Source organism: Hibiscus syriacus, unplaced genomic scaffold (genome assembly GCF_006381635.1).
Source record: "Hibiscus syriacus cultivar Baekdansim isolate YM2019G1 unplaced genomic scaffold, ASM638163v2 tig00013285_pilon, whole genome shotgun sequence".
Classification (NCBI taxonomy): Eukaryota; Viridiplantae; Streptophyta; class Magnoliopsida; order Malvales; family Malvaceae; genus Hibiscus; species Hibiscus syriacus.
Window position 1 is genome coordinate 1,601,431 of NW_024062299.1, and position 72,089 is coordinate 1,673,519.

General features: G+C 34.7%; 4 protein-coding genes and 2 pseudogenes across 4 annotated transcripts in view; 2 read left to right on the plus strand and 4 right to left on the minus strand.

Annotated features, from left to right (window-relative positions):
• Nucleotides 1-2,361, minus strand: part of LOC120206097 (aspartic proteinase-like) — a 4,056-nt gene extending 1,695 nt beyond the window's left edge. Inside the window, 9 exon segments of the mRNA XM_039205847.1 lie at nt 122-186; nt 325-364; nt 461-629; nt 716-828; nt 913-1,007; nt 1,180-1,240; nt 1,358-1,494; nt 1,497-1,731; nt 2,311-2,361. Coding sequence (XP_039061778.1) covers nt 122-186; nt 325-364; nt 461-629; nt 716-828; nt 913-1,007; nt 1,180-1,240; nt 1,358-1,494; nt 1,497-1,725 — 909 coding nt within the window. The 5' untranslated portion in view covers nt 1,726-1,731; nt 2,311-2,361.
• A 28,028-nt stretch (nt 2,362-30,389) lies between these two features.
• On the plus strand, nt 30,390-33,373 carry LOC120206100 (WRKY transcription factor 6-like). Its single transcript, XM_039205849.1, has 6 exons — nt 30,390-30,733; nt 30,830-30,922; nt 31,013-31,180; nt 31,260-31,577; nt 31,671-31,784; nt 32,649-33,373. The coding sequence occupies exons 1-6, from the start codon at nt 30,416-30,418 to the stop codon at nt 33,249-33,251; spliced, it is 1,614 nt and encodes a 537-aa protein (XP_039061780.1). The 5' UTR covers nt 30,390-30,415; the 3' UTR covers nt 33,252-33,373.
• A 6,891-nt stretch (nt 33,374-40,264) lies between these two features.
• LOC120206101 (lysine-specific demethylase JMJ25-like) lies at nt 40,265-43,553 on the minus strand. The gene is made up of 10 exons (XM_039205850.1): nt 43,137-43,553; nt 42,935-43,044; nt 42,747-42,846; nt 42,486-42,618; nt 42,349-42,412; nt 41,631-42,276; nt 40,907-41,554; nt 40,699-40,771; nt 40,533-40,618; nt 40,265-40,456 (listed from the first exon to the last, which is right to left on the minus strand). The coding sequence occupies exons 1-10, from the start codon at nt 43,407-43,409 to the stop codon at nt 40,298-40,300; spliced, it is 2,292 nt and encodes a 763-aa protein (XP_039061781.1). The 5' UTR covers nt 43,410-43,553; the 3' UTR covers nt 40,265-40,297.
• A 2,354-nt stretch (nt 43,554-45,907) lies between these two features.
• Nucleotides 45,908-49,943, minus strand: LOC120205902 (annotated as a pseudogene).
• Nucleotides 49,944-50,792: 849 nt separating this feature from the next.
• Nucleotides 50,793-55,724, minus strand: LOC120206102 (malonyl-CoA decarboxylase, mitochondrial-like). Its single transcript, XM_039205851.1, has 16 exons — nt 55,591-55,724; nt 55,361-55,440; nt 55,037-55,127; nt 54,823-54,946; nt 54,550-54,733; nt 53,976-54,120; nt 53,792-53,882; nt 53,608-53,666; nt 53,459-53,536; nt 53,196-53,279; nt 52,640-52,821; nt 52,109-52,237; nt 51,882-51,954; nt 51,564-51,649; nt 51,182-51,266; nt 50,793-51,078 (listed from the first exon to the last, which is right to left on the minus strand). The coding sequence occupies exons 1-16, from the start codon at nt 55,672-55,674 to the stop codon at nt 51,046-51,048; spliced, it is 1,608 nt and encodes a 535-aa protein (XP_039061782.1). The 5' UTR covers nt 55,675-55,724; the 3' UTR covers nt 50,793-51,045.
• Nucleotides 55,725-59,849: 4,125 nt separating this feature from the next.
• Nucleotides 59,850-71,644, plus strand: LOC120205903 (annotated as a pseudogene).
• Nucleotides 71,645-72,089: the final 445 nt, after the last annotated feature.

Here is a 72,089-nt window from a genome sequence, read left to right on the forward strand (position 1 = left end):
AGACAGAACAGCATGGACTTAGCATTAAGAAAGCTTCCCCAAGTGATTATTATCAACTATTTAAAAGCAATACTACCATATGTTCTGACATACAAATTAAGACATCATTATTATGGCTTACCGTTGGACCTGCAAGCAAAGAAGTTCCAGAATCTGCAATTGCCGCACAGCCTCCAGCACAATATCCTGAATAGAAAATGCCCAGGTCAGTACCACACAGATCAATTCCACGAAATGTTGTTGCTTGAAAGAAGGTAATTGAAGATCTTGAAGAAATTATTTAATCCCACTTTAAAAGTACTATAGGCATTGGAAGAAACATACCAGTCGGTTCGTCACCAATAAGAACATCACCCATGTCAAACTACCAAAAGGAAACGATAATTAAGAAAACAGATAAATGCAAAACAGTATATAAAGCATCTATCTGCACATGATGATTTAAGTTTGAAAAGTCAACCTGCCAGTAGCCTCTTTTTGTTACAGGGACATATGTGTGTTTGCCCCTGTAATGGTTTGGATCAACCCCACCGAAAACAATTTCACCGCCCATTTCTTCCCCAACATTGCGGTTAAGCCAAAATGAAAATACAGGGTCCTTGATAAGACCTTGCTTGATCATGTTGTACCTGTAAAATGAACAAGTGGTCCAAGATAAACTCCTGATACAAAGAAGAATCTTAATTAGCTGATAGAAGTTAAAATGCTCGCATACCACACTGGTACAGCTTTCCCAACTGAAATCTCCTTAAACCCAAGTCCTAATATCCCGTCAAATTTGGCCACCAAAAATGTAAGACCTGGCTCCTTAGTAGCCTCAATAAATTCCTTGTAAAGAAAAAAATTAATAGGTTACCTAATTTGAAGTTTTTTTATGGGAAAATGAAAGTGAAGAAGAGTAGCTCCACTTACCTGATCTTTCACAACCAAGTCACCAACTTGAACATTGTCATAACTAAAGAAACCAGAAATAGCACCAGTGCCATAGTGAATAGCAGCAGATTTACCTGCATCAAATACGATAATACAACTATATTATTTTATAATCAATAAAATAAAAGAGAAGACATATTACTATTAAAATGAATATAACCAAGAACTTAAGATTGTTCTTATGTCCTTAAAATAAAGAACAAGTTTATAAAACAATTATGAGTGCAACAAAAAGAGAAGACATACCATTCTTCTTATATGTTTTCGACTCACTTGCCTTGTACTTGGAATGGAGATAACATGAAATCTACATAATAATGAAAGAACATTAATCCTTTGCTCCAAAACAAGTTTGCTTTCCCAACTATCAAAGCAAACAGTTTTTTCCTACATATTCATAGTAAACATAAGCACAGGGGCTCACCGAGAAATAGCACTTAGATGATGGTACCCACAAATTTGAACTGCCAGTATCAAATATAACAGTGAATTTTTGCGGTGGAGTTCCTACACCAATCTCACCGTAGTACTGAGCATCCATGTAGTTTTTCAAGGCAACATATCTACATCTTCAGAGTCTCCAAGATTGTTACGGAAGTGATGCATTTTCATAGATGCTATGAGAGCCTCTCGATCCTTGGATTCGAGCTGGGAAGCAAGCCGGTTGTTCGGATCGAATTTCAGCTTTTTCAGCCCAATTCTAACCAATCCATCACTAGATGCAGTTACGACGGAAATTAAAAGGGAAGAGATAAACAACGATTGCACAGCCACATTGAAAGTCGTTCCCATGTTAACCTATATCGCCACATCGCCACTCAGTTGTTAGATAAAACACAGACGGGCAAAGAAGGAGATATATGCAGTATGCACGCATGCGTGTATGAAGAAATACAAATATCAACACCATCTTCCATAACACTGAACCCGGCGAGTCATAAATTCCGTAAAAACCTTTAAAGCATTTTAAATATTTTATTGTTTTCAGCTTCCCTTAGTTCCCTACATGCATATCCTTTTCAATTTTAAACTGCTTTAGCTATTTAGCACGAAGAAGAAACGAAGATGAACAACTATTTAATCCTTCAAAATTCAGGCTAAATCCTAAACTCCTGTCAACTCAAAAAAATTGAGTTCTCTCATTTCATGTCGTACTTGATATCAGCTCATCAAGCAAAGAACTAAGTGCACCGCTAACGAGCGGAGGATAAAGAAAAAAGATTGATCAAAATGAATAAAAATTTTCAAGAAAAAATCGTAAAGGTAAGAATAATCCAATCCGATCAACAAAATATCAGCATCAAAACAGTAGCTATAAACAAGAATTTTAAAAAAAACGCATAAGAAAAATGGAGGAACATATAGAACAATGCTCACCGCTTAGACGAAAGAAACCAAAGAGAAAGGTAAAGTCTATGAGGTGTAGAAAAAAGATGAAGCAGAAAGAGAAATATAAAAGAGGGGGGATGGAAAGAGCAAGAATCCCGAGAAACAAACAGAAAAGACCTGAAGGTTTTAGCTACCTGTCACTTTACTAGACTCGGTGGGCTCCAACTCACCATACCCGAGAATACCAAGGTGATGCTCCTTGCTTTAACCTCAGCCATTGACCCTTAACTGTGATTGATGAACAAAATGTACGGCTGTTACGCGGCGGTGGATTCGGGGGGTTGGATTTCGCTGTAAAACTGAAACGAGTACGTGGCTGTAAGGCCGTGATTTTTGGAGTTTCGTAGGATTCTGTTGAAACGAACGTATTACTGGTGTAAGCAGCCGTGAACGATGTCGTTTGGACTTGGAATTAAAGCCTACGACTTAGAGACTAAGGCATGGAGAGCCCATGAGGTGTTGAAGTCTCCTTAGGCCTTTTGCATCAGCTGGACCTTCAGGGTCTCTAAGTAACCAAATCCGTTTCCCAAGTAGTCTAATGTTCCCTCTCTCTATTTTCTCAAAGAATAGTCCGATTAAGCCATACAAGGTATTATAAAAACCGGATAAGGGAAGATTCGCAGGATAGTACCGAGACCCTCACGATGGTACTGTAGTTTGTAGAGTGTAGAATCCATCATTTTTTGATACACTATTTAAATTACGTATACTGTTTTTTATTTTTAACTCGAACGATATCTCACGTTTAAATATGTTTAAATTTATGTCATCTTGTTCTTATATATTATATCAATAATGATACTAATCAAATTAATATTTATTTGATTAAACAAATTTTCTCTCAATAACTAATATCATATTTTTTTTCTTTTCTGTTAAAACTTAACTATCTTCTGTGTGTTATAAGTTGCTACTCCATAAACATACCTTAATAATGTAAATAATTTATAGCCAAAACATAATAAATCAAATAATCTCACTGATTAATAAATGTAATTTTTAAAAATTTTGAATTTGAGTACTATACGAGTGATTTTTTTTTTGAACTAAATGATCAATTAGCCATGGACTATAAATTATTGAGAATATTTTAAATAAATATTACCTCATAATTATTTTAATCTAATAAAAAATTTATAGTCAAATTGAGATAATGAAGTACATTAATGTTTTTCTCTTGTAACCACCAAAGTTATAAACTCCTTGAAATGCATGTAACAATATTATCAGTATCATGACTCAAATTCAATACACCCGATCCATTTATTTTTGTTAGAGTTAGTCATAACACGTTCCTAAATTATAATTTTTATTTTATATCAGCTTTTAAATTTTTATATATTTTAATTTTTTAAATGGTAATTTTTAATTTTTAATTGGTCCTCAAATTTTTAAATCTTCTAATTTCATTCAAATATATGATTAGTTTTAACTATATTTTAACCTAATTTTTTTCAAACACATAATAATATAGCTTGTCCTAACAATTTTATTAACAGAGAAGTGTATAACATATACAGATAGTTTGGAATGAAATTGAAATTTCAAAAGTTTGAGAATCAATTTAAAATAAATACCAGAGTTTGAGGGTGAAATTAAAACATCCAAAGTTTATGGATCAATTTAAAATGAGGGTCCTAATTTATTTTTTTGGATAAATTAAAATTTTATTACCCAAAGGAGCAGAGTTCTGCTACAAAACAATCATCAATGGAAAAGCAACCTAAAATCGAGAACAACCTATTCACAAAACATTGTATAGGTTATTCAATACTCCAATTCTTACAAAGAGTTATATTGACACTATCAAGTCTAATATTTCGACCTCTAAGTTGAGTTCTGACTATCTCCTTGATAACTTTAAGAATTTTAGCTTCATTCCTGGAGTTTCCTTTGAACAACCTTTTGTTTCGTTCCTCCCATAGAGAATAGAGAAATGCACACGATGCGAGTTTCAAAATAGTGATAAGTAAAGATTTACCTTTCCAAGCATGAGAAGCCGATGCTAACAAGTTGTGCCAGGACGAAGAAGATGGCCTTAATCCGGAGAGATGCAGAATGGCCTTCCAAAGGGAATTCGCCAATGAGCATTCAATGAACAGATGGTCTCTTGTCTCTCTACCATCATTGCACAGAACACACAAGCCATCGGATATAATGCCCATATGTTGAAGCCTATTCTTAGTTGGTAGTCTATCCAAGATAGTCATCCAAGCAATCATGCATAATTTAAGGATGTGTAATGGAGTTAACTCTTTTATTATTATTATTATTATATTATTATTATTATTATTATTATTATTATTATTATTATTATCATCATCATCATAACTTTTTGTATAGTTCCTCTATCCTCGTTAGTATATAATATTAATATTGTACTAGTATTTAGTAGTAAAAGTGTACTGTGCAACTACAACCTAAACATACACCAAATTTCTACGTAAGAACGTGAGCCGCATGGGTAGCTAAGCTTCTCATGGTCAACGTGAATCTCGATCATCTCATCTCTCTTTTTCTCCATTGTTGATTTTGCCTTAATGTTTGGTTTGAAATTTTGGTTTAGGGTTTATATAGAATATATAGTTTTTTAAATCTTTTTGCAGAACAATATATATAATATTTAGTTAGGTGTGAAGGATTAAGATTGGTCGACATTTGAAATGCTTTTTTTCTTTCTTAATCTTAAAATCAAAACATTAAATTTTAAATCTGATAAAAGATAATTGTTTCGCTATAAAAACCAATTATATATACGTATATATATTTCAATCACACGCATGCAGCTAGAATACATTATTACGTGCATGAGCATACGATAATTTTGAATTGACCAGAAATTTGGTCTCTGTGCCTTTATAATCGGAAAGAAAGTTGGTGGGTTTTCACTGTGTTTTCTTCCCGCACGTCGGCTGCTCCACTTTTCTTCGGGGTTTCACCAGAAATGGCTGCCATTACTTTGACTTGGAATTCATGGACCAACGTTAATTAAAGTTATTTAAAAGAGATAAAAAGAGAGAGAGAGAGAGAGAGAATTTGAACATTTCACTCTACTAGGAGACGCAGCTTTTGACCATATACATGCAGAGATCTGAAACCCCGTGCCCCAAAATGGTTGAACCCTATTAAACATATTATTTTATAATTCACAATTTTGATAATCAAAAGCATACTGACGAATAAAATTAACATAATCGAAAATAAAAATATTAAATTTTATGTAGAAAACTCTAGGAAAAAATAAATTATGATAGAAAAGATAAACTTACTATGATATCAAAATTATAATGATTCACCTCCACAAAATCTCATGTTATTAGCTAGGTTCAAATTTGTGGATAAGACAATGTGCATGCATGGGAAAGAAGCCTTGGGGTCAAGTATAATAGCATAGGTTTACCGTACGAAATCACACCAAACACAAGTGCAAGAAGTCTTTGGGTCCAATCAGAATTGTCAAATTATGCGGACATTCTTTGTTCTTTTTCCCATCCTTTGATGTCGACGTTTCTTTGAAAGAAGCCTGGCGGTATAGAAAGGAAGCTAACGAAAAGCATATTGTTACCGGGAAACATTTCAAATTTTACTCATCAACTTTTGGCCTTTCAGTCCACATTCAATCTTCAAAAGGAAGAACACTTGAATAAAATAAAATTTGTCACCATATATTCAGCAATGAGTCTAAAAATATATTTTTTAGAATAGACATATACTTATAATATAAAATTTTTATATGAGGTGGACATAATAAAATTTTAAAATTAGAATAATCAATAAAATAAATAATTATTTAAAAGGATTTCAAAGTTTATGATAAATACCCATCCACTCTCATACAAGAGTAGATCTGCTGCTGTATATGTTGAACAAAATTTTTAGCTATAACTCCCTAGGATTTTATAATCAACTATGTTTGTATACGTATATTTATTAATACTAGTGGAGTTTTTCTTCTTCTTCTTCAAGTTAGAGTTTTATTTAAATTATAATTTTAATATGATGGTGTGCATCAAATATTGGTTAATTTAATGAGACGAGACGTTAAATTCTTTAAGTAAGGTCAACGATTTAAATTTTAGTGTTATGAATAAAGTAAATATGTCAAGAGAATCATCTCTACAAATAACTTTTACCGTTTTGGATCTAAATTAATTAGTCAATAATTTAAATATCAATAATTATATATATTTATATATATACAAGACAATGATTCGCTTGTGCTTTCATAAGGACTTGAACGTCCTTATTGTGAAATGTGAAGTTGAGAATTCAACTAGCCAGCTTGTTATATATATCCTCCGCCACACAAATTAAACAAATAAATAAATTTTGAATTACCTAATTGTTAAAACTCTCACCCCACTTATTTATCTCGATTTTTATTATTTTATTTTAAGGTAGTTATTTTATATACAATCGGGGTTATATTGTTACCATATAGCAAGTTTAAATGATACAAAATTAAACTCTAAATCTTAAAATATTTAATTATAAATACTAAATCTTAAATAAGATATTAAAAAATTTAATTTTAAAATATCTTTTATTGCTAATGTGCGAGATAATAATCCTTTATTTTAATGGTTTAGCCTATGTAAATTTTAAAATTTGTGGATGCTAGTATTTGAACCCAAATCACAAAGCATGGCTTAAGATTAATTTGAAATATAAATCATAATTCAGGAACGCTCGACGAATAACTCGATTATTTTATATAACAACATTAGACTAATCCTTCGAGGGTAAGTTACATCACCCAATTTCATAAACGTCATGTAACTTATTCAAACATTTTGATTGTAGACTTTTTCACCTTCGGTTGAATCTTCCATTATTTTCTAAATACATAAAATCTATTTAATCGAGTAATTAAAGAATTTTAAAAATAAATTAAAGAGAGAAAATAATAGCGAATCTAAAGATTTTTTTAGAGTAGCCACGTATGTATTAATCCCATAAATTTTTCGTACACAAATAATATTTTAAGATAGACACATTCAATAAAATAAACAAATAACATTAATAAATACTAATTTCAATGTGAGCAAGTGCCCATCCAGGGTTATATATGAATCTGCCACTAAGAGAAAGTCTAAGCCAATGACTTTGTTTTATCTAGGGATAATCATTGATCAAATTGAGTTAATTTTTTGGTAAATTTTAATTTGATTCAAGTATAACACCTCTTCACAAGTTACTCGAATTCCATTCGAGTTTGAAAAAGTTACATCCAACTCAAAACTCATACTTGTCTCGATCAAACTCGACAAATATATATATATATATATATATATATATATATATATATTTCATTTTTATTATGTAAATTAAAGACTCGATCGAAAATATATATAGATAGATTAATACTATAGTCACTATCTCTAAATATACGAAGGCTAATTATTATTGTTGATTAGATCGGATATTTTTCGTTGTAAATATAATATGACTCAAACTTATACTTAAAAGATTTAGTTCCATCTGACCTAAACTTAAATATTTTAAAAATAATCTTATGAAATCAAATTAAACTCCGTTTAATTTGAATCAAGTAACCATTTCTAATCCCACCATAAACGGACAATAGAGAACAGATATGAAACGTGGGAGTGTGAAGCTAAAGTGGTGCCAAGGAATGACGAAGGCACTGTCCCACCCGGTCACCGGTCGAATAAGAGAGCCTCAGAGCCGGGCCGTCAAATTCGTTGACTTGGGCGTTTGATCTCCTTTGCTTTTTCTCTTTTCTAAATCACGTGGAACGCGCGGGGCGGTGGATATTTTCGTATTTTCCTTTATTTGCCTTTATCCTTTTGATTTGTAAAGGAATGAGTCAAATTACGATTGACTAAAAGTGGACGAAACCTATTTACATTTCTTTATTACATTAAATAATTAAATTATACAAGGTCTAATTATAATTTTAGTCCATCTTAAATTTAAATTTTAGTTTTTACTCTTTGATTTTGGTCACTACCATGAAAGGGAAATATGGAATGAATTAAGTTATTAAGCAATATAAAAAGGTCGAATTATGGTTTTAATATACTTTGGCCATTGTACTTTTATAATGTTATCTGTTAATCTAAGTAATCGACACTATGAATTATATTATTTAAAATAATAAGGGGTTTTAGGGGGGAAACCATATTGATGTTTTAATTTAAATAATTAAAGACGTTAAACATCTAGACTAACTAATTATATTATAAAATCAGAGAATCAAATCATTCTAAATCTAAATGATAATAAATCAACACATGTCGGGTGAAATTATAAAAATTATGAAATCTCTTAATTAATATTTTGAAATTGAACCATGTGGGTAGAAAAAAAATTACGTTGATAGAGTTTACTCTTCTAAATAAGATTCAACTCAGTTCAATGTCATAATTAGAGATAGTTATGGGTCGATACGTGTCAATTTTTTTATTCATCCAAACACAACCTATATATATATCATTTTCATTATATAAAATAGATATCTAATTGAAAAGAAAACAAATATAAAAATATTAAAATTGTTATCCTTAAATACATATGAATTAGTTATATTACTATTCTTAAATAAGATGTGTGAGAATGCTGCCATGGAGGAGATGTGTTGAACTATGTTTCGATATAACAATTTAAGGCAAAATGGTTTTTGGACTTGAATTGAATTTACAAAATGGTTTTTGGACTTGAATTGAATTTACAAAATGTTTTTGGACTTAATTGAATTTATTCAAAATTTACAAAAATAATTCAAAGTTCTTTTAATTTAAAATTGAGCACAAAAATGTTTTTATGAATAGTAATTTACTATTTGAACAGTAAATTACTATTTGAACAGTAAATCACTGTTTGAACAGTAACCCGAGGCTCAAAAAATTCCAGTTTGTAAAAGGGGAACCGATTCCCCCCAAGGGGGGACCGATTCCCTCACTGTTCATCAGCCTAACGGTCATAATATTTGAATATTATGAAGGGGTATCGATTCCCTATGAAGGGGTACCGATTCCCCCCATTCTGGGCAGCCTTTTTGAGTAGAAAAATCATTCCCAAACGGCTCCAAAACATCCCCAACGGCTAGATACGACTTCAAACTCATTCCAAGCTATAAATACAAGTTAAGGACACTTGAAGAAGTAAGAGAACAATTATCCAAGCAATCAAACACAAGAGAAGAGTTTTTCAATCTTATTTCATCTTTCTCTTGTAAATATTTTGTTCTTGTGAGCTCAATCTTGTAAACACCTACCTTAGAGAGGTTTTCTTGTTTACTTATTTTATCCTTTTGTAAAGGGGAAAGGTTCTAGCTTATCCCGTGTAAAAGCTAGGGAAAGGTTCTAGTTTAGCCCGGAAAAACTAGGGAGTTTGTAAGGTTACTCTTTATCCTCAAAAGAAAGAACAAATTAGTGAATTTGTTGGAAAATCCTTGGTGAGGAGCTAAGGTAGTGGACGTAGACTTTGTTTGAGAAAGTCGAACCACTATAAATCGCTGTGCAATTCTCTATCTTTCAATCTCCTTACTCCCTAAACACAAAACCGTTCCGACCCCTCTTTGCAAATCGTTCCGGTTGTCGTTTCGAGCTTCCGAAAATCCTAACAAGATGACAGAATGAAGCTTTTATTAATGGTCATGAAATACTCTACATTACATCAGCTTATATAATAGTTGTGCCTTCAAGTTTACTCTACCTCTATAACAGATTCAAAACAGACTCTCCAACATTCATAACAAACTTTAATAGCTCACTCACACACACAATGCTCATATTAGGAGCATATGCACACATTGCACATTCTAGAATACAATCGTGTATTCTAGATACTTTAATATTCTCCCTACTCTTTTCCTTCTCCTTGAGCAAATGAGAAAACCTGCACTTTGGGTTAAAATTGCGCAAATGAAGATTTGGACAATGATTTAGTAAACCATTCGTTCTAGTTGAATCGGAAGTGCGATGCTTCTTTCCGTTCGACTTGAATCGGAAGTGTGATGCTTCTTTCCGTTCAATTTGAATCGGAAGTGCTGATGCTTCCTTCCGTTCGATTTGAATCGGAAGTGTTGATGCTTCCTTCCGTTCTATTTGAATCGGAAGTGTTGATGTTTTCTTCCGTTCGATTTGAATCGGAAGTGTCGATGCTTCCTTCCGTTCGACTTGAATCGGAAGTGCCGATGCCTTCTTCCGTTCGACTTGAATCGGAAGTGCCGATCCTTCCTTCCGTTCACTTCCATTATGTCCAGTCATTCGTCGAGAAACCATGCCAGAACCCCCTGCTTCAGCCTCGGCAAGAACATTATTTATCAACTGCTCCGCCTTAGCTATTTGTTCAGTAGTACCCACGAGCTCTACAGGCCTAGTCATGGAATTTGGGTCTGGATCAGTATCTCTTTGGATCTGAATCTTTGCCCCAGATTGTAGTTGAAGATATTCGATGGTTTCTCCAGCTTTCCCAATTATAACACCAACCCTATTTTGAGAAATATCAATCTTATTGCTACTACCACGGTAGCTTCCATGGTGAATGAGCGGAGCTAAATCCCTTCTCGTAATCAAAGCCACCGCCAGATCCGTTTTCGACACGAGGGCGCTTCAGCTCAGCGCCAGCAGAGGCAACTGATGCAGTAAGGTGAACGACAATCTCTTGAGCTCTCTGCTTGGCCATCTCGATGCTGTCGAGCGGTGGCGGAATGCTGTTGTAGGAAGAAGGAGCCGAATTCGGGAAGGAGATACCTGTAGGCCTTCTACCGGCAGAATACGACGGTGATACACGTAACTTTCCCAACAATCTCGTCACTAGTAATAGCTGCAACAGCAACAACAGAAGCAGCTGTTTCGGCTTCAGCTTCACAATCTTCCAAACGAAGACAAGATTCATTTGAGTTCTTTTTCTCAAAGAAAAAGCTACAATCATTCTCGGCTTCATAAACATGGTGAGACATTTGAATTTCTGATCGAGATGGACCTGGAGGGCCAATTCCGTGTGAAGCGACACGAACACCAGAAGGGAAAACTGTCGGAGATGTAACTGCTCCAAATTGTATTTTCTCCAAGTTGCAATCTCAACGAAAACAGTGGAAAACAAATATGTTTTCTGCAGAATCTGATCAGTTGTCACGATTTCATCGAGTGAGTTTTGTGAGATTTGAGAAAACAAGGCATGCTGAGAAGAAATCCCCTGTGAGAACGATTGTTGTGATGGTTGTGATCTAAGTTGTGATGATTGCGGTACACTCGGCGGCAGGCTTGATCTCCTTGTATGAGGAGGAAAAACAGAGATGGAGCCAAGATCACAGGCTTTGCTGATCTTCAACTTCATTTATTTCAGAATCGATTAAATCAAGTGAAAAATTAGAGTTCTCAATAGCAACAGGTTTTTAGAATACGCGAATCAACCTCTCTTTTTAAGTGAGAAAGGGAGAACGATCGGAGAAAAATAAGAGGACGAGGTGAGAGTTTTGGAGAAGAAAGAAAGTGAGAGTAAAGGAACTCAATCTTCGGTGCAACTGTGGAAGAGAAAACGATGTCAGGATCTTTGGCGAATGATACCTGAAGATACTATTTTTTATCCATATTATTATTATTATTATTATTATTAATAATATTATTATCATTATTAATATTATTATTATTATTATTTTTATTTTATTATTATTATTATTATTTTATTATTAAATATATTAAATACATATAAATTACAAACCAATTACAATTCAACCGGCCCAGTTACAAACCAACTGAAACCGGTCCAAATCCAACCAGAAACCCTAAATATTTGGGTTTCCAGTTAGGGTTTCCTAACCCTAATCATCCTCAGCCGCCTCATCACAACCGTTGGATCTGGCACGATCCAACGGTCCACATGGTTCCAGAGAGAAACCCTAGGGTTTGATACCCTAGGGCCACGCGGCGCCGCCCCAGCTTCCACGCGGCTGCCGACAGTCTTCTCGCCGCCACGCCGCTGCCACGTCCCAACCGAAGACTCCAGAAGATAAAATGGCAGCCGTCCACGCCATGGCTACTCGGTGAGTCACCACTGGTAGTCCGGTGACTCACCGAGAGCCCTTCTTCGGACCGGTCCGACGGCTACACCGGTGGTGGCTATAAAAGCCACCACCCATCTGCAAGAAAAGAAGAGGGACAGAAACAGAGAAAAAAAAAACAGAGAAAATAACAACTACCAACGATCCCAGTCTACAACAACAGAGCAAAAACAAAAGGAAAAAGGAAGAAAAAAACTTACCGAGGGAACCGTTGGTCATCAGAACCTTTTTGGAGCCATCGGAAAGTCAAAGGTCGAAGGTATAAACTTTAGATCTACGCATTTCAGTAGTATTTTAGGCTAAAAAACCTACGGATCTAGCTTTAGGGAAAACCAGGCTTTAATTTGGGTGGGATTTGTAATTTCCGGCCACCGGATATGGCGGCCGGCGGTGGTATTGACGGTGGCTAACGGCGGCCGGCCGGAGAGCTTCTCTCTTTTCTAGAGAGAAGCGAGAGAATTTCTTTCTCTCAGAAAAGAGAGAGAGAGGGAAGAGAGGAGAAATGAGGCTGGCCCTTCGGGCCAGCTGATTTTAGGCTTAAATAGCCCTTCCCGAACGACGCCGTTTTGGGAAGGGCTATTCACGTAATTACGAAATAGTTAAACCCCGGACGCAGTCCTTCGTATTTGTAAATTTTACATTTTGGTCACTAAACTGAATTTGTAATAATTTTAATTTAGTCTTCGAATTTTAATTTTATTCATTTTAGTCCCTTTTATTAAAATAATATATTTAGGATAAATGACAGATTTAATCCCTTAATTTTAATAAATAAAATTTTTATCCCTAGTTCATATTTTTAATTAATTTTATTATAAAATTTGAATTTTAGATAATTTTGTTTTGGTCACTAAATTATTAAATTAAAAAATAAAATATTTAATTAATTAGGAATTAGATTTAATTTTATTTTATTATAATTTAGTTATTTATTTTATATGTTTTAATTTACTGCTTAAAATACATTGTTTTAGTAATATTTTTATTTTATATGGTTAAATATTTTTATATATTCATAAATATATAATAAATAATAATTTTTAAATATTTATTTTTTATCAAAGAAAAGGACAGTCTTAATACAACTGGATGTCCTATTCTGATATTTTAAAAAATAAACAATATTATTTAAATTAATATTTATCAATATCAAAGAAAAGAGCTGTCTTAAGGCACCTAGAAGTTCTTTTCGGATATTTTTAAATAAATATAATTTTGAAAATAATAGAATTATAAATTAAATATATTTTTGAATTTTTAAAATTTTAATGATATAGACAATTTATAATTAAAAAGTACCAATTTTGGGCGTTGTAGGGGTGCTAATCCTTCCCTAAACGTAACCGACCACGAATCCCTTGTTATTATTAAAAAGAACGAATTTTTGGTTATAAACGCAGATCAGTTTAATTTTTTAATTGATGTTTTTTTTAAAACTCTTTTAAAAAATATTGTTTTTAGATATTCGACCTACCTGACCCAAAAGGCCGATGGCGACTCCCAAATTATTTTCAAAACCATCTATTCACATCAATTTCCCCGCCAAATTTAAATATATTCGTGCCCGGACGAAAACCGGTTACGACAGCTTGGCGACTCCGCTGGGGACCCTGGTCAAACTTTTAAAAATCAATTATAAATTGTCTCTATTAGTCAAAAATTAAAAATTTATATATTTAATTTTTAATTCTTTCTTTTCAAATTTTTATTTATTTATTATTATTTATAATATTTATATGTTTATTTACAAGTATTTTATTTCAGTATTTATTTTTATGTCAAAGGTTTGAACATTTCTCCTTACACACAACACTTGCATTGCATAACATAAAGCTCTATAATTGAGTTGTCCCTTTTAAGTGGGAGTGAAAGCGACGTCTTCGTGAGAATTTATTCTCCGTGTCAGACCTAGCAAGTAACTTTCGGGGTTCATATACTCTATGTTTTCGTGAGAATTTATTCTCCGTGTCCGGCATAGAGAAATGTATCCCCTCGAATTGAACTCGATCCACTTTAGTCTGTAATGGACTAGGATTGAGGGTTAGCAGCCTAAGGAGGCACTAACATGGACAATTCGGGTACCTTTACTTCTAGATCTAAAACCCTGCATATAAAAAACCTTAGAAACTCTTCCAATCCGAAGTTATGCCAAAATTTTGTCCAAAATAGATGTACACACAGGAGAAATGAATTCTGTCTTTTCTGTTAATTATTTATTGTTTAAATTACATGTTTATTTAAATTATTTAAATTCAGAAAAGCATGTTTAAATAAAGAAATTATGTAAAATTTCTTTATTATATAAACTAATTTATTTTCTTTTTTGTGTGTTCTTTATTTTTCTGTTTACATTGCATCATACAGGATTGATCCTTGTGTTAAAGCCTTCATCTATGGATAAAAAGTGTTCAAGTCAAGTAATTCTAAACTCAGAAGTAAGACAGTGGGCTGAAGATTTACAAAGACAAGAAGGAGACAGTCTGCAGGATGATTATGTATCTGACTTGGCCAGTTATGCTCCAGTTTCATTAAAAAGAAATGATATGCAAGATTTGCGAAGCATTTGGGAAAGTTGGGATTCAAACAAAAAATTGCAGTTTTATCAGACTTACGGAGACATTCCATATCTGCTCTATGTAGAAGTTGATGATGAATTATTCCGAGCCCTAGTTCAATTCTGGAATCCAGGGTACAATTGCTTCACTTTCAATAAGGAGGACTTGGTCCCTACTATTGAAGAATACACAACTTTGCTACATATCGAAGGGGCTTTGGAGAATCGAATCTATTCAAAGTCAATTAAAACTCAACCCTTCCGAGTTAAATTAGCAAAAATTGCCGGAGTACGAGAAGAATGGGTAGTATCCCGTACAAAACAAAAAGGCGAAAGTGAAGGCATTGCTTGGACCAACATCAGAGAACTTATTCAGAGCCATCCAGATATTAAAGTACGATTCGATCTATTTGCTCTGGGTATATATGGCATGGTCATCTTCCCAAAAGTATTGGGATATATTGAAGCTGCAGTGGTAGACTTGTTTGAACAGCTACCGAAGAAGATTAATCCTGTTTCTGCAATCCTAGCAGAAACCTTCAGATCGTTAAATGCTTGCAGAAGGCTAGGAGGTGGACGATTCTCAGGGTGTACTCAGTTGTTATATGTTTGGATCCGTAGTCATTTCTGGAGAACAGAAAAGATTTCATACCGATGTTTTAATACGGATTATTCACCATTAAAGGAATTTCTGGAGCAGGAATGGCCTAAAGAAATTAAGAAAGATATGTGGATTAATGCCTTTCGAAATCTGCAAAGCAATGACGTTATTTGGCGAGCCCCGTGGCAAATACAAAGGGAATTCATTTACAAATGTGGTGATTACAACTGGATAATGTTGCTCGGATTATGGGGAGGAATTGGATATGCACCACTTCTGGTTATAAGACAGTATGAAGGTCGTCAATTTGTACCTGTCACTGCTGGACTACAGTCATCTGAGTTTGCATTTCACAGCAAAAATTATAAAAGAAACATCATGGAAGCCGTTACAGCTTGGAAAACAACTTTTTGTATTCGAGCTAAATCAGCAAAGGAAATGCTAACTCCTGATTATGAAAAATGGAGATCTGTCAGAAAAAATGAAAATATTCCTCTACCAGATCAAAATGAGGATATTCCTATGGAAGATCGCATTAAGGTGGTTCCATCAGAGATTGAAATCTTGAGAGCTGAGTTTGAAGCAGAAAGAGATGGCTGGTCGAAAGAATTAGAGCAAATGAGACAAGATAAAGCTATGTTGGGGGTTGACATTGACTTTCATTCATCACAATGTGCAATGTTGAGAAAAGATAAAGAAAAAGGTGAGGATGAGTACAGAGCCTTACAGAAAGATTACCAGGAGTTATACAAATCCCGAAAAGCATCAGGACCCAGCCAATCAACGGTACAGATGACCAGAGAATTGAACATTGAGAAAAGACGAGTTGAAGATCTAAAAGGGAAGAATAGCCGTCTACTCAAAAGCCTGGAAAAAGGAAAGCAAAAAATGGAAGATTTCGAGGTTGACAGAAGAGAGCGAATTATAAAACACAAGGCTGAACACCGCGAGATCATGAATGAAATGCAAAGAGAAATGGATCGAGCCAAAGATTTAGAAGAGATGAAGAATGACATCTTTGATAAATTTGAAGGCGAGAAAAATAGCATGTTCAAGGGATTTGAATCTGAAATGAACCAGTTGATTGCTGAGCTTGAAGTCAGAGGCCAAAAGATGGAAGAATCCAATGTTGAAAAAGAAAAATGGGAGCTAGAAAGAAAAATTTCAACACCAGACTTGAGGTAGAACAAGAAGTGGCTAGCAATTGGATGCAAAGATGCAGAAACAAAGATGTTCAATCCAGAAGCTTAATCAAAGAATGCAAGAAGCACGAACAAAACTTGAAGAGGATCTGGATCAGTCTAGAAACAAAAACTCAGAGTTTAATGCTTACATTTTGCAACTTGAAGAATCATTGTTTCAAGAAAAGGTTCGTCTAGGACCTAATGATCTCAAGAAAGTAATGAAGAAAATGCTTCACTGCGAAGACGCATTAGAGATCTTGAAAAATCCTGCACAATTGTCAAGTCAGAATCACTGAGTTAGAGCAAACTCTTGAAGGAACAAATGAACATGGCAAAAGTCAACTGAGTTTTATGTTGAAAGAAGTGAAGAAAGAAGTAATATGGTGTTCGAGGCCATGGTACAAATGAGCGAAGTTGCCAGATATGTTGGGGAACTAGCTGTTGAAGCCAAAATAATTGAGCATCAAGTTGATCCAGTTTCTAGATGTGGAAAGAAGGTGTCATGGTTAATGAAAGAAATTATAGAGCTTAATAGGAAAGCTACGCCTTATCTGTAGTTATGAATTATTATAAAGAAACTTTTGTATGCCGATGAAAGTTGTTCTATGACAGTTAACTTTTTGGGATCAATGTTTTTACATACATGCATTTTGCATACATTCATCATTCATTTCACAATTTTCGCTATGAATTATTATTTATTAAGTTAAAATTCATTAATTAAAATTTGAAAAATAATATTAAGAGATTTTTCAATCGCAGTTACTCTGGCCAAAAGAGAAATACTACATCACTACGGTACTAGACAAGCTACTAAGAGAATTATGGAGGATAAAATACAGCGTATTGAGGAACAGCATCATAAAGAACAAGAAGAAATGAGAATGAAGTTGGAAAAAATTGAAGCCAACATTGCAAATTCACAAGACAGTATGATGAAGAAGATAGAGGACATGTTTAAAAGGCAGGCTATCAGTGGAAAAATGCATGAAAATCCTGTATCTTTCGACCAAGAACCCATATATCCTCTAGGTTTTTCACCAGAACCAATTTATCACTCTGGTATTACCCCTATACAAATCAATGCTCGTACATCTGCATTACAAGAAGCTAAACCACATGAAGATCAACAAGTGGATCCCGCATCTTCAAGCAAAAATCTGCTTATATCAGATGTGAAAGTAGGGGATCTTAATATTGATCAGTTGATCCCAGATTTGAATGAGCTAAATGAGAAACAAAAAGTAAATGAAGAACTGACCAGACAGATCAAGAGCTTAGAAGAGCGAATGAAATCCGTGGAAATAACTGAATCATTCTATGGATTTGATGCTAGTGAGCTGAGTTTGGTTCCAGACCTAATCCTCCCTATCAAGTTCAAAGCTCCCGAATTTGATAAATATGACGGTACTACATGCCCTTCATCCCACATTACTATGTTTTGTCGAAGAATGGCAGGATATGTGAAGGACGAAAAATTGTTAATTCACTGCTTCCAGGATAGTTTGACAGGACCGGCTTTGAAATGGTATACTCAATTGACCAAAGCCAATAGATCCTGGAAAGATTTGGCTAAAGCATTTTTAGAGCAGTACCGCCATGTGACAGACATGGTCCCTGATAGATGGACTCTCCAAAACTTGGAGAAAAAGAATAATGAAACATTCAGACAGTATGCCCAGAGATGGCGTGACACTGCGGCCCAAGTTCAACCACCTTTGTCAGAAAAAGAAGCCACAGTAATGTTTGTCCATACATTGAAGGCCCCTTATTTAAACCATTTAATGGGGAATGCAACAAGAAATTTGCAGATTTGGTCATTTCTGGAGAATTAATTGAAAATGTCTTGAAAAGTGGCAAGATTGAATCAAATGATGGGTCTAGTTCCAAAAGACCTACGTACCGGAAAAAGGAGAATGAAGTCAACAATGCAAATTCTTACAGCAAAGATTCATCGAAAAGTGTTACAATAACCCAGCCAAGGGTTAAGAAAGAGGAAACAAACACTAATCGAGCAGAGTCCAGAGGATCTCGAAAAGAAAACGAAAGGTTGTCTTTTACACCTTTACCAGTACCATATGCAGAGGTCTATGATTCGCTGTTAAAAGCAGATGTTATACGGCCCTACCCTTTGGTTCCCATGCAACCACCATTCCCTCCTTGGTATGATACAAAGGCACACTGTGTTTACCATGAAGGAATTACAGGACATTCTATTGAAAACTGTCTAGCATTCAAAAGGGTGGTTCAAAATTTGATCAACACTGGGAAGTTGGAATTTAATACACCATCCGCATCAAGTCATCCATTGCCAAATCATGGAGATAAAAACGTGAATGCAATTCAGGAAGAGGACAGAAAGAAAGCAAAGACTGACATTTCTGAAATTAAATCTCCATTTGTTTGGATATTCCAACAGCTTTCTTTAGCCGGTATAATTCCACAACAATTCAGGCCAAAGCAGAATGAAGGCAAGAATTATTGTGAATATCATCAGGAGAAGGGCATAAAATTCAATTATGTCCTGAGTTTAGAAACTTGGTGCAAAATTGATGAACAACAGAGAAATAGAATTCTTTGAAGAAAAACCCGGGAAAAAAGAAGATGATGTTTGCTCATCAGAGGATTCTAAACCAAGTCAAAGAATAAGTGATCCTGTGATCATTAATGTGAAATCATCTACGACGATTCCGGCACCAATAAGGCCAAAAGTAATTATTACCACTCCTCTACCATTTCCATACAAAGATACCCGCAGGGTACCTTGGAATTATACTACCAATGTTTCAATGGTAGGAGGATCTGATTCTCTAAATAAAACAGAAGAGAAAACACAAAGTCTGAGTACAACATCGGCATCTGAAGCAGTGAGCGAGGTCGGTTTCTTTACAAGAAGTGGGAGATGTACTCTCCCGAAACATCCAATGCTTCAGAACAAGTGAAAGCAAAGGAAAAGCCATGGCAATACCTCAGAAGGTATTTGAAGATGAATCCCTTCCAGCATTCAATGAACCTGTGACAGAAAAGCAAGCTCAAGAATTTTTGAAATTCTTGAAACATAGTGAGTATAGTGTGGTTGAACAACTACACAAACAACAGGCGAGAATTTCTATTCTTGATCTTTTGATGAATTCAGAAGCGCATAGGAATGCTTTGATGAAAATCCTCAATCAAACATTTATCCCCGAAGATATATCCCTCAATAAACTTGACAGGATTGTGGGACATATAGCCGCTGACAATTACATAACCTTCACAGATGATGAAATACCAAAAGGCGGAATGGGATCAGTAAGAGCTTTGAACATCACGACACACTGTCATGGTCATGTATTGCCAGGAGTATTGATTGACAATGGATCTGCTCTCAACTTGATGCCTCTAGTTACACTTCAAAGAATTCCTCTGGATCAATCACACATGAAGAGTTATCAGAATGTGGTACGAGCATTTGATGGTACTCAAAAAGAAGTGCTTGGGAAAATGGAAATACCGTTGTTAATTGGCCCAGTCGTGTACAATATTGATTTTGTGGTGATGGACATCCACCCCACATATAATTGTCTCTTAGGGAGGCCATGGATTCACTCAGCAGGAGCCGTTCCTTCTTCATTACATCAGAAATTGAAATTTGTTGTTGATGGACAACTAATATGCGTCAATGCTGAAGAAGAAATCATTGCGTCTGTAACAAGCGATGTTCCATATATCGACACCAATGATGAGGCTCTTGAATGTTCTTTTCGAGCTTTTGAATTTGTAAATACAACCTTTGTTGCAGAAGGAAGGAAAATTCCATATCCCAGATTGTCTGATTGCACCAAGATGACAGTACAACAAACTTTAGGCATCGGAGCTAAAACTGGGAGAGGTCTAGGAAAGAATCTTCAAGGGATTTCAGTTCCTGTCAGTATAAAAATGAAAAAAGACCGTTTTGGGCTAGGGTTTAAGCCCAATTTTCAGCAAAGGAACAAAGAGATGAAAAGAAGATGTGAAGACAGAAAGGCAAAATTGAAAGGAGGAGAAATCCTTTGGAAACACATGTCTTTCCCACAGTTGAGGACAACATTCAGATCAGGGGGAACAATTAATGTGGAACAGCAGCTTGTTGATGCCTTTAAAGAAGAAAAGTTGACGAAAGATCAAGACATAGTTGAAGAAGCTATGAATGGATTATTTATCAACATGATCACGAATAACAAGACTGGCAAGTACTTGGATATGATTCGACCATGCCTTCCTGGAGAAACACTCACCAATTGGACCACTGAAGATCTTCCTATAGTTTTTAATATTAATGCAGAGTAATATTCAGAACTAATCTTTATGTTTAGCTCAAAAATATGAAAACTTTTTGTTATCTTGTAAAAGAAATTATGTTAAATATAAGAAATTTTCTTTAAAATTTTCAGATGGCAATCATTCTTTACATTTTCTTACATTTTTACATTTATTTATTTTCATAAATTTACTATATTCTTTCGGAAATGTTCCGACTTAAATTTGCAGGTGTCACCATGTTAATAGCATGTTTATTCCTAGATTTAATCCAGTGATAAATTTAGAGCAGCCTATATGTCTGGAAGAAATCAATGGTTGTGAAGATGAACTGGAATGTGATGTTCCTACTGAACTATTAAGATTGGTAGAAAAAGGACAAACAAATTCTACCCACAAGGAAGAGGTTGAGACTGTGAATTTGGGAACAGATGAAGAAATAAAAGAGGTGAAAATTGGTACCACTCTGACAGTCCAGATAAAACAAGAATTGATAAATCTCCTTCAAGAGTTCAAAGATATCTTTGCATGGTCTTATCAAGATATGCCTGGTTTGAGCACAGATATAGTGATACACAAGCTTCCAATCAATCCAGAATATAAACCAATACAACAAAAGCTCAGAAGAATGAGGCCATAAATGTTGTTGCAAATCAAAGAAGAAGTGATGAAACAAATCAATGCAGGTTTCCTACAGGCATCTAAATACCCAGAATGGGTAGCCAACATTGTTCCCGTACCTAAGAAAAATGGGAAAGTTCGAATGTGTGTGGATTACAGAGATCTCAACAAAGCTAGTCCGAAAGACAGCTTTCCCTTACCCCACATAGACACATTGGTGGACAATACTGCAGGGCATGCATGGTTTTCATTTATGGATGGCTTTTCAGGATATAATCAGATAAAAATGAATCCTGAAGACATGGAAAAGACAACATTTATTGATGCCATTTGGATTGAAAAATGCAGGGGCAACATATCAAGAGCCATGGTAACTTTGTTTCATGACATGATGCACAAGAGATTGAAGTATACATGACATGATTGCCAAATCCCAAACTGAAGAAGAACATATTAAAAATTTGAGAAAGCTTTTCCAAAGATTGAGGAAGTATCAATTAAAGCTCAACCCCGCTAAATGCACTTTTGGGGTAACTTCCGGAAAACTTTTGGGATTTGTGGTCAGCAAAAAGGAATCGAGATTGATCCAGATAAAGTAAAAGCAATTCAAGATCTTCCACCACCCAATACAAAAAAGAAGTTCGAGGCTTTTTGGGAAGATTAAATTATATATCTCGGTTCATTTCTCAATTAACTGACAAATGTGATCCAGTGTTCAAATTACTTCGAAAGAACAATCCTGAAGTTTGGAATGAAGAATGTCAAGAAACTTTGGATATTATTAAGAAATATTTATCCAATGCCCCAATTTTAGTATCACCAATGCCTGATAGACTATTAATTCTCTACTTGACGGTCTTCGAAAATTCGATGGGATGTGTACTAGGACAGCATGATGAATCAGGAAGAAAGAAAAAGCTATTTATATCTGAGCAAGAAATTTACTGATTGTGAAGTCGATATCCACCAATACAAAAATTATGTTGTGCTTTGGTGTGGACTACTCGAAGACTCAGACAATATATGTTATACCATACTACTTGGTTGATATCCAAACTTGATCCTTTAAAGTTCTTAATGGAATCACCAGCTTTGACAGGCAGAATGGCTAGATGGCAGATGTTATTATCTGAGTTTGATATTATCTATGTCAACCAAAAAGCGATAAAAGGAAGTGTCATAGCTGATTTTTTGGCCAGTCGTGTATCAAATGATTATCAGCCTTTGAACTTCAATTTTACAGATGAAGATTTATTGTGCATATCCATGAATGAAGAAGTCAGAACAAATGATGAATTTGCAACTTGGAAACTTTATTTTGACGGAGCATCTAATGCTTTGGGACGAGGAATTGGGGCAGTGTTAATTTCTCCAGAAAATATTTATTATCCCTTTACAAGTAGACTGGAGTTCTTTTGCACCAATAATATGGCGGAATATGAAGCTTGTGTCATGGGATTGAAAGCAGCTATAGAAAGAAAAATCAAATTTCTCAAGATATATGGAGATTCATCGTTAGTGGTGTATCAACTGCGAGGAGAATGGGAAACAAAAGATCCCAATTATTGGAATACCGAAATTTTACACTCAAATTAGTGAAAGAATTTGAGAGAGTTACCTTCAATTATCTCCCTCGAGAAGAAAATCAAATGGCAGATGCTTTGGCTACATTAGCTGCTATGTTTCAGGCAAATAAGAAAGTTGATATGATGCCAATCAAAATGCAAGTGTATGAAATTCCTGCACATTGTTATAGTGTGGAAGAAGAGGTAGATGGTAAACCATGGTATCATGATATCCTGCAATATATCAAAATCAAAGTTATCCACCAAATGCATCAGAAATTGATAAAAGAACTTTGAGAAGAATGGCTGCTGGATATTTTCTTGATGGAGAGATTATGTATAGAAGAAGCAATGATCAAATGCTATTGAGATGTTTAAATACCAGCGAAGCTCGAAATGTCATTGAAGAAGTACATAGTGGAATATGTGGAACACATGCAAATGGTCTTTCCATGGCCAGAAAAATAATGAGATATGGATACTATTGGGCTACCATGTACACAGATTGCATTGATTATGCTAGGAAATGTCATAAATGCCAGATATATGCAGACAAGATTCATGTACCCCCATCTCCTCTACATGTAATGACAGCACCCTGGCCTTTTTCTATGTGGGGAATAGATGTCATTGGGGCAATCACACCAAAAGCATCGAATGGACATTGCTTCATCCTTGTGGCAATTGATTATTTTACCAAATGGGTTGAAGCTGCTTCATATACCAATATTAAGAGGTCCACAGTTTGTAAATTCATAAAGAAAAAGATAATTTGCCGATATGGTCTACCAGAAAGGATCATTACAGATAATGCTCTGAACCTGAACAACAAAATGATGACCGAACTTTGTACACAGTTCAAGATCAAACATGCAAACTCAGTGGCATATCGTCCAAAGATGAATGGGGCAGTTGAAGCAGCAAATAAAAACATCAAGAGAATCATTACAAAGACTACTGAAACTTACAAAGATTGGCACGAGAAGTTACCTTTTGCTCTATATGCATACCGAACTACTGTTCGAACATCTACTGGGGCAACGCCTTTTTCTTTAGTCTACGGGATGGAAGCAGTCTTACCAATTGAAGTTGAGATTCCATCGCTCCGAATATTAAGAGAAATAAAACTGGATGAATCTGAATGGATCCAAGCTAGAGTTGATCAATTGAACCTTATTGAGGAGAAAAGATTGAAAGCTATTTGCCATGGACAGATATATCAAAAACGGATGATGAAGTCTCATGACAAGAAAGTACATCCAAGAGAATTCCAAGAGGGTGATCTAGTATTAAAAAAGATCTTGCCTATACATAAAGATTTCCGTGGGAAATGGATGCCTAATTGGGAAGGGCCATACGTTGTAAAAAAGACCTTTTCCGGAGGAGCATTGATCTTGGCAGAGATGGATGGAAAAACTCTGAAAAATCCAATAAACTCAGATTCTGTCAAGAAATATTATGCTTGAAGAAAAAAAAGAAAAAAAAAACAAAAAAAAAAAAAAAAAAAAACGAAAAAAGGGGGTCAAGGTGAAAACCTGCAAAGGGCATCTTGTAACCAAAGGAAGGATTTGAGTTGAAAACCTGAAAAGGCGGCTCAAATGCAGGTTGATATTAGGCATCTGGCAATTGAACTCTCTTAAGATTTTGATAGTTTGGAAGAAGCTTCACATCTACAAGCATTTTGACAACGTTTGAGATCTTCCAGACAAAGGCTTACATCATTACTCTAAGTTGTGTCAACTTGATTAATTTAGAAATACTTATGCTTATAATTTGTGGAGACATTTGAATTTTTATGATTGCCAGAACTTTGAATACAATTCTATCTATTTCAAGTTCAACTTATTGGAGATTCAATTTATTTTTGGAAATTCAATTTATTCTTTTCTATTGAATTAACATAATTTTGAAATAATTTAAAGATTTCTGAATATCACTTTATGTTAATATTTTTGAATACATGGAATACAAAGTAAGCAAATCATCACTAGCTTAAAGCCATGAACATCAAGATTGTTATAAGTGGTGCTACCGACAACGAGGTCGAATCCGCCAAATCTACTCATCAATTGCTCCAACCGATCACCATTCAGTTCTTGCACATCTGTTTGCAAAGATATACTAAGACAATAAAAGGCAACCTTTGTAGCATTGATTCCAACAAAAAGAAACAAGACATTGATATCACTGGGAAACATGTTTCTATACAGATCCTTGTATATGGTTTTTAAGGAAACCTAGAAGCATTTCCACCTTATCAGGTTCAAGTGGAGCAACTTTATTCCTTCCAACCCATACTAGATTCCATTTTCAGCACTCATCAAGAACATACTTCTGGACACTCGAAAGTGGCTCTTTGTCATAAGCTTCAAGAACATTACAAATCTTTCTATTAATTTGGCACTTCCTGTACATGTTTATAAACAGTTCAACTTTGTTTTTGGATTCCAAGAAGGCCATCATTTCTTTGTCAATGGAAAAGCATCAGCACATGGAAGAAGCAGAATAAGAGAAACTCTGTTCTTAATTGGCAGATTATGAATATAGCCTATTTTCATGTGACAGCAGGAAAATGCTTCGAATCTACAAATTCTGGCTTTACATCGAATAAGTACTGTGATATCCCAGTCCAAACATTAAATGGAACAAATGAATGTGCTCATAGCATCTTCTGGAATTGTTCTTTGAGTTATCTGATCTGGTTTGGCAAAACCAATCATTGAATTTGGAAGATGAATGTGCTCATAGCATCTTCTGGAAGTGTTCTTTGAGTTATCTGATCTGGTTGATCAGAACATAGCATCTTCTGGAAGTGTTCTTTGAGTTATCTGATCTGGTTGGACAGAACATAACATCTTCTGGAAGTGTTCTTTGAGTTATCTGATCTGGTTGGACAGAACATAGCATCTTCTGGAAGTGTTCTTTGAGTTATCTGATCTGGTTGATCAGAACATAGCATCTTCTGGAAGTGTTCTTTAAGTTATCTGATCTGGTTGGACAGAACATAGCATCTTCTGGAAGTGTTCTTTGAGTTATCTGATCTGATTGGACAAAATCAAGTATTGAATTTAAAAGATAAATTTGCCAATAGCATCTTCTGGAAGTGTTCTTTGAGTTATCTTTTACTAGAAGAAGTAGCATCAGCAGCCTTGCATCAGCAGCCTTAGTCATTTGAGCAGCACATATAAAATTTATCAATTTTACAATTGATGAGTTTGGACCACATTTCTACATGGCTATTGAAGCTTCAGCCTTTGAGAATCCCATTTTTGTCAAGTATAACAGTTTATTCTCCTCATCAGAATCAGAATTCAAGATTTTTTGGTATTAGAAGAACTATCGATATCTGTGAAATCATCTTGAAAGGCCATTTCATAATCAGATGAGCTGTTATCAGAATCAACATGTTGCTTGAATGCAAGTTTTTCAAGAGCCTACACAATTGAGTTTTATTCTCAAGAAATTTTTGTGACATTATATCTACCTCTACATTTGTCAAAGAGGATAGATTCTCTGATTTGAAGAAGAAAGATTTATTGGGTTTCTACAACTGAAGAAATATTCAATTCACTCATCTGAAATCAAATAACTTAACATTCATGCATCATATTTTAGGTGTTTACAAAAATAGGTGCATTTTCATTCATTTTCATCTATGTTGAATTTTTAACAGGAATTTTAAAGATTTTAGCAAAGACTTGAATTCATCAAACTGATGGATCATCATTTCCAGAGGAAGAGTTCATAATGAGAAGAACTCGTCATCTGAAGAAGGAAGAAGAAGTTCATAATGAGAAGAACTTGTTCAACCTTTTGCTTGAATTCATCAATTTGATGGATCATCATTTCCAGAGGAAGAGTTCATAATGAGAAGAACTCGTCATCTGAAGAAGGAAGAAGAAGTTCATAATGAGAAGAACTTGTTCAACCTTTTGCTTGAATTCATCACTTGATGGATCATTCTTTTCCAGAGAAAGTTCATAATGAGAAGAACTCATCTGAAGAAGGAAGAAGAAATTCATAATGAGAAGAACTTGTTCAACCTTTTGCTTGAATTCATCAAATTGATGGATCATCATTTCCAGAGGAAGAGTTCATAATGAGAAGAACTCGTCATCTGAAGAAGGAAGAAGAAGTTCATAATGAGAAGAACTTGTTCAACCTTTTGCTTGAATTCATCAAATTGATGGATCATCATTTCCAGAGAAGAGTTCATAATGAGAAGAACTCGTCATCTGAAGAAGGAAGAAGTTCATAATGAGAAGAACTTGTTCAATCTTTTGCTTGAATTCATCATTTGATGGAACATCATCCCCAGCAGAAAGTTCATAATGAGAAGAACTCATCTGGAGAAAAAGAAGAATTTATTCAATATCTCCATAATGATCAAAGTAAAGTCAAATGGATAAAAAATTTTATTATCTTTTCATCTTTGCCCTATTCTTGTTAACACAAGAATGAGCAAAGAGGGGCAGCTGAAGATACTATTTTTTATCCATATTATTATTATTATTTATTTTATTAATATTATTATTATCATTATTAATATTATTATTATTATTTTTATTTTTATTATTATTATTATTATTTTATTATTAAATATATTAAATACATATAAATTACAAACCAATTACAATTCAACCGGCCCAGTTACAAACCAACTGAAACCGGTCCAAATCCAACCAGAAACCCTAAATATTTGGGTTTCCAGTTAGGGTTTCCTAACCCTAATCATCCTCAGCCGCCTCATCACAACCGTTGGATCTGGCACGATCCAACGGTCCACATGGTTCCAGAGAGAAACCCTAGGGTTGATACCCTAGGGCCACGCGGCGCCGCCCCTTCCACGCGGCTGCCGACAGTCTTCTCGCCGCCACGCCGCTGCCACGTCCCAACCGAAGACTCCAGAAGATAAAATGGCAGCCGTCCACGCCATGGCTACTCGGTGAGTCACCACTGGTAGTCCGGTGACTCACCGAGAGCCCTTCTTCGGACCGGTCCGACGGCTACACCGGTGGTGGCTATAAAAGCCACCACCCATCTGCAAGAAAAGAAGAGGGACAGAAACAGAGAAAAAAAAAAACAGAGAAAATACAACTACCAACGATCCCAGTCTACAACAACAGAGCAAAAACAAAAGGAAAAAGGAAGAAAAAAACTTACCGAGGGAACCGTTGGTCATCAGAACCTTTTTGGAGCCATCGGAAAGTCAAAGGTCGAAGGTATAAACTTTAGATCTACGCATTTCAGTAGTATTTTAGGCTAAAAAACCTACGGATCTAGCTTTAGGGAAAACCAGGCTTTAATTTGGGGTGGGATTTGTAATTTCCGGCCACCGGATATGGCGCCGGCGGTGGTATTGACGGTGGCTAACGGCGGCCGGCCGGAGAGCTTCTCTCTTTTCTAGAGAGAAGCGGAGAATTTCTTTCTCTCAGAAAGAGAGAGAGAGGGAAGAGAGGAGAAATGAGGCTGGCCCTTCGGGCCAGCTGATTTAGGCTTAAATAGCCCTTCCCGAACGACGCCGTTTTGGGAAGGGCTATTCACGTAATTACGAAATAGTTAAACCCCGGACGCAGTCCTTCGTATTTGTAAATTTTACATTTTGGTCACTAAACTGAATTTGTAATAATTTTAATTTAGTCTTCGAATTTTAATTTTATTCATTTTAGTCCCTTTTATTAAAATAATATATTTAGGATAAATGACAGATTTAATCCCTTAATTTTAATAAATAAAATTTTTCCCTAGTTCATATTTTTAATTAATTTTATTATAAAATTTGAATTTTAGATAATTTTGTTTTGGTCACTAAATTATTAAATTAAAAAATAAAATATTTAATTAGGAATTAGATTTAATTTTATTTTTATTATAATTTTTATTTATTTTATAGTTTTAATTTTACTGCTTAAAATACATTGTTTTAGTAATATTTTTATTTATATGGTTAAATATAATTCAAATATATAATTTTTAATATTTATATTTATTTTTTATCAAAGAAAAGGACAGTCTTAATACAACTGGATGTCCTATTCTGATATTTTAAAAAATAAACAATATTATTTAAATTAATATTTATCAATATCAAAGAAAAGAGCTGTCTTAAGGCACCTAGAAGTTCTTTTCGGATATTTTTAAATAAATATAATTTTGAAAATAATAGAATTATAAATTAAATATATTTTTGAATTTTTAAAATTTTAATGATATAGACAATTTATAATTAAAAAGTACCAATTTTGGGCGTTGTAGGGGTGCTAATCCTTCCCTAAACGTAACCGACCACGAATCCCTTGTTATTATTAAAAAGAACGAATTTTTGGTTATAAACGCAGATCAGTTTAATTTTTTAATTGATGTTTTTTTAAAACTCTTTTAAAAAATATTTTTTTTAGGTATTCGACCTACCTGACCCAAAAGGCCGATGGTGACTCCCAAATTATTTTCAAAACCATCTATTCACATCAATTTCCCCGCCAAATTTAAATATATTCGTGCCCGGACGAAAACCGGTTACGACAATACCATGTGAGAATGCTGCCATGGAGGAGATGACAGAATGAAGCTTTTATTAATAGTCATGAAATACTCTGCATTACATCAACTTATATAATAGATGTGCCTTCAAGTTTACTCTACCTCTATAACAGATTCAAAACAGACTCCAACATTCATAACAAACTTTAACAGCTCACTCACACACACAATGCTCATATTAGGAGCATATGCACACATTGCATATTCTAGAATACAATCGTGTATTCTAAATACTTTAATAAGATGAAATCAAAATCTATTGATTTCGTCAAATATCATCCCTTATCAAATCTCTAATGACTATAGAACATCGAATGACCTCAAATAATAAAATGTATAGACTAAAGTTCAGGTTTTATAGGGACCAAAATCATAACTTGATCCGAGATCAAGAGATAATAAAATAACTATACCACCCAATCAATGAACTCAACTCCACAAGCGGAAAACGAAAGAAGAAAAAGGTCGACATCCAGCTGGAAATCTGACGCACCAGATGACGTAAAAAACAAAAAAATCCAAAATCATAGACAACTGGTAAAATATAAATCAAACTAATTAAATTAAAAAAATGGTGTACGTTCCAATTTACAAACCCTTTTATAGGCGACCCCATTGCACCATGTCAAAACTTCACAGATTTCACACAAGTTCTTCGTCTTCCTCCAGACACTCTCTCGTGTTTTCTCTTAGCTCTTTTTTCGTAAAGAATTTTAATTTATGGACAAAGGATGGGGACTTACCCTTGAATCCGATACTGCTACTAGTAATTTTTTCTCCAGCAAAACTAGTTCTACAAAGGGTAGTTTCCTTAGGTTGAACCAGCAAAGAGACATGTTTCAGTTTCCGATCAGCCTTGCCGGCTCTAGAGACGACAGCCAGCGAACCTCCGGTTCTTCCTCCTCACCGTCCGATGATACACGGATTCCCGTCGACGAGGTTGACTTTTTCTCTGATAAGAAATCGAGGACCTTTGATGATGACCGTGTTAAGAAGGAACACGGCGAACCAGCTCGTGCCTCCGATTTGGATGTAAATGTAAGTTGGATTTTATCTGTGATTCAGTCCACAGAATTATCGTTAATTTTTACTTTTATGTAGTAATTAATTATGATTTTTTTCTTCTAATTTCAGACTGGGTTGCTTCTTCTGACAGGCAGAAGTGATCAATCAACTGTTGATGATGGTGTCTCATCGGATATGGAAGATAGGCGAGCCAAGGATGAAGTAAGAGGAAAATACTATTAAATTTCAAAATTCCAAAAGAGTATAGGGACTAATATTCTTTTTCTGAATCCTTGTTTCCTTGGTTTTCAGCTGGCGCAGTTACAAGTGGAGTTGAAACGCATGAATGCTGAAAATCAAAAGCTTAAAGACATGCTTAGCTATGTCGGCAACAATTACACTGCTCTCCAGATGCACCTTGTGACCTTAATGCAGCAGCAACAAAACCGAGAAACCGAAACCATCCAAGAACAACATCAGGTAATTGATTAAAATTAGAGTCGAAACGAATCAAACCGATAACGAGTTTACTGAATATGTTTGTTTTCTGGATTTTCAGATTCAAGAAGTGAAATCCGAAGAGAAGAAACACGGTGAAGAGGTAATGCCTTTCAAAATATTAGATCCAGGCCCCTCCGGTGGAGCAGAAGCAGCCGAGATGCTGTCCATCCATTCATCGTCGGAAGAAAGAACTCGTTCAGGGACACCTCAAAACAACGTGGAAAAAAGAATCGGTAGAGAAAGCCCTGAATCCGAAAGCTGGGGACCTAATAGCAAAGTCCCAAAGCTGACTTCTGGGAAACCGATTGATCAATCCGTCGAGGCCACCATGAGGAAAGCTCGTGTCTCGGTTCGAGCTCGATCGCAAGCTCCCATGGTATGTATTATAGCCTGCTTTAATCACTTCTTTAACTGTGAAATTGTCAGATTGTTGTGAAGCTGATTGATTGTTAAATCGATGCATGCACAGATAACTGATGGATGCCAATGGAGAAAATATGGACAAAAGATGGCTAAAGGAAACCCATGTCCTCGAGCTTATTACCGATGCACCATGGCTGCTGGTTGTCCCGTCCGGAAACAAGTATGTTGCAATCTTATTGTTGTTCTTTTTAGGGGTTAATTCAAGAAAACATCCTCAAATGAAAGCTCGGATGCTAAATTGATCATCCTAACTTCAAAACATTCTAATTAAATCCTGAAAGTATTATTATTGTATCGGTCTAAGCATTAATATTAGTTCAAGTTTGATATGAAACATATTTAAAACACATTATTAGTGAAAGAACAAAAGGAGGGTTGGAAGAACTGCTAATTTTTTTGTCTAATGATAATTTAAATCATTATAAGTTTAAATTAGACAAATTAGGCTTTATCCCTCAAGAGTTTAAGTACTTAATAAGACCTTGTATTTCTCAAGTATATTAATTTAGTTTATCTCAGTATTCGAGTATGACTCCATCTATCTGTATAATTAAATTATTATAACTAACAACCAGTTGGTCTAGTGGGATGAGGTACTAGATCCCTTAAGCAAGGTTAGAGGTTCAAATCTTGGCGTTTAAGAATGAAGCAAACTGGGATGGGAGCCATCGCCTATTAGTCGGTCAATAGATCGGATACCAGTGATTAATTTAAAAAAAAGAATTATTTATAAACCATTGTACATTTATTATACGTATAACTTAGATTTGATCGATTAAAAGATTCTGCTTTAGGTCATATTTGAGCTAACATTTTAATTTTGAAAATAATGTCAAGACTATGAAAATACATTATTAACACTTTGAAGACTGAATTAGAACGATTTAAAGGTTAAGAACTAATTTAGAATTTAGGCCATAGTTTGAGGATATCTGGTTATATTATCCTTTTTCCTTAATATTTATTTCGATCTTATCAAGATTTCAAAGCATGAAGCTAACTTATTTTTTATGGTTGATCACAGGTTCAACGCTGCGCGGATGATAGAACAATCTTGATAACAACATACGAGGGCAACCACAACCACCCACTGCCTGCGCCCGCGATGGCAATGGCATCAACAACGGCAGCAGCAGCCAGCATGTTGCTTTCAGGGTCAATGCCAAGTGCAGATGGTATCATGAACCAAAACTTGCTTGCAAGGGCAATCCTTCCATGCTCCTCAAGCATGGCGACCATATCGGCCTCGGCGCCATTCCCCACCGTGACATTGGACCTAACACACTCACCGAACCCTCTACAATTCCGAAGCCCACCACCGCCACCGCTGCAGCCGCAGCAATTCCAAGTCCCTTTCTACTCCCAACCCCAAAACTTGCCTCAAATTTTTGGTCAGCCATTGTACAACCAGTCAAAAATCTCAGGCTTGCAGCTGTCACATGTCCCACATCCACAATTTCAGCAGCCTCAACAACCTTCGTTGGCGGACACGGTTACCGCCGCCATCACGAACGATCCCGGCTTCACCGCAGCCCTCGCGGCAGCCATCAAATCCATCATCGGCGGCAGTCATCCAAATAGTAGCAGCAACACCTCCAACAACAACACATCAAGCAACACGAAATAACTAAGATCTTAGAACACGCACACGCACACACACAGCATCATCCTCTCCTATCATTGTCCCGTTTTAATGATTCAGTTCAGATTTTCGAGTAAATACACCCAAAAAAGAACATCATCTCCTTTCCCATGAGGATATCTTATCTACTTCTTTCTATTTTTAAGGATCGATTGCACTATTAGTCCCTAAACTTCAAAGCTTTCATCTGACGTGTTTAAAAACAACAAAACAAAACAAAGGAGTAATCTTGAAGAGATGAGTCAAGAAAATACGGCTACTGTACTTGGACACGTAACTTGTTCGTATACTAAGAAAACAGTAGACTTTGTTTAGTAGGAGTCTTCAAGGAAACTACGTGTGCATTGAATATAACGAAAAGAAACATTGACGGAAAGGGATTAAAATTTTTGTTTGGATCAGATTTGATTCAATGAAGAAGATGACGATAACTTGTTGGGTTTTAGTTTCGTGGAATTTGTGGGTGTGCTGCAATTATTCTAATCGACAACTCAGATACGTACGATTGTTTTGACTTTCCGTGCATCCACTTGATCCACATCTTCATGCTAATTAAAACATCCAATTTCGTCTGAATATTTTTGGTCAAATTTGTGTTTTAGTCCCTTTTAAGTTTTTATGTTAAAATTTATAAATTTTTTTGGCAAAGGTTAAAATTTATACTTTGATTTATCCTACTGTATAATCCTTTTACTTTTGCAATATCAGAAGTCTAATATTGTTAACTGATCCGATTAAAATGGACCTTTTAAAACTAAAATATTAGATATATAAAGTTCACTAATATTTCAAAATTTATTATAACTATAAGAAAACGTTAAATAGTGGTAAACAATAACTTCATGTAATAAAGTGAAATACAAAGTAAGCTATTCTCTAAATAATGTGGGTCTTAGACTTGAAAATTCTTGGGTCAAACATCCTAAATACACATATATATACAAAAAAAATTTAAAAAAATTTGGAGGCCCTTACAAAAATTAGGCCATGTGCAGTTGGACAGCCCGCACAGGCCCAAAACCGGCCCTGTAAAAATCATATCAATATTTTATCTAAAATGTTTGATATTATTAACTATTTGGATTACATAACGACTATAAAATAGAATGACCAAATTATGTCAAATAAAAGTACATAAATCAAATATCAATTTTAAGTATAATATATAGGGACCAAGATCATAATTTGATCGATACTTGGAGCAGTGGTGGGACTTCTCTACCTGAAACTTTGTTGGTCGCACCGTACATCATAATCTTTCTTACGCTATCTTATCACGCTCCCACGTGCTTACATGTGACCCCACCCATATCCATTTTAATGCTTAATTTCTTTCTTCTTTTCATTATTTTATATACAAAGTAACGGATTTAGAGATTTTGTTTAGGTATTAGAGATTTTGTTTAGGTAGGCTTACGAGCATTAATGCTATAAAATTTTTATATGATTAAATGTAAATAAAATTTTAAAATATATATAATTAATAAAATAAACAATTAATTAAAGAAAACTTTAATCTTGTTCACTCTAAACTGCGAGTAAATTTACATATATATTATAAAGGAACATGGAGCCTGCAAACTTACCAAGGACAACTAGGTGGAAGGCCCTGCCAGAGGGGTGGACTAAGGTAAATATCAATTGGATAAGGGATGAACGTGATGGATATGCGTCATGAGGGGGAGTCATTAGGAATAGTAATGGTGAATGGATGATCGGCTTCGCCAAAGCTATCGGAATTTGTTCAGTGGTGCAAGCAGAATTTTGGGGGGACATTTGAAGGTTTGTTGTATACATGGAAAATAGGGGCAAGAACGGTTGTTTTCGAGACAACAACGTTGAGGTTTTTCGGATGTTAACAAGGATTTCCCTAGGGGTGACATTGCCTTCTATTATGCAACATATACGATAATTGATGGAGAGGATTTGTTCAGTTTCTTTTTCACATGTTCGAAGGGGAGGAAATAAACTAGCCGATAGCATGACAAAAATGGTTCAAAAAGATGACTTTGTTAGACGAAAATGGTGGACACCTCCATATGCGATTCTACAGATCCTATGCGAGGATGTAGTAGACATTAGTAGTAAGTTATATCATGCTAGTTTTAGCCTTTTGTTCAACCAAAAAAAAAGAATATTTGTTTCTATATAAATAATTTTAACTTTCTAGTTAAATTTATTTGTTTGTTATATGTTTTATTTTTTCAAATATTAATTAAAAATGCGTAGAAGTTAATTAAAATATTTGTGAATATAATAAATTCGAGATAAGATCCAATTACAAAATGTAAAATTAAAATATTTTTATACTAATTTAGGATCGTTGCATCAATGAAAATAGACAATTGAATTAACAATAAGAAATTATAAGATATTCACTAATAAAATAATGAGATAATCTTAACTATTTATTTTTACTAATCCAACGATTTTAAATTAGAGTAAAACTATTTTTTTACATTGTGTAAGTGACTCTTAATTCTAAAAACTTTACTACTAATATAGTAAATAACCATTAATTATCATTTATAATTATAATTTGAAATAATATATATTAAAAGTCATTTAAATGTGATCAAATAATCTCTTGATTTTTGAAATTTTGAAATTATAGAATAATCATTAAAGTTTTTAAATAATTATTAAATTAATTTATAATTTAATGATTAAAACAATTATTTAAATATAATTAAATGATCATTTGTATACTTTTGTCTTGATAATTTATGTTTCATATATGAACCATGAAAAAACAATGAATTGGATCTCAATCCATCACACTATAAGATTAAAGGGTAAATTATACAAATAGTCCCCAAAATTTTAGGACACTTACATTTTGATCACCCAACTTTTGAAACTTACAATATAATCAACTTTTAATTCGTTTTCAGTTAGGTTGCTGACATTACTTCCCATTAGTTTTTTGTTGACATGACATCTAACCCCTGTCAATCCCCGATCAACCCCTTCTTCTTCTTCTTCGCTCACTTGTTTCTCCATCTCTCATTCCATTAACTCCTTCACCATCTTCATTTCTTATTCTTCTTATTCTTCTTCCATTAAAGCAACTTCTTCCACTCTTTTGCTCACTTATTTCTCCATCTCTCATTCCATTAAATCCTTCACAATCTTCATCAACATTTCCCATTTCACGAACCCTAGATTCATCCCATTTCTTTCCGATTCAACTCGTAACCCTACCTTGATTTCCTCCACCACCATTCTCCCATTCAATGGTTGCTCAGCTTGCATCGGCCATGCAAAGACTGGTACCCGTAGCATATGCTTTCCAAGGCTGAATTCCACCCACAGTGACTTAAAAACCCTTCGACACTTTGGTTATAAGTTTAAATGAAACTTTGGCATCTAGCATTTATGACCATGTTTGTTAAACTCTAGTATATATATTATTGTCTTCTTTTAAAGATCCATTTGCTAATAATTTGGTTTTTGATAGATGGATAATCCTGGAATAGAAACTGGCAGAAGTTGACTTCTCTAAGGAAGATCAAAATAACTTACTAAAGTACTTGGAGAAAAAAGAAACTGGATACATGCAGCATCAAAGGCATAAGATGGGAGTTGATGACTTTGAATTACTAACTAAGATGGGTGTTTCTCCATCTCTCCTTCATTAACTCATTCACCATCTTCATTTCTTCTTCTTCTTCTCCTCTCACACCCTCTTTAACCCCACTTTTTCCTTTGTGAGTTTCTTTCTTTCTCTCTTATGAATTCAAATATATTTTTCCTTTGTGTTTCGGTTCTCTTCGATTTTGAGGTCAATTAATCAATCAGAGTACTGTGATTCTATCAGCTTTGTTGCTTCCAATGGAAAAGCTAAAAGGCCTCAAGTCTGACTTTGCTTCTTTTTTTGAGATCATGTTTCTTTTCTTATCTTTTCTTTTCTTTCGGTTTCGACTCAAGTATTTTGTCGTACTGAATTGATTTCTAAAGTAACAAAAATTAATACCAAACAAATCTACAGTTTCTGATTTGTGTCTTCAGTGAAAATGAGAAGAACAGATTCATCAACTTCGTCTCCTGCTATCTTAGGTACTAATATTCAAATGAATTATTTTTTATTTGTTTTTGTTTTTTTTTCTGTGAGTTTCAGATCCTTATATTTGAAGATGAATGTCATTTGATTAAAGTGGAGACGATTTTATTGGAATGGAACCAATGAGTTTGAAAACAAGTTGACTGGAGGTGTGAGAAGAAGAAGAAAGAGGGCTAATGGGGTTAACAGGTTAGGTTTCACGTTAGCAAAAACTAATGGGAGGTAACGGCAGTAACTTACTAAAAAAAGAACTAAAAGTTCGATGATTGTATTGCAAGTTTTAAAAATTAGGTGAAGAAAATAAAGCGTCCTAAAAGTTCGGAAACTATTTATATACTTTACCCTAAGATTAATTCAAAGAAATCTATTATTGAGATTCTTAAAGAAAGGGTAATTCTGTCATTTCAATAAAACACCTTAAAACCCTAAAAATTCTCAACATATATATTTTATATATAGGGACTATTCCTCCAAGTGAATTCCCTTTGATCCCATTTTTGGGGGAAAGATGTTACATCTCTCATGGAAGAAGATGAAGAGCGTTCTAGATGGTGTATTCTTTTCTTGGGATTATGTAAGGTAAGTTATTCTATTAAACTCATTCCTTTTTCTTTTGTTTTAGATCATTAATGTTCAGCCCAATTTGAATTTTTGATAAATTTTCATTTCTTCCCCCCCCCCCCCACTCTTTTGAATTAGAAAAAGAGCAATAGATCTCTTGACCTTCGTGATGAACATTTCATTTGAATGCTAAAGAAGAAGTGTTTTGAATTTTTAGATTTTAGATTTTAGATTTAAATCTAATTAGGTGTTTATTTGTTTATTTATTTATTTATTGTAGCATTGTTTTTTATTTGTTTATTGCTAATTTCTTTTTAGACTTAACAATGAACTTATTCATTTTCATGTAGTTGTATTGTGTTTTTGATGGAGTTTTTTTTTTTGAAATGATTATGATGGAGTTAAGGTGATAGGTTAGGGGTAAATATAAATAGTAATAAAACAGGAGTTAATTAAGCCTAAAAAGTTGGCGTGCAAAGCTTAATTTGTATAGTTTCAAAATTTTTAGGGGTTTAAAATGTAGTTGAATCCATAAATTTGAGGTATGACACCTCGCGTAGTAAACATGGCTCCATCAATGGTTGTGTGTATTTTTCTAATTGAATTGAGCGAAGCAAATTTGATTTGATCGAAATCAAATTAACGTTTGATTTGAGTTGACTCAACTCAGATCTTAAGCGAGTTGAGCAATGTCTAACTCAACTCGATAAGTTAATTTTTATTAATGTTTTTTTAGGATGTTGATTTCCTTATTTCTAGGATTGATCATGTATTGTTAATTTTTTCACGAATGATTATAATATGTTAGTTTGATGTTTTTTTGTGGATTGTTGCTTTGATTGTAATATGTTACTTTGATGTATTTGTGGATTGTTGCTTTGATTGTAATATGTTGGTTTGGTGTATTTGTGGATTGTTGCTTTGGTTGGAATATATTAGTTTGATTTATTTGTGGATTGTTACTCTAATGTTTAGACTTTGAAATTATTTTATACTCAATTTTAATCATTTTTTGTTAAATTTATGAATTTATGTTTATATTAAGTTTTATATAATATTATTAGATTTTACTAGGTAAAACTTTTGGCGAGCTTAGCAAGCAATGAGTTTTTTTTAATGAGCACGAATCAAGTAAAATTTTATCAAGTTTATCGAGTATTGAATCGAGTCAAACATGTGTCGAATAATTTTCAAGTCAAGTCGAGCAGTGCTTAACTCGTGATCGACTCACTCGATCAACACCTCTAATCTTGATCTATGTGTGTCTCATTTATTTATTAAGGGTAAACTATTAGTTTTATTTCGTTTTAGTACCTAAACTTTCATTTATTTCAAAATCATAACTAACCTTTTGTTTCGTCTTGGTACATCACCGTTAAAATTTTCACATTTTACTTTTTTATGGGTAAATTACATCATTCATCACTCAACTATCTTCTCACTCATATTTTGGTCATTGAAGTTTGATTTTTTTAATTTAATTACTTTAACTTTCAAATTACTCCTAATTTAATTATATATTAATAAAATAATAATAAAAAATTGCATGTCACAAAAATTATTAATAAAATAAATTAGAGTGATTAAAACATGAGCAATTTAAAAGTTGAGTAGTTAAATTGAAAATTTTTAAATTTTAGTTATCAAAATAGGAGTGAGAAGATAGTTAACTGACGAATGATGTAATTTCCCCTAAAAAAAATGCCATGGGTAACACTTCCATTAAATTTTTAACGACGAGGTGCAAAAATGAACTGAAAGTAAACATTAGTTATGATTTTGAAACAAATAAAAAGTTTAGGTATTAAAATGAAATAAAACTGATAGTTTAGATATTAAACGTGTAGTTTTTCCTTTTTAAATATTACTAAAGACCACATGATGAAACGACTTCACCATCAATATATCAAATGATAATTTTTTTCATTCTTCTAAAAATTTAGCTCATGAAGTTTTGTTTAGGAAACTAAATCTTTTGCTTGTGCTCATTTCTTCCATTTGGTAATTCATGAATTCGTGATACACTTTGCGGTTGGGATAGTGGGCATCTGCCCCTTAAAAATATAGAAGTTAAATAAATGAGGCACTTCGTTTTCTCAACATTACTTGTGGTATTTTTTTCCTTCCACCTCTAAATAATCATTATCATGTTTAATGTTATCAGGTCAGGACAAAGATGATATAAGATATGTACTGCAAAAATGATTGGCATATATGGTAAATATCCCAAATGAAGGAAAAGGCCGGTGCCATGGTTGAAATTGCAGAAGCCTGCCTTCAATGGGGAATCAGTTCGGAGTCGATATCAGTGCAGACAATTCATTAACAGCTCGTTCTACTCCATAAATTATCATCTTCTTGATCTGTTTCAATGAAATTGAAAACAGTACAAGGTTTAGTAGGAGACCTATAAAAGTTCAAAACATCGATGAAAGGATGCACCTACCTCGAGTTTGTCTTCTCTGGCTCTATGGTTCTTCGGTAGCTGTCGGAACTCTTCCGTCAAACGAAGGCATTCCTTGATATTCTCCGGAGACACAAAGTCTACAGCCACTTTGGTGCATGACTGGAGAAAAATACGACAGCAAACATATGTCAAACATCAACAACATATGACACGGATAGATGTATTAAGTAAATACCTTAAGATTTCTAACTTGGTGTGGACATCCAGCAGGAATAAAAACAGCCTCTCCTAGCTTTTGCTCGAACGTCCACGGTTCGACTCCTAACATCATGCAAACACAGGTGAGGAACACAGTATTTACGAAGCTTTTATAGTAAATACTGAGATGCATTCCTCCTAACCGAATTCCTCCTTCAATTTCCTTTTGTGCTCCGCAGTTAGGTAAAATGACTGGTCATGAATCGGATGGACAACCTGATCATGAACGCAAAGCCATCAGGAACATCAGATGGGTGTAGTTGAAAAGGAAAAGTGCCTTCTAAAAGTGTTTTGAACGCAAAAGCTCGATTAGTATTTGCTTTTATTGGACAGCCACAAGCAAAGGTTTACCTTTTCAACTGGTGAGCAATAAGTATGCCTGAATTCTTTGGAGTGCTTCCTAAGATAATCTTCCAGTTTAGGGACATCCTCTCTCCTAAAAATGTCCCACAGGGCACCACCGGTCTCCTTTCCGCTGGTGGAGGGTTCAGGAATCAAAGCATTACATTCATTACCAACCAAGTTGTGATATTTCTGATCTGCAATTTTGGTCTCTCTCACCAAACGCTCCTTTGCATCCTGTTCTTTATGTTTCATTTTCAGCTTTGCCATCGCTGCTTTCTGCGCGTCGGTCATGGCTACCTCAGCTGTATGTGTCAAAATGTTTACCGCGTCTGAGAGATCACAGTGAAGCTTGGTGACAGAGTCCCCTCTTCCAAGCTCCTCAGCAATCCCATAAGCAATATATGTTTTTGGCCCCAAGTCTGGTTTGATAACATCCGGTGGCAACTTCACAGCAAGGTTAAGTATGCCAGACCTCGGATCAGTGTATTCTTGAAATGGCAACATGCTTATAAATTCGTCACAATGCCGAGGCAAGAGATCGTCAAACTTATCCGATGGTGGCCAGTCCTTCAACTTTAGCATCTCAGGCCATAAGTTTCCATATGTTCTCCCTTCTGTATAGCCTTTGAAAAATTGTCGAGCATTAATCTCAACCTGCATACCTTGCCAGAGTTAGACTTAAAAAACAACAATTAATGAAGAATGATTGGGAAATAAATGAAAACCTAACCTCACAGCCGGCTAGACAATCAATAGCCTTAACTTCGGACATTTGCGAATTCCCATTTTCGCACAGAGCACGCCACATTACCATTGGTTCCCAGCTTAAACCAGATGAATCCGCAAGAGTATTCGGAACTCTAACTGGTTCACCTTTAGCCCAGCGCATTTGAAAGTGACAAAGGCCTTCCTCATGATCTTTACTTGAAGTTGAAGAATATAAGTCATCGTCAATAGAAGCATCCCTATGTAATGTATCTTGAAACCATTGTCTCATTCTGCAGTTGCTCAAAGTTTGCCATGCCTTTTCTTCCAAATTCGAAATCCACCCCGCTGGAAGGATACGTTTAAGCTCCAATCTGCAATCGCCGCAACCACCAATTTCCTTTGGAGGACAAGTAATACTTCCATCATTGTTAGCTTTCCACAGAATTGATGGTTCAGCTTGTTCATTTGCATTTTCTTGAAGATAAGATTCCGGCAAAGGGTCTCCACCGTGTACATAATCCGAACCTCTGTACATGTATTGGTAAGGAACATCATCACGGCTAGAAAATTTTCCTTCCCGAAGTTCCTTGCAACAACTAAGACAGAGTTCATATGAACATTTTGGGCAGCTACGATGAAGGTCAAATATTGAAGTTGCACAATGGTCACTGTTCCAAGGAGAGTAAAAAATCAGGGCCAGGGACAGGGAGATGGTTAACTAAGACAGAGGAATTGCTTACCAATAGATACGCTCGTCGGTATAAGAAAGAGTCTCTGATATTTCAACTTTAGAAGGCAGTAACCCTATATAGAAAACTTTTTGTCAGGAACTATACAGAAAGCTTGCGGCCAAAGCTTTAAAGAATGAAAATCATACCTTGAATGTGAGCCTCAACTTCTGTCTCCTGCTTTTGCATCTTGCAAATCTGTGTCATGAAGGGACGCAGTGACTTAATCAAGTATTGCAAATGCTTAATCCTTTCCTCATCTGTGATGTCTCTCTTTGACGTCTGCCGATTAAGCAGAAAGAGAGTTACTATGTGAAAGTTCCATTGACCTTGTAATACCCTAATTTTGTCCTAAAAAAAATAGGGAACAAAACCTTAATTAACAACAGTTTGAGTGATTAACAACAGACCTTAATTAATCCACTTGAGTGCAAACAGATGCTGCAGTTACAATTCCTGCTACAAAATGGGCACTGCTTTGCAATTTCTTCTTCGGGTATATTGGGGTAACTATACACATCACAGGAGAAAAAGTGAGAAACAATACAAGATTATTAATAATAAAAGATTGGGGCCTTTTTTATGTTGAAGATGTTACCATTGTTTGATGCAACGAGTGCAGTACACTTTGTCTTTACATTTCAAGCACGGAACGATGATTATTCTTTCTTTCATGCACTGATGACACTTGAATTTTTTTCTCTTGGCCTGATAGATGCAGGATTTCTCAATTGTCAGTGAAGACATATACATGAAAAAAGAAGGCATATCAGTTGCAAAACCAGAACTAAATTCGATACCTCAACGTTCTTCTTTGTGGATCTATCACAGCTGCTGCTATCATCGCATTTCAAATGTGAACCTGATGAGACTGATGAAGATGATGCCGATGAAAAAGAACGCCGTGAAGCATCCGTAGGGTCATAGTTTTTTTCCATAACCCCTAGAGGGCTTCTTTCAGTACTCACACTGCCCGACTTCCTACACTTTTTCTGCAGTTTAATGTTCATAATAGCAATATCCTCCTTATCACTGTCCGACTTTCTGCGTTTGTTCCGCAGTTTAATGTTCATGATAGCAAAAGCCTCCTCATCCCATTCATCTATTACATCTTCCTCAACAGAAGTGCTTCTCTTGTCTATTCCGTTCCGGCGCCTCCTGGGAAATTCCTCATCCTCCGAGTAATCGATGTGATTTTTCGCTCTTGTGGTCAAAAACAGGCCACCATTTCCCTTCCTTTTATTTTCTTTGGGAATTATAATGGGATTACTTTTCTTTGTCGCCCGCCTATTTAAGGATATCTGCTTACGACAACCGGTAGAACAGCTGAAGCGATCTCGCTTAGCAATCATGGCTGCCAGTCTCACTGCAAAGATTAAACCAACATACATACTTCATAACAACTAATGCTAATCAAAATTCAAAGAAATTAGCATTCTTAATGTTCTTTTATACAGAAAACATCTAATTCTTTTAAAATATCGAACAAAAGCAAGCAACGCAGTTAACAACAAACTTTAGTCATGTATTCAGTGTGATTATCAATCCAAAAAGCTCATAAATTATTTCTCTGTAAATTATCTGGAAAATTGAACGTAATTCAATCTTATGATCATTCGAAACAAAAGAAAAAAAAACTGCTACTGAAACCACCTGCATTTACTCAGATTAACACAAATTAATTATCCACGAAACACCCAAGATTTCATTCAAAAGGAACATTAAATTGAGTGAAGATTTTCATCTAAATACAGACAAATAATGTGGATCCGTGACCATCAAGAAATTCATCCACCGCCGAATCTCATTGCGGCGGCAAAGCAATGCAAAAAACAAAAAGAAACACAAAGCCATCTCATAAAAAGATTAACATCGATATAAAGCATAATGGAGAAATCATAAACGCAAAAGAAGAAGAAGAGAAGAGTCTGAGACCGACCTGATTGCTTGAATGAAAAGATTATAGGGCGAAGAATTAATTGTGTTTTTTTATTGATTTAGAATCTTTATATGGCTAATGAATTATTTGAAGAAAAGGAAGGAAATAGAATTAGAAATCGGGAAAGACTGCAGTTAGGAGAGGATGAGTACTATTCCATCGGTGCTTCGAAGTAGGTTTATATAGTGTGACAGGATGGTCGTTTTCAATGGGCCAGGCTCTGGGACCAGACCAGACACAGAGGCAGTGTCCCGTATATGCGGACCTCTCGTTTGTGTTGATTTATATGTATTTCCTTTAATATAACCACCTTATTTAGTAAAATATTTAATTTTATATTAATTAAATAAATTAAAATTTATCGAAAGAGATTTAACATATTTATGGTCTGATATACGGGTTTATATTTGGTATTGGTTTTTTTAATATGGTGTCTACATTTTTTATTTACAATGATATTTGATTTGTATCATTTTTCTCCTAACATGATATATGTGATAACGTGGAATCTTAACCATTAATGAGATTCTAAAACACGTTGAAAATGTTACGTAATCACATGTTAGGTTTGTCAAATTCAGATATAATATTATAGAAAATACTAAACTTCAGTATCACATTTGATATAAAAATATATACGACGCATTAATTAACGAATTCAAGTATGAAATTAAATTAAGAAAATAGGTATCAATTGATAAGATAAGGCATTAAGTCTTTGTAGCATTCGATCTAAATTAATCAATCGACAAGTTAAATTCTAATAATCATATCTAGACATGGACACGAACGAGTCGGGTCAAGTTAGGGCTTTACCTATCCAAACCTAACTCGAATTTAATACTTTCTATATGTTACCCAATCCGACCTAGGTTTAAACATACTTCACGTGACTAGAAACTCAACTCTATCTTTAGGATAAAAATCTCACGCCTACACCTAATTTGACTTGATACAATATATATATATATATATATATGGAGTGGTCAAGAGACGAGATTTAGCACGATTCAACATTATCTATCTCCACAGACAAGAAAAATCAATAATTTACTGTAAGTGTAGAGATTACAAATAGTACAAAATACATTATATATCATGTATCTCAAAATTCGATATAAATATCCAAACTCGATGAATCTAAAAAAAACTCTTCCAACATCCCTAAAAAATTATGCAATGTAAACCCCCAAAAGTTACAGAGACTACAAAAGAATTATATCTTTCTAAAAATAATTCTCTCATAATTCTAAAAGGTAAAACCTATTCTATATTTATAGAAGGAACAAACTTGATCACCAAGAAGTTTTATTACATAAGAATTCTTAATTAAATAAATTTAATCACAGAGTAATATTCAACTAATAAATTATAATAAAATCCAACTTAATTTTGAATTAAAATTTAAGTCAATATCTAACATAAAATTCTATTGTTTATTTAGTAAAATATGAAATAATTAAAAAATATATAGAGGGGTAAATTTATTACAATTATCTCTAAATATATAAAGGATAATTATGTTATTATAACAAATCAAGCATGAGTAGAAGATTTCACTCTAAGCTCAAATCATAATCAAGCTTATCCTCAAAAAATAAATGATCTTATAAAATCAAATTGGATCGAAATCTATCGAATCCAACTCTTGCACACGTTCCTAACTACAAAAATAAATAAAATAAAAACAAAAACACATACATTACATTACATTAAGAAAATAACAAATTAAAGTATCAAATAATATATTAAGTCTTATTAAATAATTAACTTTTATATTGTTATTGGTTTTTGTATTTATAGACAAATTGATTGTATCTAATAGTAATTAATATATAAGAAAATGAAGAAAAAGAAATAATAATATAATTTGTGGCTAAGCTATCTTGCTGACACGAGGCTGCAACTAGAGCTTTGTGTTCATACAAGGAACCAACATCCCAGTCCTCGGTGGAAGACCAGTGTCATAAGTGCAACGACGATAGACCTCATGCTCGGCCGCAGCTGAGGATTTTCCTGCGTGCAAGCTTGGGCGAGACGCGCCATCTCCTACCGATGACAGCTTGTTAGAACCGAGATTGATGAGAGCGTATAAGTATATACTAACATTTTGTTTACGGACCGGGACTCGAATTCACCTTGCAGATTGCATCGAAGGAGTAGCCTTCGCCTAGCCTGGGGTCAACAAGTTTCTGCAGATCTTCTCTTGGATTGGGCTGATTAAGAACATCATCGAACTGCGAATATCGAACCGAATTCATTCAAACACGATTATACGAGTAGTGTGACTAATGTAGTGCAAGACAAAGGTGGTAACGGATTAATACCAGCGCAATGTGTCCCGTCGATTCGATTACTTCTTCGTTCGTCTTGACGAAAGCTTCCCTGGCAGATATGTTCATAAAGAACAACTACGAAAGCGTATACATCGACCTTGGGGGAAACATCACCGTATTGAGGATACCTTTAGACAATGCCACATTGAGGCAAATTAGTTACTTGTTCAACGAGTTTGCAACGAATTGTTTCCGAATTCAGTGAGTTTTGTCAACCCGAAATCAGCCACCTATTCACCAATACATACACCAATCAGGTAGACCAAATTCGTCTGAATCTTATATTAGTTTTCGACATGTTATACAGAAATGTTTGATCACCTTTGCTCGAGAGTTCTTATCTATTAATATATTTGCTGATTAGATATCGCGATGAATGTAGACAGGGACTGTATGCTCGTGGCTGTATTCGAGCCCTCTGGTCGAGTTCAAAGCGATTTGCACCCTCGCGGACCATGGCAACGGATATCTATCTGCAAAACAGAAAACATAATATATCCAGATATGAAAAGATGCTAATTGTGCATAGATCACTCATAGAAGTACTTGTTTCTCACCTTGCCGGCGCAAATGCTGACTTAAATTACCATTCTCGATGAACTCGTAGACTAAGAACAACGAACCTTCGACACAATATCCCATTAAGCGCACCTGAAATGAAATTTTAAGATACGGTCACGTCTACATTCGTGATCATATGATTTACGAATGCTTGAAATCACCATATGAGGAGAAGCAAAGAAGGGAATACCAAGTTCAAGTGATGAACTTGTTAAAACCTTCAATTCGGTGAGAAATTCCTTGGACGCTTACATATCCATTTTCCTGATTGCAGTTTTCTGCAATCATTAGCAGGTCTAAACATGATTTGGTACCCTGCAATAATCCTCATCTATATTAACATTGAGCGAGATGTTAGGAGAAGGTACCTCGCCTCGTAATTCTTCGAGGTAAACGGATCCAAACCCTCCTTGTCCGATCTTATTAGCAATGCTGAAGTCATTTGTCGCCTTGGCGAGCTCTTCGTATGAGAACTCCACAGATTTATCCACCGTGATACCGGTGAGTCCCGGAGAAGAAAACAGAGCTGTTGTCTCCAAAATTTCCTTCGGGGTACCTACATACACAATACCAAATGATACAGAGGAGATTAATCCAAGCTCGAACCTAGGTGTCCGAGTTATGTGTCGAATGCCATATAAAGGCCGTAAAATTTCACCACGTCCGTGTTGATTGTAGTGGTACGGTGATGCTTGTAGGAGTAACGATGTTTCGGCGACCTTCTTCCTTCTATAAAGGCCAGCATATATAACAAGTCCCAACAACAAAGCCCCTGCAACTCCGGCAATCGATATGCCGGCAATAACTCGACTCGAGATTCCTGGTTCAAATGCCACAAGTAAAGCTCAAGACAACATCTAGACATTGAGGATTGAAAGCTGTGACTATGTGTAGAGCATGATTGATCCTTACCAGTTGTGCTGCAATAAAAGAACAAAGAACAACAGATACAATTCATTAGCTAAACTGGACAAAGTTGTCATTAAAAATTCAGTTTAAGGATGTAAGAAAGATGGTATATCCATTACCTGGTCTTTAATGGTGGAAAATTTCCAGTTTAGTCTGCATAGGAAGGAAGAAGAAAAGGCCATAATTTAGATTAATCCTTACAGTTATTCTGTCATGATCCACCACTAAATACACCACGTTGATGTATGATTTTATGTAAGGAAGAACAAATTTAAAAAAATAAAAATCTAAAGTATAATTTTTTAAAAATATATATATAGAAGCGACCAGCCCTATCCGCTCTGGGTCCATCCGTGGTCACGGGTGAAACATTTTTGGCAGCTTTGAATTCAACACTGATTCTTTGTTTTTGGTCTTTACATGTTTTGGAAGAAATAATAATAAAAATATATTAAACAGTTGTTAATGATATCAATATCTAATAATAATAGAGTGATTTTCAGAAGTAATAGTCTAACTACAGTTTTACTCCTTATGATATGCTAAAAATTGAGATTTAATTCCCTACTTTAATTTGACATAATTTAGTGTCTTTACTTTTTAATGTTTATACTGTTTTTGGTAGACTAAATTGATAAGTTAATTTTTTATTCAAAAAAGAAGACAATCTTTTTAATTATCATTTAATCACTTGATTTAAAATGTATTTAATCCTTCTGCTATGTAGAAATTTAGGTCAACATCTAATAACACAAGTTATAAAAACAATCAGTCTAATTATGGATTTAATCCTTCTGCTATGTAGAAATTTAGGTTTTAAAACCTCACCTTTAATTTCAAATAATTTTTATCTCTTACTTTTATAGTATTATTAATATATTTAAATTGATAACAATGTTGGTCTAGTTATAGTAATGATGTGAGTTTTCTTTTATTAGTACTCTATCACTTAAACTAAGTGAAAATTCAATCAATAATAAATTTATATATTGATTGAATAATTTTGATAAAATCCACCTCATCACTTTAATAACTTCAACTAATAGTGTTTTCATTTTGAACTTACTAATAATATTAATAAAAATAGAGGAGTTTAATATCAAATTTTAGAATAGTAAATGGACTAAAACCAAATTAGGACAAATATGATGTAACCACTGACCCTTTGCCGGCACAAACACGAGTCCACTCCCAGCAGTGAAATCAACCCCCGGGTTAAACCTTCGTATCAGCTCCGCCGATACGTTTGCCTATGCCGCAATGACCGATAAATCCTCACCTGGCCTTATCGGGTGCGTCGAGAACAACCCGTAATCTCTCGAAACACGCCGATCACCACACGAACAATTCACGGTAGCATTGATGGTCACATGATCAGCTATCTTCGTGTCATCATAAACGTTCACCCTTCGCACACAATCCTCCGTCGTTAAGTTAGCATAAGCGTTGCTAGCGATCTTGTCCTACGTATCACCGAACTGCGTGAAGTAACCGAAAGTGTGGCCCAAAAAATCACCGTTCAAGCAGTCGCAAGAAAAGGGTACGTCGATTCGGGTTCCGGAATCAATTTCGTCAAGATTCGAGACATGCGGATTGTAAAGAAGGATTTCAGGGATTCGCTCGTTGAACATGGTGCTGATGTAGGTGAGGTTCGAGCCTTGCCATATGTAATACGAAGCGAAGGCGAGGCTGCAACCGGTTTTGCAGCTCGCTTCAACTTGGACGAACAAACAATGGACGAGAACAAGAAAAAGGAGTAAGATGATCATTTTTGTGATCGAAGTTTGAAATTTCAGTCTTGAAAACTCGAAGTCGAATTATATTACCCTTGCCATGGTCGTATCAGTTTGGGGTTTGGGAGATGATTGAAGATGATGGGGGCAAAATGACAAGAGAGGGTAATGCAATTTGGTGGTATTGTTGTTTCACCCATGATTCTCTTCTTACACTAAAACAAAGTATACATAGACCCGGTCAAAGAAGCAGCCTCCATGTTTCCATTCGTTTAAACATGCATGCATGTATGTATGCAGGGTTTGGAGAGGTATCAGCCGAGGCTAAGATAGTGCACAGCTTCAGGTTATCTTATTTAATTTTACCCCAAGTGCTTGTACTCTTCAAGCTTTTGAAATTTAGTCCCTCTGCCTTTAATTCTATTTTACCCCAAGTCTAATTGATTTCACTTTTAATATAATGGAACTAATTAAATTTGAAAGGTCGGGAGACTACAGGGACTGAGGATGTAATTAGACCAACTCAAAATCATGCATATTTCATCTGGTAACCCGTGAATTTCCTGGAGGAGAGCTACAACCCGAAGCTTACAAGGACTTGAGCTTGATGAAGGAATCCCCAGGGCAAAGTGTTATAGGTATGCAGATTCATCAATGTTCAATCTCTTTTCGCTTCCTATACTTGTCACCCAATCTGACCCGATACGCATTTGGTATCTATCACGTATAAATACATCTGAGAATAAAAATCTCAAGGGATTTGTGTGAATCCAAGGAAGATAATTCCGGTATGCGATTTCACAACATAGCTCAAAGGAACCCAGACAAATAACTAAAAAAGAAACCAGCATGTGACCAGACTTCCTGACTTGAGCTCGCCGATGCCTCTTTGGGCAGATATCATATCCGAGGAAGAAATGTAGTGGTTCACCACTGGTGCATCCTACCTCGTTGTACCAATATATATATATATATATATAAATGAAGAAACACATAGAAGCACTATTGAAAGTTAAGAACAATTTCTTGGATGTGTGGTTTCTTTGATCAATCACTTCCTGGAAAACATTTACAGCCGGTGGCGTTTTTCATGGAAGCGGAAACTGCATTATTAAGGCAAATACACAGGCAGCAATATCAAGTACCTTTCTTTGAATCTAGAGAAATCAGAAGTGCATAAACAAGTTTGTAAGCCGTAAAACATACTCAAATCGGCTCCTCTCGGTCATCCTTAGCTGTTCTTGCATTCATTTTCCGTTAGTGGCTGAAACCATAGCAATAGCAAAATCAAGCAAGGCAAAGCGCACACATATAAGATTATCGATGTATAGCAAAAAGTCCTATTCTTGAATGCACAAATTAAATACCTGAGTGTACCGTTTCACGTCATCGGAAGAGTGGATATGTCCTTTAATGAAATACGACTGAGCATATTCATTGATATTCTCTGGCCTGCAGTGAGTCATCGTTTAATGTAAGTATGCTGCCAAAGAGAAATTCTAATAAAGCTAGACCTTTTGTTATGAGGCTGGAAATCCATTTTAGGTTCAAATTAGACATAATTACACGAATAGAACAAGGTTTTTGAAAAGGTTTAAATGGTAATTACACCTTATTTTACTTCTCCAGACATCTAAGCAGGAAGCAAGCACATCGAGGCTAATTAACTTCGAAGTTTCTTTACTGAGTATAAAATTCTCATATTAAATAAACTATAAAAGTCGGTTTTTAGTTGGGACAAAAAATTACCTGTAGACATAGTTCACCATGATACCTGCACTTTGGCTCAAGGCTTTTTCTGATCGGTCGGCCATCCAGTTTATTCTTTGAACCATCTGTTCCATATTTAAAGTAAATGAGTGTGGAAACCGGCAGTTAAACAATAGGAAGTGAATGTGCAAGCAAGAGAGAGAGAGAGAGGAGTGTGCATCTTCAAGAACATTTTCTCTCGGTCACCCTATTTTTGATGAATGGCTGGTTTAGACGTATAAAGGAAAATCTAAAAACTAATCAATATGTTTTGTCAATAGAACTTCATTGGTCTATGATTGCAATCACATTTCGTACCGCTCCATTCTGCAAATGGAAGTTTGCGACAGAATCTAGAGCTTTTCCTCTCTTTTTCTCTTGAAGAAGGTACCTACATTTGAAGAATCAGTATTAATTGATTTTACCCAAAGAAACACAAGCTCCGTATATCAGGTACACGACCAATTAATCTGACGCAAGAATAAAAGAAATTAAAGATAAAGCTACTTGGTCAAAAAACAGAAATTTCAAATGGAGTAACATACCTCGCACATAGTCGCATTAGAGGCGATTTTAATGCAGACAGCAATTTATCTGAGTTAATCCAATCATGAGTTGTCGGTGTTAGCACGTTCAACAGGATTTCCATGCCACTTTTCCCAGCAGTAAGATCCCTGCAACAGATAATGGCATTATGGCAATATGCAGACTCCCGTAAATCACATTTCAGGAGCACAATAAGGGTTGGAGAAAACAGAGTAACGATGACAGCTGTGACTTGTGAGCTAAGTCCCCCATAAATGTTTCCAAAAGTTGATCTTCCCCTCTACTTAAGTGTAGAGCTTGAACAAATAATCTAAGTGTTAAATTATTGCTATTTATTTGGAAAAACAATCAATCAATACCATTTTCATAACTCAATGTGCTTCATTGTCACTCCATTAAGCTTTAAGAATAACAATGCTCACAAAATGGGAAATCAATATGCATTGCAGGCCAATGTTCTAGAAACAATTCATCTTCTTAAAATCCAGAAGTCCCATTGACCACCCGCATGCACACAAAATGGAGCTTACCCCAATGAGTCTATTAGTGCTCTTTCTTCTTCTGGTTCAAGTATATTCTCATAAAATGGTAATCCAGATTTATCAGCTGATGAGCATGATATGTCCTCTGCTTCAGCAAGTCTTGATTGAGAAGCCAACTTGGATATAAGCCAAGGCATGAATCCTGGGATAGGGCTAAGCGTAGCAAACACCTTAAGTGGAAAAGAAGTGTCAGTAAGCATCATCCCAAGCAAAGCAAAACTTAAGCTGTGCAACCCAGGGCACAGATGTCAAGGAAATTTAAGAAAACCAGTCGAGGGAATGTCCTGTACAGTGCCAAGTATATTTTCGAAAATCTGTTGAAATATCTACTGGGCTGCAGGAGAAGTAACAAAGACTAAACACTGACTCAAAAACAGATTGCAGAGAGTGCAGCATAAACACATTTTCAGAAATTAAAATGATTAATGCTTGATATCATTAAAGGAGGAGAAACTACCATCAAGCATAAAATTATAACTGAACATGCAAATAATCTTGTAGCTAGTTTGATTAAGAAATCAGATCAGAGAAACGGAAGACTTACAGAAATATGTGGCATATCTCTTTTAACCAATGTAATAACACGTTTAATAAGAAACTTTCCTAGGTTGATTCCAGCCAAGCCAGGCTGGGAAAGTTGGAAAAAGGCGGTCAGGTTCAAGGAAACGGAATCAAGAGAATGTGAAAAGCCCATTAGCACAAGAAACTACACTATTTGCATATACAATGTAAACAGCTGCTACGATATCTTTCTTCATGCTATAGTTAATATTTTTACAAATAAGGGGCTGGGGAAGAACATTATACCTGAGTTGATGATATTGAGTAAAATAATGCGCATGCTGCCTCACTTTCAGCAATTGGAGGATTATCCCACAGAACTTCCTATCATTCACAGAAATATTACCAACAAGAAGATGATTGAAGGAGTATAGTACAATTAAAAGAAAGTTCACCTGTATTGTCTCTGCTATGTTCTTTAGAAGTGCAACTTCAATAAAAATAAGTGGTTCACCTGAAATACAGAATGCCTAGATAGGTAGAGAGAGACGGAGACAAACGAGAACAGGTAAAATTGCAGGCAATGCAGTACGTAACACCCTGAGCCCCCCCCCCCAGGCAGTGAAAGGAACTACTTACAAGGTATGGCTGAATGAAAATACGCAAAACAACGACGACCAACTCCTAGTCTTCTCTTAAGATCAATAAGATTACTGATCGGATGCACTGCCTGGACAAAATTTGATCACTAAACAAAACAATACAAAGCTGCAGAATACAAAATATAGAATACAAGCAAACAAGAGGGAGAATAGAAACAAACCTCATAAGCTACAATTTTCTCCAGCAAAGAAGCAGGATCAGCCCACGTGATCTGATGGAGCTCTAAAGCAGCAGGAGTAAGCCAAGTGCTAAGCTTGTCCTTCAGATTGGAATCCATTGCTCGCAGTGAGGCAATATTTCCTTCTCTGAATTTTTTAAAAAAATCAGTTACATTTGAACTAATCATATTTCAATTTTTTTTAAGAAATTAATGTATACAAGTTCTAGATCTGCAACAGGCCAGCAACAATACCAAAATTTTTTTTTTAGCAATTCAGCTCTTATACTCTTCCAGCATTTCAATGTAAAACCTTATAGCATCCCATAAGAACTGATACCTAAATTCTACTTTAAGAAAGAAAATACCAACGCCCAAAAGATTGATTATGATGCAAGATAATACACAAGTGAATTATAATCATGCACGATAATCCAAAGTCCTTAGGAAGTTCCTTACAACCGTAGCATGTGTGTTTTTATGACTTTGAATGATAAATCAGAAGTGAAAAACTCCATTTCTGACATTCTCTGACACACTTTTCAGTTAAATAAAACGAAAAGTACAATAACCTTACACGAGAATGGATAATATATCAGCCCGTAGGATGGTCAAAAACTTCAGCCCTTCAGAGTGCGTGTTAATTCTCTCGAATAGAGTTTCATACACTGGCTTAAGGGAATGTCTCAAATTTCTCTCTATGCGATAGAAAGTCGAAAGAGAGCATTCATCTTCAACTCCTCCTGATTGAACTTCATTCCCTGAAACAATTAACCTCCACCAATCAACCTCGCTAAACAGGAAAGCAATATTCCACAAAAAGGTTAAATAACAACAGTAAGCTCATCACCAGGTGATTTAAGTCCAAGATACTGTTTTATCAGCTCGCAAACTTGTGTCCTGTTGAGATCATACTCTTTGGAAAGTGTGATCAATAATTTCCGCCGGTTCTCGAAAGAAAGGCTGAAATAACCCTGCAGTATATCACAATTCACAGCATGATCAAGCACAACCTACACAACGACAACTCTAGATAGTTAGTAACTAAATTGACCATAACTTACCTCCGAAAAATCATTAAGGACAGAATCTAGAACTTCAGTTTTATGCATCAATATCACTGAGTGCATCGATTCTCGTACAGGCTCGAATGATCTAGTTTAACAACAACAACAAAAACAGTTTCCAGATTCAAAATCAAGAACGTACAAATGATCTATGTTGCTCGGACACTTCATTTTTCGTGAAGTACCCGTGTCCGATACAAGTGTGTGTCAGAACAAAAGAATATATGATACAACCTCCAAGAATCTTCCAATTACACACGCACACCCAAGTTCGAGTAACATAAATTGTATAACATGAATACTTTACAACAAATAACAGACCTTTGATTGTTGAGATTTCCATTTCCGTTTGAACCGGATCGGTTTCCTCGAGAATTCGGTAGCAGTTGATTCACCTCATTCTGGGATACAATTAATAATTCAAACTAATTAATAACAAAATCATTAAATCCGTGATTAGTCAAACAATCCGCTTAACAGAATAAGATGAATCAAACGTAATTTTGGACAAAATCCACGTTGTAATAAGTTTAAAAAAGAAAAAAACTTACAGAAATTGGAGGAAGGGCTAAATTAGTGTGGTGATTAGGTCTCATTCTGGCTCGCATCAAAATGGCCAATGCTTTCTTGTTCATTTTTCTATTATAAAGGCCCAATCATAAACGCTTTACTCTATGGTTTACTGTTCAAACATTGCTTTCCTCGAGCTGACACCGAGCGACGGGGTGAATTGTAAGGAAGCATACACGAATGCACAAAAACGGCAGCGTTGTGGAATCTTAAGGAGTGAACTACTAGTAACGAAACAAATTTGATCCACGAAAAGAGAAGAAAGAGGACGATAAGCAAATGGTCACAATATGTTTCAAGTCCTTTTACTCTTCATATATTTTTAATTTGGTCTCGCTACTTTTATTTTCATAATTTTATTTATTTATTTATGAATTTACAAATTTAAGTCCGATTGTTAGCGTAATTAAAAAAGTTTCTAATAAATACAAGTCCGTTGCAATATCGTTTTAAAATATAAATAGACTGAAAGAATTGAGAAGTGAGCCTACAACATTATTGGAAGTCCATTCCATTTCCACGCGATGATATCATCTGACCCATGCTGGTGTAAGTTGGGCACATGAGTTCTAGATTTGGTCGCATAAATTGAGCCAATTGACCGCAGTGACTGGGCTGGGTCCTTATCGTAGGCAAACTGGGGAACTTAAAACTTGCCTTAAACATTCCTGTTTTCTTCGTCAAATGTCAATTATAAAAACATGGGTAAATTATATTTTTTGGTCACTCAACTTTTCATTTCTTTCCATTTTGGTTAATTAATTAATTTTTTTATTTCATCACTCATCTTTTGAATTTCTTTTTTCTTCACTCAAACCTATATTTTTAGACTTCCTTTGATTTGTCAATGCTAGAGTATTTTTGTTAAAATTTCAAAGGTAGAAAGACCGAGGAGAAGGAGAAAAATAATATATTTCAATTCGACAATGATTAGACATTGTAAATTACAAATCCAACCAAGATAAGATAATTTTTAGTTTGATTATTTATTTCAATAAAAATCAAATTGAGAAGAAGAATGATAGGAGAAAATTTTGGTACCAGTTATATAGTCGATGAAGGTCGAACGACAATGAAGAAGGATGTCAATTATAAAAAAAAGGATAAAACATTAGTTAATTTCACAAATAAATTGTCTACAACATAATATTTTTTCTATTGTCATTACACAACTAGCGATTGAGCTTAGTGACCAAAAATTAGGTGATAAAATCATAAATTTTAAAATAAGATGGTCAAAACAGAAAAGAAAAGAAGGAGAAGCAAGGTTTAGTGATAAATATGTAATTTACCCTAAAACCAAACGAAAGTTTTTTTTTCATAGTCGGCCTTTTTGTCCTTTTATTTTTATGCGTAAACTACACGTGAGACCACCAAACTATGGACATTAATCAATCTTACCACCGAACTATTTTTTGTCTCAATTCGACTACCAAACTTTTAATTGATTCAATCAGACCATCGCACCGTTAATTTTAACAGACTTTGTGACGTGTCTGTTAATAAAATTGGCATAATTATATATTTGGTCCAAAATATTTACATATTCTATCAATTTAGTCACTATTTTAATTCAATTAAATAAATTTAACTATCCAATTAGAACATGACACATGTCAATACATGATTGGAATGTTTTATTTATAAATTTTAAATTATTTAATTAATTGATTTTTTAACCAATCAGGTGGTGACACACGTCACCACTCCAATTGAAATGGAAAATTAAAGAACAAATATGTGCTTAGGGAGAATCAAACCTACATCTGTGGGGGGAGATTAATAAAGCGCCAAATCATTGGGTCAAAGCTCCCCAATGGTTTTAACTCAGAACAATTTGTATTTGACTTGTAAAAGTTTGTTAATGATAAAAAAGAATTAAACAAATTATTTGTTTAAATAAATTATTTTTTCTTTAACTGTTAACCGAAGCAAATTAACCAAATTTTTTTCTTTAACATTAATCGAACTGAAATTATTTAATCGTTAATCGAACTGAAGTTTATTTGAAAATTATTAACTGAACCAAATTAACCGATTTTTTTCTTTAACATTAATTGAACCGAAATTATTTAACTGTTAATCGAACCGAAATTTATTTGAAAATTATTAACCGAATTTTTTTTTAACATTAATCGAACCGAAATTATTTGACCGTTAATCGAACCAAAATTTATTTGAAAATTATTAACCGAATTTTTTTCTTTAACCATTAATCGAACCAAAATTATTTGACCGTTAATCGAACCCACATTTATTTGAAAATTATTAACCAAATAAAATAAATTATTTTTATTTAACCGTTAATCGAACCGAAATTTATTTAAAAATTATTAACAGAACCAAATCAACTGTTTTTTTCTTTAACCATTAATCTAACCAAAATTATTTGACTGTTAATCGAATCGAAATTTATTTGAAAATTATTAACCAAATTAACCGAATAAATTAAATTATTTTTTCCTTAACCGTTAATCGAACTGAAATTTATTTGGAAATTATTAACCAATTGGTTAAAAAATCAATTAATTAAATAATTTAAAATTCATAAATAAAACCTTTTAATCATATATTGACATGTGTCATGTTATAATTGGATAGTTAAATTTATTTAATTGAATTAAAATAGTGACTAAATTGATAGAATATGTAAATATTAAGGACCAAATATATAATTATGCCACTTTTATTAACGGACACGTCACCAAGTCTGTTAAAATTAACGGTGCGATGGTCTGATTGAATCAATTAAAAGTTTGGTAGTCGAATTGAGACAAAAAATAGTTCGGTGGTAAGATTGATTAATGTACATAGTTTGGTGGTCTCACGTGTAGTTTACCCTATTTTTATTTTTATTTTACCGTTGAGTTTGGTTATATTTGGAGTCGTTGATTGAAGTCTGAACCTAACGGTTAAGAAGCTTCTTTTCTAAAAGCTTTTTGCTTTGTTTTCTTAGCTACCCAATAAAGTTTACAACCACAAGTGTAATATACCGATTGCATTTTAGTTTTATTTTTTAATTAACCACTAATATTCAATATATCGATCGACTAATCCAGATCGAGTACTGCAGAGGTAAGGGCGGCCTTCTCAACCCAGTTTGCTTCATATGCAGACTATAATTTTTTTTGAATAAAATCTTTGTATGTTAAAAATATGAGTATAATATTTTTTATAGTTTGAGTTTAAGAAACTCAAATAATTATATTTAATTGGATTTAAATTTATACTTTTACTGACAAATTAAATATAATAATTTATTTTTTTAAAATTATAATAACTCAAGTGTGCGTCTGAATCCATTAGTAAACGTAGTACCTTTAAATCTTGATGTTGAATCTTAAACCATTGATATGATCTTCTAAATTATCATACAAGTATTTTAGAGAAAAGTTAACTCTCTCTTTTCTGATGACGACGTGTAAGAAAAATTAGTTCATATATAATTTGAAGATTATAATATTAAGAGTTAATTGCATCATATGATCTCAAAGTATGACTTTTATTTTAAATTGGTCCTTAAACTTTTAAATATTTCAATTTAATCCTAAATTATGACTATCATTCTAAATTAGTCCTTGATCTTTTCAAAATTTCAATTTCATCCCAAACTATAACTATGTACTAATCACATCCCTTGTCAATAAAATCGTTAGGTCAAGTTATATTATTATATGTTTGGAAAAAAAACAAAATTTAGGTTAACCAATGGTTGATACTAATTATATATTTGGATGAATTTAGGGATGAAATTGTAATTTTTAAAAGTTTTGGGACTAATTTAGAAAGAGGGTAATGGTTTTGGATGAAATTAGAATGTTCAAAAGTTTAAGGATTAATTTAAAATAAGAGTTATAATTTAGAGACATATGATACAATTAACTCTAATCTTAATATATAAGTTAATACAATAAATTTAATTTATAATTAGTTTATCGTCAATTAGAAATTAATTATTTAGATGTCTACATACATGTGAGAAATGTTTCGTTCAGTCAATGAAGTCTAATTTACCTTAAATATATTAGATTATTTTAATATATATTAATCTTTTTATAATATTAGAAAACATTTATTTGTTTGTTTGTTTATTTTATAGCTTGTTGATGATAATATTTTATTTTTTTAGAGTTTGTTGATGGTAACATTTGGGTTGTAGTGAATACAGGTGATTGGTCTCTTTTGATTTGGATGAAGAATCGCAGTCGATAATTTTAAAAAGAGTAATGAGCCAAAGAGAATGGTGCCTCAGCTTGGAGATAAGAAAAATTGGTTTGAAGAGACCTTTCAGTCTTGTGTAAGGGTTTATACAATGACCTTTAGAGTTAGTGTCAAGCGTAGGATCATGACCTTTTAATTTTGTATAGGGGTTTATTCAATAGATTTAATTCTAGTAGATTGCGTGAGTTTATCAGAGATCGTATCAAGGGTTTGTTGATGGTTGGAGGTTATAGATCTCCAAAAGCTCTTCTCAACGGGGAAATTTCATCGTAGGCTTTGATCTTCGGAGGTATAACAGAGTTAATTGCATAATACATTCTTAAACTATGACTCTTATTTTTTAATTGATCCCTAAACTTTTGAACATTCCAAAAACATTCAAAAGTTTAGAGATAAAATTCTTAAAAATTTTGGAATCACTATAAAATGAGGTTCATAATTTAAGGATGAATTTGAAATATAAAAAAAATTAGGAATATCATAATTTAAAGATGAAATGAAGTATTTAAACTTTAAAAATAAATTTAAAATATAAGTCATAGTATAAGGACATAATATAATTAACGCTTTAGTATATATATGTCATGTTCATGTAACCTAACATTATATTCTTATAATATTCCAAATTCCAATAGCCATTTTCTATGTACCTCAGAATGTGGCCTTCATGTGGTCTAACTCTTATCTTACTTACACTTCAAGAATATGACAAAAACAAGGTGGACATACACATGTCTAAAATTTGACACCTGCTTTGATTTTTTGCTTAAATTTATTTAAACCTTTATTAAATTATTTCTTAATATTAACAAATATTAGCTATGTTGTTTTAGTTCACTTTCTATGTTTTACTCGATAATTAGAGTGCAATCAATAATTTATTTTCCTAAGCTACCCTCCCATCATAGACATGACATCGACATTTAATTTATTTATAGATTAATTTAAATTCAATGATATAAATATTTATTACGATGATAACCTTTTTAATTTGGTTTTTTCATTTATAATATTAGAATTTAAACCTTTTATTTTTTTTATTAATTTGGGATAGTTATAAGGTAATATCTGTTCGAAAAATTTTCAACCATTTAACAATGAATGCTCGAATAGCCTCATAGACACTATGTTCAAACCTAGATCTTATAAAGGTAACAAATATCTCTTTAACCATTTAATTTAATCTATAGTTATTTTATCATACCCATGTTGGCATTTTATTTATTATAAACTAAATCAGGCAATAAGTAATCATAAAGTAATATGATGATTCGTTTCTATTTCATGATAAAGGAATTGCAAAAAAACAATACGATCCGAAAAAATAGGGTGAACTATATGGGCAATCACTTTTATTTATTATTTATCTTATTTTGGTCACTAATTTAAAAAAAATATATGTTCTCTTTACTTTTGTTTTAGATTTAAAGATAAGACTGGTCGAAAATAAAAATAATCAGAATGTAACTTTTTTTAAGAACTGATGATTAAAATAGAACAAACCAAAAGTAATAAAGGTAGAGCACAAGGTTCTTAACCTTGGGGTCATGGGATCGTGTCCCACGGAAGGCATTTCATAATTCGGAGATCTCATACGGAAGCTGCTCTCAATCTGGCGTTGAGGGCAACCTACTATCCTACCTCCCCTTACCCCATTACATATGGGAATAAGGTCAACTAATTTTTTAATTGGATGGGATGAGAGAGGTGCAACAATGGGGGAGCGGTCCCCCGTCACCTGCCTCCGCCAGCCCATTGCATACTTATAAGTTTACTGCATTCATCGGCTTACTTGACCAATCTACTCCATCCTTTTATTTTTGTCCTTGGATTTTTGTTTGGATTCTGTCTTCTTTATTTTATGCATGTATGAGCGGGGATGGATATGCACTGAGTTTTGGTCAATCTGAATTAGATTCGAGTTTTATTTATTTATTCATCACTTGATTCAATTTTGAATTAAGGAGATTTTATCTGATTCAAAATTTAACTCAATTTTTAAGGTAAAAACTTGCACTCTCACTCGACCTAATCATACACATACATATATATTCTCATTTTTATTAGATAAAATAAGGATCTAGTTTTAAAATTATATTGAAACATATATTATTATAATTATTCCTAAATATATAAAAGATAATTATATTATTATATCGAATCGAGTCATAAATTTTTATCCTAAATTCAATAAATTTTACTATTTCTAACGTCCTATTTCTAAAACATAATACTTGGCTTTTTATTATTTTACTTTTATTTAAAAAATTTAAATTAAATTTTAATAAATGTTAAAGATAAATTATGATTGAGTTGTTATAGTAGTCAATAAACTATTATTGAATCTTTTTTATGTTAGTGCTATTAATATTTATTTTTCAGCCTCGACAATAATGTTATTTGTATCTATTATTTGATTAAATTTTTAATATTTTTCTTGTATGATTGTTTTTATTCCCAAATAGCTAGTTTGTACATTTCAATAATTTTAAGTAAAATATTTGACTGGTTTGAAAAATAACCATTATTATTAATTTTAAATTTTATTCTATAATTTTTTTAGACACTAACCATTATTATTATTTTTAAAAAATAAATTAGTTTAATACTAAAATTACATTTCAACTTCCATACATGTCAGAATCGTATTTTATCATTTTGAAATTTATAAAATTATAAGTAAAATAATGTTAAATTTATATTTATATTCTTTAAAATTTATAATTTACCTCTGATTTCCTAAAGTAAAAAAAATGAAAAAAAAAATCCTTTCATCCCTTAAGGGTTCGTTTGGTTCACGGAATGTAAGATTACCGATGTGAATAAAAGATTACCAGGGAATAGGATTACTGAGAATGTTGTATTTTGTGTTTGGTTGGTTTAGCAGGAATGTAAGATTACCGTGTTTGGTTAAAGGAATAAAAGATTATTGGAATGTATATTTGACCAAATTGTCCTTATTATATATTTGTATAATATTACAAATTGTAAAATATCTATATATTTTCTTTACAAAATTAAATTCATAATATTTATATAATTTTTTTTACAAAATTAAAAATATAAAAAATGTTTAATGAAAGGGTAAATTTTTTTTAACCCCTGAACTTCATATAAAATTTTAATTATAGATTTTTTTGTAAATCTAAAATAATTTAAGGATAAATTTGTAATTTAACCTTTGTAGAATTTTTATTATTCAATGACAGAAGAAGGATATTTTTGAAAAAAAATAAAAATTTAAATGCATTTTAGTCCAAAACGTCGATAATGTTACGATACTTAAGGGAAGGGAGGTAATGACATTCCCGGTAATATACCCAAAAAATCTACTATTGGTAATAAAACATTACCAGAAATGAGATTCATGACCAACCAAACATGGGAATGTCCCACAATCCTTGAACTAAACACCCCCTAAGAATTTGTGGAATTATAAATTAGTCTAGTGGTAAAATTACACATTGACCACTGTGAGTGAGAAGTGAAGTGAAGTGAGATTTGAGAAAGTGTCATACCTTGCTTGCATTGCCTGCTCCAGACCAATTTTGTTTCTATATATTTTATTAATTGTGTGTACTTAAATGTATATCATATTGAATTTTCATCCCAGATTTTACTGCCAACTCTGTTTTTCTTTAACTTTCGCCGACACAGGTAGAAGACAACACTCTTCAATCAATCTCATACATTATTCAACACACACTCTCTTCATTACTACTCTCAAGCTTCAATCTATTCTTTTTTTTTTCTCTTTCTTTAATGGCGATGCCTCCCAACAACTCCTGCTACTTAACATTCTCCTCCTCCTCATCCTTCGCCTGTGCTTGCGCCTCCATGGTTCTCTACCATTTCCTGCTCCTCACCTGATCTTTTTATCCATCTCTAGACTTTGCCAAAGATCACTGGTAAACTTACTGTACTTTCAACTACTACTACTCCAAGAAGGGGAAATGAGTTGCTTTAACAGGGATTTATCTCCAATATGGTTACTCTTACTTATCTGTAAGTGACATATCATGGATAGTATGTGTTTTTAGTTAATCATGGCAAAGTCGAGTGGCAAATCGAATTCGTAAATCTTTTGTGTTATAGGAATGTAAGTCCCCATCCGTTGGAAACATCTTTGCAAATCTTCCCGAGTCCCGACCTTGGTACATTGTAAGAGAGCCTGACCCTGTCGTCTGTTTCTGGTACTGAACATTTTTCTAGCAACATTATGAGTTGGTTACATTGTTAATGCAGGGATATTTCTTTCAACAATTTTAGTGGGGATCTGCCAATTTCGTTTAGCTCATTGAGCAATCTTTCTTCTCTGTAAGTGTTGCTTCATTAAGACTAAAAACGTGCTCGACCGAGTGCTGTTAATATCTGAATTTGTGGCAGGTATGTGCAGAACAATCAATTTACAGGCTCTCTCAACTTCCTCCCGAGTTTACCATTGAAAACTCTGTAAGTTACTTATCTCATGCCTCTGTTGGGTCTACACTTTCGGTTGTCTGTTCTTATGCACCCTAGATTCTGAAACAGAAATGTTGCGAAGTGTTGGTTTTTGGCAAAAGTCCCACATTGGTTGTGTATAAGGAGGAGGGGAAATTCTTTTGTTATAAATAAAGCCCTCCTCCTCCTTAGTTAATCATCCCACAAATATAATCCTTCTTCTATTTTAAAGGCTATTTGTATTCTTTCTCTCTTTGTAATATTTCCTCTATTAGTGAAATATTTTGGTGTTCTCTTTTATGTCTATTTAATAGTTATTGTCGGGTATAGTTGTTGTCAATTATTGTCCTATTAAAATTACTTGTCTTGGTAGTTCTGTCTAAGGAAAGTGGGTTTTAAGAGGGACCATTGTGACCCCTCCTCTTTCCTGGGAATCTATCTTGGGGTGATTTTTAGTACAATCGTTTTCACACTAGTCACCTAGATAATAGTTTTCAAGGTGAATCTGTTATTGGTGGAAATTAACCCAAATTTCACAACAATTGGTATCAGAGCTCTTGGTTTATTTTAGTATGCTCTGTGGTTGCGGCTTAGGCTGATCTTCCACATCAGAAAAATTTCCTTGGGATAATTGACATTCTGCATTGGCAGCTATTAAATAGAATTTGTAGCAGAAATGACAGACGCTTCTTCATCTTCAATTTTGGCAAGAAATGCTGTGACAAATGTTAGATTTGCAGTGGAGATTTTTGATGGCACCGGTCATTTCTGCATGTGGCAAAGCGAGGTTCTAGATGCCCTATTTCAGCAGGGTCTAGACATTGCTATTGAAGGAGAGAAACCAGATGATGTTGAGGAGAAAGAATGTAAGAGGATCAATAGAATGGCATGTGATACTATTCGATCGTGTCTTTCTAGAGAGCAGAAGTATGCATTTTCTAAGGAAACTTCTGCAAGTAAATTGTGGAAGGCACTGGAGGAGAAATTTTTGAAGAAAAGCGGTAAGAACAAACTCTACATGAAAAAGAGACTGTTCCGCTTCAACTATGTACCAGGTACCACTATGAATGATCACATTACTAGCTTTAATCAGCTGGTGACTGATCTGATGAATATGGACGTGACTTTTGAAGACGAAGATCTGGCTCTGATGTTGATGGGATCACTTCCTGATGAGTTTGAGTATCTTGAAACTACTCTACTTCATGGGAAGGTTGATGTGTCTCTCAGTGAAGTAACTGCTGCCTTGTATAGTTATGAATTGAGAAAGAAAGACAAACAAGAAAACACAAGTGTCGAAGTAGAAGCTCTTGTTGTTAGAGGCCGTTCCAAGAGTCAAAATAAAGGAAGCAGAGGGAGATCGAAGTCAAAGTCCAGATTGAGCAAAGATGAATGTGCCTTTTGTCGAGAAAAAGGGCACTGAAAGAAAGAATGTCCCAGGCTAAAGAATAAAGGCAAACCTGAAAGGGGGAAGGCTGTCTCAGAATCAAATGTGGTCGAGTATGATGATGGAGATTCAGATTTCGCATTCGCTGCTACGCCATCAACCAGCTGTTCCAGTTCATGGCTGTTAGATTCAGCTTGTAGCCACCATATGACCCCCAATAGAGAATGGTTCTTTGATTTTAAAGAACTAAAAGGTGGAATTGTCTACACAGCAAATAATTCTCCTCTTGACACACTTGGGATTGGTTCAATTCGCTTGAGGAATCAGGATGGATCAATCAGAACCTTAACAGGTGTCCATTATGTACCAGATTTAATGAGAAATCTCATCTCTGTGGGAACCTTAGAGTCAAAAGGTTTAGAAGTGAGGGCAAAAGATGGGATTATGAGGATTATCTCTGGTGCACTGGTGATAATGAAGGGAATCCGAAAAAGAAACAATGTGTATTACTTTCTGGGTAGTACAATTGTTGGGACAGCAGCAGTGGCAGCTTCTACTGATGAACAGGAGTCAGAAGCAACCAGGTTATGGCATATGCGCTTGGGGCATGTTGGTGAAAAATCCTTGAAATTACTGATAGATCAAGGATTATTGAAGGGTGCTCGGGCTTGCAAATTAGCTTTTTGTGAGCATTGCATCAAAGGGAAGAAGACGAGGGTGAAATTTGGAACAGCAATCCATGATACTAAAGGTATTTTGGATTATGTTCATTCAGATGAATGGGGGCCTTCCAAGACAACTTCATTGGGAGGAACACACTATTATGTCACCTTTGTTGATGATTTTTCCCGGAGAGTTTGGGTGTATCCAATGAAGACAAAGGATGAGGTGCTAGGATTTTTCCTTAAATGGAAAAAGATGATGGAGACTCAAACAGGCAGAAAAATCAAACGTCTCCGTACAGACAATGGTGGAGAGTACAAAAATGATCTATTTCTGAAAGTCTGTGAAGAGGAAGGTATTGTTAGGCACTTCACTGTCAGAGGTACACCACAACAGAATGGAGTGGCAGAGCGTATGAACCGGACATTAGTGGAGAAGGTTCGGTGTATGTTGTCTAATGCTGGGTTAGGCAAAGAATTTTGGGCTGAGGCTTTGGTCTATGCTTGTCACCTTGTCAACCACTTACCATCGACTGCTATTGGTGGTAAAACACCATTAGAGAAATGGTTTGGAGTACCTGCTACAGATTATGATTCCTTACATGTGTTTGGTTCCACTGCATACTACCATGTTAAGGAGTCAAAGATGGATCCAAGAGCAAAGAAGGCGATTTTTATGGGGATCACCTCTGGTGTGAAAGGCTATCGTCTTTGGTGTCCAGAAACAAAGAAAATAATCTTCAGCAGGGATGTTACCTTTGATGAATCTACCATGTTGAGAAAGGTGACTTCAGAAAAATTGGAGCAGACAGATGGAACTCCCAAAAAGGTGGAGTTTGAAGGAAGCAAATTTGTCCCAACCAGTAAAGAAAATGATGTTGACTCTCCTATGGTAGAAGAAGAGTCAGATGAAGAAGAGGTTCAGACCCAAGAACCTCCACAGCAACATGAATCAATTGCACTCAGAAAGGGAAAGATGACCATTAGACAACCTGCTCGTTATGCTGATATGGTCTCTTTTGCATCACCAATTGCAATTGATGACGTTCCTGCCACTTTTAATAAAGCAGTTCAAAGTTCAGAACATAAAAAGTGGAGGATTGCCATGAATGAAGAAATGCAATCTCTTCAAAAGAATAAGACGTGGAAACTAGCTAGTCTTCCGAAGGGAAAGAAGGCAATTGGGTGCAAGTGGGTATATGCAAAGAAAGATGGATTTCCTGACAAGAATAACATCCGCTACAAAGCAAGATTGGTGGCTAAAGGCTACGCTCAAACGAAGGGAGTTGATTATAATGAAGTATTTTCTCCAGTTGTAAAACATTCCTCCATCAGAATTTTGTTGGCTTTGGTAGCGCAGTTGGATTTGGAACTAGTTCAGATGGATGTAAAAACTGCATTTTTACATGGAGACTTGGATGAGGAAATCTACATGACTCATCCAGATGGATTCAAAGTTGCTGAAAAAGAAGAGATGGTGTGCAAATTAGAAAAATCGTTGTACGGATTGAAGCAATCTCCAAGGCAGTGGTACAAGCGATTTGACAAGTTTATGATAGGGCAGAAGTACACAAGAAGCAAATATGATCATTGTGTGTATTTACGCGAGCTAGAAGACGGATCCTATATATATCTTCTTCTTTATGTTGATGATATGCTGATAGCTTCTAGGAGTCAGACAGAAATTGCGAAACTAAAGACTCAATTGAACAGGGAGTTTGAGATGAAGGATCTTGGTGAAGCGAAGAAGATTCTAGGCATGGAGATATCAAGGGATAAGAAATTGGGGAGGCTTTGTTTGTCTCAGAAAGAATATCTGAGGAAGGTACTAAAACGTTTTGGCATAAATGAGATGTCAAAACCAGTTAGTACACCTCTTGCTCCTCATTTCAAGCTCGGTGCATCCATGTCACCTAAGGATGATGTAGAACGGGAATACATGTCAAAGGTTCCGTATGCAAGTGCTGTTGGTAGCTTGATGTATGCAATGGTGTGTACGAGACCCGATATTTCACAGGCAATTGGGGTTGTGAGCAGGTATATGCATGATCCTGGAAAGGAGCATTGGCAAGCTGTGAAATGGATTCTACGGTATATTCTGAACACCGTAGATGTTGGTTTGGTCTTTCAGCAGGACAAACAAGATGGTCAGTGTGTAGTTGGGTATTGTGATTCAGACTATGCAGGTGATTTGGACAAGCGTCGATCAACTACTGGTTATGTGTTTACATTTGCAAAGGCACCAGTCAGTTGGAAGTCCACCTTACAGTCAACAGTGACTTTGTCTACTACAGAGGCAGAGTATATGGCAGTTACAGAGGCTGTGAAGGAGGCAATTTGGCTTCAAGGGTTGCTTGGTGAATTGGGAATGGAACAAAAGCACATCAAAGTGCACTGTGACAGTCAGAGTGCTATTCATTTAGCAAAGAACCAGGTTTACCATGCAAGGACGAAGCACATCGATGTTCGATATCACTTTGTACGAGAGATTCTAGAAGAAGGTGGAGTCATAATCCAGAAGATTTGGACCACTGAGAATCCTGCTGATATGTTGACAAAAGTGGTAACTGCGGTCAAGTTTAAACATTGTTTAGATTTGGTCAATATTGTTACAAATTAAAAGATTGTTTTTAGAGATGTGTGTGGAATTTGCCAAGGTGGAGATTTGTTGGTTTTTGGCAAAAGTCCCACATTGGTTGTGTATAAGGAGGAGGGGAAATTCTTTTGTTATAAATAAAGCCCTCCTCCTCCTTAGTTAATCATCCCACAAATATAATCATTCTTCTATTTTAAAGGCTATTTGTATTCTTTCTCTCTTTGTAATATTTCCTCTATTAGTGAAATATTTTGGTGTTCTCTTTTATGTCTATTTAATAGCTATTGTCGGGTATAGTTGTTGTCAATTATTGTCCTATTAAAATTACTTGTCTTGGTAGTTCTGTCTAAGGAAAGTGGGTTTTAAGAGGGACCATTGTGACCCCTCCTCTTTCCTGGGAATCTACCTTGGGGTGATTTTTAGTACAATCGTTTTCACACTAGTCACCTAGATAATAGTTTTCAAGGTGAATCTGTTATTGGTGGAAATTAACCCGAATTTCACAACACGAAGAACCATTTCACCTGATGGATTCCTCAAGAACTACTTTCACTCCCAACTTTTATGTAAGGCTCGATCCATTGTTGATGCCGGTTTAACTTTTTGATGTTCAGTGTATGCAAAATGTATTGACTTTTGTTATAAAAATATGAAACATATATGATGGCAACTCCTTTGACAATGGACCTGCTCCTCCGGCACCTCCATTTAGTCCGCCTCCACCCGGTAGATCTCGTAATAGGCATAATACCGGATCAGGTGCTCGTAGGTCCCCCGCTTCTGATTCTCAGCTATTTGAGTCGGATAATGGACCATCAGCTGGACAAATAGTAGGCGTAGCTCTTGGTTCTTTGTTGGTAGTTGCCCTGGCACTACTTGCTGTTGTTTTCTGCATCCGTAAAAGTAAAAGAAAGGCGAGTGGCGCAAGAGCTTCAAGGGGAAGTCTTTCAGGTGGCTCCAATGACGGTAGGTTTTCTTCTTCATAATTACATCATCCGAGCAGTAAATTGCTTTGAAATTTACCTTTTGGTCACACCTTTGGATTGCATAAAGCTTCACTGAAAAACTTTTTAGCATCCTAACAATGCCAGACCGATATTCTGCTTCGTTTTTTGCAGGACAAGCCGAGATGCAAGAGCAAATGGTCAACAATGTTGCTGCTGTTATAGATTTGAAACCACCACCAGCCGAAAAAGTGACGGTCGATAGGATTTCCAAAAACAGATCACTAAACAGAAAGAAGTCTCCCATAACTGCCACATCATATACCGTCGCTGCTTTGCAAACAGCAACTAATAGTGTTAGTCAAGAATACCTTATCGGTGAAGGTTCCCTAGGTCGTGTTTACAAGGCGGAATTTTCAAATGGAAAGGTAGCTGCACCGTAATAAGTATAAAAAATTGAAATTTTCCCAGTAATGCATCGTTTTTCACCATTCCTTTTATGTTGTTTGGTGTAGACAATGGCTATTAAAAAAATAGACAATGCTGCATTATCATTACAGAGGAAGATAATTTTCTGGAAGCCGTCTTCAATATGTCACGCTTGAGACATCCCAATATTGTTACATTGGCTGGATACTGCACCGAGCATGGACAGCGTCTTCTGGTATATGAATATGTTGGGAACGGTAGTCTTCACGATATGCTACACTTTTCTGATGACTGCAGCAAGACATTAAGCTGGATGCACGTGGCAGAGTGGCGCTTGGCACTGCCCGTGCTTTAGGGTATGTTTTTATGTGTACGATAATTTTTAGTCTATCCCTCCCTTCATCTGCGTATGTTCGTTTTTGATGAAGCTATTGTTTCAGGTACTTGAACGAAGTGTGCTTGCCTTCAGTTGCACATAGAAATTTCAAGTCAGCAAATATCTTATTTGATGAAGAACTCAATCCTCACTTGTCCGACTGCGGTTTAGCCGCTCTTACACCAAATACCGAGCGACAGGTAATGTTTTCTTAGGACGATGAGTCATTGGTGTCCGTGATGGAGAGTTTTATGCTAGATATTTTTCTGTTTGGTTCCGTTTGGGGCAGGTTTCGACACAAGTGATTGGTTCATTTGGTTATAGTGCTCCCTAGTTTGATTTATCAGGGATATATACAGTAAAGAGCGATGTGTACAGTTTTGGAGTGGTGATGTTGGAGCTGCTGACTGGTGGGAAACCACTTGACAGGTAAAACATATTGTCTAGCCAGCATTGTTACAGTTCTTTGCTTATTTGTCCTAGTAAAAATTTGTTTCGGTATAACCGGCATCGCTTAATGTTTAGTTCAAGAGTGAGATCGGAGCAATCACTTGTAAGATGGGCCACTCCCCAACTGCATGATATCGACGCTCTTGCGAAAATGGTTGATCCTACCCTCAATGGATGTATCCTGCAAAATCACTGTCGCGTTTCGCTGACATCATTGCTCTGTGTGTTCAGGTAAAGGGAACTTACTAATGCATTGGGACAATTTGGATCAAGCCAATAAATAATACGAGAAGGGTTAAAGAAAAGAAGCTTCAAACAAAAAAGAATACAATTATATGACATACCGTATACTTCTTTTGTTTGTTTATATGCAGCCAGAACCCGAGTTTTGTCCTCCCATGTCGGAGGTCGTGCAAGCATTAGTGAGGCTAATGCAAAGGGCAAGCGTTGTCAAGAGGCGACCAAGCGAGGAACCGGGATTTGAGTACAAGACACTGGATCATGAAACAGGGGGGGACCTGCCATTTTAATTTCTGGTTGGGACTCCGAGCTAGAAATTAATGCCTTGCGATAATGTATATCTCACATTTTCTCTTTTGAGTTTGTAGTTTACAGTGCAAATATATAGGTGTGTTGGACAATGTACCGTTTTGCATCTTAATAAAGATAATAATAATCTTTCTCCAATTCAAGAAACGTACATGTTAGAGCATTGTGTTGATAGCGTTAAGGTATTATCAACAGACGGTAATCGGACATGCTACAGTGGAGGGAGGCCGCATCTCAACATACGACGGTGGAGGGAGGCCACCTATAACATGCCTCAGTAATCGGAGACTAGCAACCATCTTCATGAAGAACAATACAATAGCTTGGAAAGTCGTGTCTTATAGACCAGAATATCCAGAATCTAGCAGTACCGGATCCCTAAACCGGCGTTACATTTCTTTCTTAGAAGAAAAATACAAATTCTGA

Coding starts and splice junctions, on each gene's coding strand:
- LOC120206101 (XM_039205850.1), bottom strand. CDS start 43,409: ATGAACATTAAACTGCGGAACAAACGCAGAAAGTCGGACAGTGATAAG. Junction 42,619..42,746: donor ACTCAAGTGGATTAATTAAG/GTCTGTTGTTAA, acceptor CTTAATCGGCAG/ACGTCAAAGAGAGACATCAC. Junction 41,555..41,630: donor ATTGTCTAGCCGGCTGTGAG/GTTAGGTTTTCA, acceptor CAAGGTATGCAG/GTTGAGATTAATGCTCGACA.
- LOC120206100 (XM_039205849.1), top strand. CDS start 30,416: ATGGACAAAGGATGGGGACTTACCCTTGAATCCGATACTGCTACTAGT. Junction 31,578..31,670: donor CTCGATCGCAAGCTCCCATG/GTATGTATTATA, acceptor ATGCATGCACAG/ATAACTGATGGATGCCAATG. Junction 31,785..32,648: donor GTTGTCCCGTCCGGAAACAA/GTATGTTGCAAT, acceptor GGTTGATCACAG/GTTCAACGCTGCGCGGATGA.
- LOC120206102 (XM_039205851.1), bottom strand. CDS start 55,674: ATGAACAAGAAAGCATTGGCCATTTTGATGCGAGCCAGAATGAGACCT. Junction 54,947..55,036: donor TCCTTAATGATTTTTCGGAG/GTAAGTTATGGT, acceptor GATATACTGCAG/GGTTATTTCAGCCTTTCTTT. Junction 51,267..51,563: donor ATGGTGAACTATGTCTACAG/GTAATTTTTTGT, acceptor GACTCACTGCAG/GCCAGAGAATATCAATGAAT.